The sequence below is a fragment of the Pleurodeles waltl genome, chromosome 12, assembly GCF_031143425.1.
Source record: "Pleurodeles waltl isolate 20211129_DDA chromosome 12, aPleWal1.hap1.20221129, whole genome shotgun sequence".
NCBI classification, from domain to species: domain Eukaryota; kingdom Metazoa; phylum Chordata; class Amphibia; order Caudata; family Salamandridae; genus Pleurodeles; species Pleurodeles waltl.
Genome location: NC_090451.1, coordinates 65,199,090 through 65,257,383, shown reverse-complemented (window position 1 = coordinate 65,257,383; position 58,294 = coordinate 65,199,090). Strand labels below are relative to the sequence as shown.

General features: G+C 46.8%; 1 protein-coding gene across 1 annotated transcript; it reads left to right on the top strand.

The window, feature by feature from the left end:
• The first annotated feature begins 27,222 nt into the window (after nt 1-27,222).
• EBI3 (Epstein-Barr virus induced 3) lies at nt 27,223-57,313 on the top strand. The gene is made up of 6 exons (XM_069216173.1): nt 27,223-28,540; nt 41,752-41,997; nt 49,598-49,715; nt 52,017-52,195; nt 52,794-52,957; nt 55,584-57,313. Exons 1-6 carry the CDS (start codon nt 28,459-28,461, stop codon nt 55,734-55,736), a joined length of 942 nt encoding a protein of 313 aa, XP_069072274.1. The 5' UTR covers nt 27,223-28,458; the 3' UTR covers nt 55,737-57,313.
• Nucleotides 57,314-58,294: the final 981 nt, after the last annotated feature.

Here is a 58,294-nt window from a genome sequence, read left to right as displayed (position 1 = left end):
CAGAGTTGCTGGATTCGAGGGACCTCGCTCGTTGTGCTGGGAGGAGACCCAAGGGACCGGTAATGCAGCTTTTTGGTGCCTGCGGTTGCAGGGGGAAGATTCCGTCGACCCACTGGAGATTTCTTCGGAGCTTCTAGTGCAGAGAGGAGGCAGACTACCCCCACAGCATGCACCACCAGGAAAACAGTCGAGAAGGCGGCAGGATCAGCGTTACAGAGTTGCAGTAGTCGTCTTTGCTACTTTGTTGCAGTGTTGCAGGCTTCCAGCGCGGTCAGCAGTCAATTCCTTGGCAGAAGGTGAAGAGAGAGATGCAGAGGAACTCGGCTGAGCTCTTGCATTCGTTATCTAAAGTTTCCCCAGAGATAGAGACCCTAAATAGCCAGAAAAGAGGGTTTGGCTACCTAGGAGAGAGGATAGGCTAGCAACACCTGAAGGAGCCTATCACAAGGAGTCTCTGACGTCACCTGGTGGCACTGGCCACTCAGAGCAGTCCAGTGTGCCAGCAGCACCTCTGTTTCTAAGATGGCAGAGGTCTGGAGCACACTGGAGGAGCTCTGGACACCTCCCAGGGGAGGTGCAGGTCAGGGGAGTGGTCACTCCCCTTTCCTTTGTCCAGTTTCGTGCCAGAGCAGGGCTAAGGGGTCCCCTGAACCGGTGTAGACTGGCTTATGCAGAATTGGGCACATCTGTGCCCAACAAAGCATTTCCAGAGGCTGGGGGAGGCTACTCCTCCCCTGCCTTCACACCATTTTCCAAAGGGAGAGGGTGTCACACCCTCTCTCAGAGGAAGTTCTTTGTTCTGCCATCCTGGGCCAGGCCTGGCTGGACCCCAGGAGGGCAGATGCCTGTCTGAGGGGTTGGCAGCAGCAGCAGCTACAGTGAAACCCCAGGAAGGGCAGTTTGGCAGTACCAGGGTCTGTGCTACAGACCACTGGGATCATGGGATTGTGCCAACTATGCCAGGATGGCATAGAGGGGGCAATTCCATGATCATAGACATGTTACATGGCCATATTCGGAGTTACCATTGTGAAGCTACATATAGGTAGTGACCTATATGTAGTGCACGCGTGTAATGGTGTCCCCGCACTCACAAAGTTCAGGGAATTGGCTCTGAACAATGTGGGGGCACCTTGGCTAGTGCCAGGGTGCTCTCACACTAAGTAACTTTGCACCTAACCTTTACCAGGTAAAGGTTAGACATATAGGTGACTTATAAGTTACTTAAGTGCAGTGTAAAATGGCTGTGAAATAACGTGGACGTTATTTCACTCAGGCTGCAGTGGCAGGCCTGTGTAAGGATTGTCAGAGCTCCCTATGGGTGGCAAAAGAAATGCTGCAGCCCATAGGGATCTCCTGGAACCCCAATACCCTGGGTACCTCAGTACCATATACTAGGGAATTATAAGGGTGTTCCAGTAAGCCAATGTAAATTGGTAAAAATGGTCACTAGCCTGTTAGTGACAATTTGGAAAGAAATGAGAGAGCATAACCACTGAGGTTCTGGTTAGCAGAGCCTCAGTGAGACAGTTAGGCACCACACAGGGAACACATACATATAGGCCACAAACTTATGAGCACTGGGGTCCTGACTAGCAGGGTCCCAGTGACACATAACAAACATACTGAAAACATAGGGTTTTCACTATGAGCACTGGGCCCTGGCTAGCAGGATCCCAGTGAGACAGCGAAAACACCCTGACATACACTCACAAACAGGCCAAAAGTGGGGGTAACAAGGCTAGAAAGAGGCTACTTTCTCACATTGATCTAGAAAAACCTAAGGATTCAAGAAGACCCTGCAGGCCTTTCCAACGTTGCTTCTTGTCACAGAGAGGGTTCAAGCCCCTCGTTGGCACAAAGGTCACCAGCAGTCTAGTGCTCAGTCCCAACAATACCAGAGGGCCCACCAGCCTTTTGAAAGAAAGCAGGCTAGAGGAAAATCAAGTCAGTGACCTCCTCAGGGGGGAAATAGGCATCAGGAGCAAAACCCTGAATCATCTCTTCCCCCTCTTCTGTTACCCACTCCGGGAGGGGGAAGCATTCATCATTGCTTGGCAGAGTGGCAAACATCACAAAGGATGCATGGGTTTTGAATATTGTTTGCAATGGATACTGTCTCAGATTTTCCGCTCCCCCACCATCCATTCCACCAAAACCTTCCAATTTCCACATTCCTCAGTTACAGGCAGAAGTGGATGTTTTATTACAGAAGCAGGTGGTGGAGCCCATCCCTCATCATAAACAAGAAACTGGGATTTATTCCAGATATTTTCTAATCAAGAAAAATGAAAAGAACAAATTCAGGCCCCCAAACAAATGGATCCGTTGAGAAAAATTCTGAATACTGGCTTTACATCAGATCTACCCTCAACTACACAAAGAAGACTGGCTTTGCTACATTGACCTTCAAGATGCATACTTTCATACCCCAGTGGTCAGGAAACATTGAACATTCTTGAGGTTCGTAGTGGGTCACAATCAGTATCAGTACTAAGTGCTTCCGTTTGGTCTAAAGTTAGCACCTTGAACCTTTTCCAAATGCGTGGCAGTAGTGGCAGCCCACCTACAAAAGCACAAATTATTCATCTACCCCTATCTAGATGATTGGCTAATCAAAGCGTCCACGTTCCAAAAAGCACAACTCCATTACAATTAGACGTGATCTACTACAGCAATTGGGATTTCAAATATGCCATCCGAAATCAATCTCTGTCCCAGTGCAAACAATTCACTACCTGTGAGCATTCATCAATACTCGCAGAGCAAACCTCTATCCTTCCGAGGAGAGATGCTTATCAATCTTTCGGAAGTCTCAAGCTCTCAGGAGAATATCCCATCCAACTGTGAGAAAGATAACCTCTCTCCGCGGCTCAATGGTGTCCTGCATATTCCTCACACCAAATACTCGTCTTCATATGAGACCGTTACAGGAGTGCCTCCATGACTAATGGGACCAATTGACAGGCAAATGGGACAACAGGATTCAACTGTCCCAACATGCGAAACGGTCCCTGAAATGGTGGTGCTCTCCAACCAAAATTCTACGGGGAACACAGTTCCATCAGGAGATTCCACTTCAAACCATTGTCATGGATGCCTCTCTTCTGGGATACGGGGCCCTCATGGAGCATCTACAAATTTAGGGCAAGTGGTCCCAGAGAGAATCTATAAATCACATCAATCTCGTGGGACTGTGGGCAGTTCATCTGGCGGTGAAAGCATTCCATCCATCTTTCAGCTCCAACTCCCTGTTTGTACAGACAGACAATTCAACAACTATATTATACCTCAACAAGCAGGGAGGAACGAGGTCCAGGCCTTTGTCACACAAAGCGCAGACAATCAGGAGATGGCTTCTGGCAAGGAACTTATCAAAAATTGCCACTCACCTTCTGGAAGTACAAAACGCCCAAGCTGATTCTCTCAGCAGACTCCTTCAGGAAAACCACAAATGCATTCTAAACAACGAGGTTGTTCAAAACGTATTCCAATGGTGGTGAGCTCCAGACATTGACTTATTCGCAACCGCAGAAAATTGCAAATGGCAAAGCTTCGCATTGAGGTACTTCCAGCCCGGGACTCTGGGGAATGCCCTATGGATCAACTGGTCAGGCAGATTTCTCTACGCCTTTCCGCCAATTCCTCTAATTCTAGCAGTCCTCATCAAGCTATCCCAGTCGACAACCAAGATGATACTCATAGCTTCGGAGTGGCCGCGTCAGTGGTGGTTCACAGACCTCCTTCATCGGTCCATCCAACCACATCTCAAACTGCCATGCAGACCAGATCTTTTGATGAAATTTGGAGGCCAGAGGGTGCATCCCAATCACTCATCTTTGAATTTGGAAGCATAGCTCTTGAGCTAGTGCAGTATGGGATCCTAAATCTTCCACAAGACTGCTAGAACATTCTTAAAGAGGCAAAGCAACCTTCTACACAAGCTGCATATGCTTTCAAAGGGAAGACATTCTGCATACGGTGTTCGTCTAAAAACAAAGATCCTACCACCTGCCAAGAGGATGCCATTGTTCCATATCTACTCTATTGGGCACAATCAGGCTTGCAGTTCTCTTCTAAAAAAGTCCACCTGGCAGCTCCTACTGCATACAGAAAAAGTCCTTCACAAACCTCTTTTTTCAAAATCCCAGTCATCAAGGATTTCTTAGAGGGTTTGAAAATGTTTTTTTCTCCCATTAGGCATCCTTCTCCTCCATGGAAGCTAAATGTGGTCCTCTCACGCCTTATGCAAGATCCCTTCCAACCCATACATAAGGCCTCTCTCCAACACTTATCTTGGAAAACCGCTTTCCTGATAGCAATATCATCTGCCCAAAAAGTTAGTGAAATCCAGGCACTCTGTTCACACAAACCATACACTGTGTTTCACTAGAACAAAGTAGTCATGAGAACTCATCTGAAATTTCTCCCAAAAGTGATTTCAGATTTCCATGTCAAACAAACTATTTCCTTGCCTATATTTTTTCAGAATTCTTCCACTCCAACGGAAAGATCTCTGAAACGTGTTCTCAAATTTTACCTTGACAAAACATGAAACATTCGCAAATTGGACCAATTATTTATCAGCTACAGTCCTCTTCGCACAGGATTAGCCACCTCCATTTCGCGATGGTTAGTATTGTGTATTTTATTATGCTATCAAAAGGCTAACAAAACACTTCCTACTAGACCAAAAGCACACTCTACTAGAGGGAAAGCAGCTACTGCCGCTTTGCTGCGCAATATTTCTATACCAGAGATTTACAAAGCGGCAACATGGAAGTCAGTTCACACATTCAATAAACATTACTGCCTAGATTCCGATGCTAGAGCAGACACTCAAGTAGGGCGGGCTTCCCTCTGAAATGTATTTGCATGACATTTTACAGTTCATCCTCTGTCTCTTCTCCCCCTCTCTGTAGGGATGGGCTTGCTATTCCTTTCATTGCTTATGACTATACATGGAAATCCCCTACGAGAGAAGGAACGGTTTCTTACCTGTAACTCCAGTTCTCTCATAGGGGAATTTCCATGCTAAGTCATAAGCTACCCTTCCTCCTCCCCGGAAGAGCAGACAGAGGTATCCAAACTCCGTATTCAGTCTGGCTTAACTAGTCTATGAAGGTTATCGCTTGTAATTCAAAAATGTCAATTGTTTGATTTGAAGTGATCAGCCTTGCTGAATCCTGATACTATGCAATGCATGCTACGGTGATTGTGATGTGCCTTGGTGCTGAGGTGAAGAGATCCTGTGTAACTCAGATCTCTGATACACTGTCAGTGTGGTTTGATGTCGCACAAGGTTTCATCAATAAATTTATTTTGGGGGACGTCATACACTTGAAACTGTGGCCTATGTGTGTTTGAGAGAGCCTGGCAAATTGCATACAGTTTCAAATGTCCTTAAGCAACAAACACCATAATATTTAAAAGGTTGCAATATTTAAATTGTGATGAATACAATCAACAAAAGTATACTTTGTGGCCAAAAGTCTCAACATAAGTCTCAATTTTACGGGGAGACTTCTTCTATCAAAACATATTTGCAAAAGTTTACAAAACATTGAAATCTCTGCAAAGTTTGTAGGAGCCAATTTCAAAGATGTTAAAAAACATGTTTTAATTATGTTTAATTTCATTCAGAAGTGTTTCCTATTTAGGAACTTTAAAGGTAAGTTCATGTTTGTTTTTTTATATGATGGGCTTCATTTTGAGATTACAAGCTTATAAAGACTATGTTACCATCAATTGTTCATGCCAGTTAAAACAATCACCCGGAATGGTGTGCGGTATGATGTTTGAGAGAGTATGAAAGCAGGGTGTCAGAGGTATGTCTAGCTGCAGTGGAACAACTTTTGATTTCTCTTGGGAAGCCTTATGGAGCAGTTTTCCGACTACTTTTTCCGCATGGCTGAGGTCTTCGATAGATGAAGCAGGGGAGGGCGGATCTGTTTTCAGATCATCCGTTCTGTGGAACAATGACAAGTAGAGCGTGAACCACAGGAAGGACGAACAAGGATGGCTGACTGGCCTAACACTAACATGTTCATAGTCTCATATATGAAACCCATTGAGTCTTCCGTTGCCTTGAGGTGGCTTTGAACATGCATAGTAGTGGTCTTGATATAAAATGGCGATTCGACAAATGAATGTAAGAGTAATCTAGATTGTATTAAAGACATAAAGGCAGCCCACCTACACTAAGAAACCATTAAAAAAAATAGAAACTAATAGATAAGCTTTGGTATTAGAGTGAATGTGTTACTGTGTTTTATAATTGTGTTGAGAGTTAAGGGCACATTGTTGGTGAAGTGGAAATGTGTAAAGAGAGAACCTGACATCCTGAAACAATGGCCCATTGTTGAATTATTATTGTAGGAGAAGGTTGGTGGGGCAGAATTGAATAAAGAATTCCAGGCGTCTTCTCAAGCATGGAAGAGTTCTAGAACTCTTGTTGGTGATTTTTGATGCTGGAAGGAGAACCAGATGTTACCGAAGAAGACAATAGTTTCAAATCTTGTTTGTTGGAAATTGATGACACAGAACAACATGAAACCAGGGAGGATTATGAAATCCAGATTGTGGTTATTGACAGTTTTGCTGAATTTTACAACCTTTCATTCAACCTATCTTTAGTCCTAACCAAAGGTGGTGATGCGGTACGGCTTCAGCCACCCACCTTTCCCTCCAACTTTACATTCTAGGTCATTACACTAATGAAATATTGTATTTATCATGCAAGTGTTTTTTAACGATGATATTGAGTATAGAATAACTCCAATCAACAAGGTTAGAAGAATATAGGTTTCAATAAATCTTTAATTATTCACTCATAAAATGTGCAATTCTCTTGTGAGACAGGCCACCCTTTAGTGAAGCTTGACCTGTCCCTTATTTAGACCCTCTGGGACCTGTCATGACAGAAGGAAACAATTATGATCTGCCATCAAAACGAATTAATGTGCATTCTAAACATTTGGTTCAGGAGGAAGGTATGGAGTCTTCATCACAAGGGGATGGACCTAAGTTTGTTCCTGTTTTCTTTAGGGAGTCCTCTGATATGGGGGTCAAATGCAGGCCTGGGCGGAATGCGTGAAGTTGTGCTACATGGATCTCTGTGAAGTGGTAAAAAAACTCCGCTGTGCTAAGCAGAGTTCTACCAGCAGGCAGAGTTCCCTTTTGCATCCGTTTGCATTGCATTTTACATCATATGCAAAGCGAAGAACATACTCGCATTAAAAATTGCGCGCGAACAGCACCATACGGTTTGCGTGGGCGTGGCCCTCTTGTTTTTCACTCGGTTTATGGTGATGGGCCTGTTTTGTTCATCTTTTTATTATCTTTGCAATCCTCCACCCTATCAATGAATCTACCCCTCATTTTTATTTATTCAATTAGTGTGTCTTTTTGTGTCTGTGTATTTTTATTTTTTGTGCTATTGTGGCTTTTTGTAATTTTCTTTATTTTTCCCTTTATTTAGTTATTTCTAAATTCCTTCCTTATCCTCCTGTTTCATTTCTTCTTCATCTCACTTCCCAGCACCATGGCAGAGCAGGGCAGCATCGGCGATCAGAAGAGCAGCAGCACCAGCCCCCCTGGACAACCAGCAGCCATCTACCTTGTGGGAGGTGTGGCCACCAAGGGGTGCAGCCTCTGCCCATCTTTAGTGAGGAGGAGGTGGCAGCACTGTTTTGTATGTGCAGCACTACCTCCCCTCCATGTTGGCAGCAGGAGGCAGGCCTGGGAGCAGTTACCCCCTGTGGTAGCCTCGGCAGCATTGGGCTAGGACAGTGGTTCCAAACCTGTGGTCCAAGGACCCCTGGGGGTCCGCGAAGCCTTCTCAGCAGGTCCGCCGCGCCTTAGACAATTTTATGATATTAACAGATTATGTCCCCAGCTTTCAGTAATGATTCACTGGGGGGGTCCCCAGATTCTAATAATGATTCAGTGGGAGTCCCCGGGTTCCAGTACTGATAACGCGGGGGTCCACAGAAGTCAAAAGGTTGGGAACCACTGGGCTAGGGTGTGCCGCTGTGTCCAATGTACCTCCCAGGTCCAGTGCACCACCCAGCAGCTGACACACCATTGGGCGGACATCACCGACCGCAAGCAGGACCTGCTCAACCTGCTAGGCATTGACATCCCGGGGCTCGGTGAGTATTAATTATATTATTTGTTGTGTTTGTGTCTTACAGTGCTAACTTTTTCCCAAATAGCATGCTGCTTACACTCAGAGGTAAATTACATTTAGTTTATGTTAAGATCATTATTATGTGATCCAGTTTAACCTAGACAGGTGCATGGTGCTACCTAATTATACTCGTCAGCGCTCGCTTTGACTGATATCACCTACTTTGCTCACTTTATGTTTTATGGCAATGGTTCAAAGCATGGGGTACTTTCATTTGTGTTCTATCCCTTGACTCACTGTTATTTGTTAAACGAGGCAGATATGTATTCCACCCATCAACATCATTCATCAACCCGCTCCCTGCCCATCGCATTGAGCCATCCATCCCTGACGAATAGCAGTATGGTTCAATTTGTGCCTGTAGTGTTGCCTGTGCAATGTGCATCTGCTTCAGTTAATGCAGCATTTACTAAGTTTTCAATGAACTGCAAACCAAACACCCAAACTGTGTTGTTTTCCCTTCACCCAATCAGTCACTTAGTACTTCACTCCTTTATTCTTTCATAACTTCTTACGTCCCAGCCTACCAAAGCAAATTATGCCTGTTCAGATTTTTCCCTTTACAAACTGGATAAATAAACCAAAGCTTAGGCACATGATGAATTGGTGACTGTTGACACCACTCTATTCTATAGCAAAAGCTCTACCTACCCACGCAATCCCTCTGCCTTAGTCTGCACTAGAGTTTGCCCAGCAAATTAATTTGTTGGAAAGAAGTTATGGTGGGGGGAAGGCCAGTGAGTAAAATGCTACTAGTAAGTGCCTGATTTGATTTCAAGTTTGGCGTAAGGGATACTCTACGACGAAGGTGCCAAATACCATCTATATAGCCCGTTCCTTTCCCTGTAGTGCAGTGCATCGTTTTCCCCACCATCTACTTACTGCTGATAAGATAAATATTATATCTGCATTTTAGATATCACATGTGTGACATATCTTAGTTATTCATCTGCCTCTTTGTAGTTAGGTTAGAAACTGAAAACAAATTTCACTAAGCTTGAAAGACCAATCACTTTCCGGAAAAAATTATCATTCATCAGACCCCAAACATTGCAAATCATCGGAAACAAGTTTACAATTTTATTGAACTCCCTCCCTCACTGTCAGACAGCCACCACATACATCATCAGTCATCACTCACGGTCACTCAATAGATCACCACTTATTGGTGCAATTATTAGCAGTTACCTCTTCCAATCCAAGCACAGTGGTTTAACAAAATATCTCCTCTTTGATGATATCATCAACACATTGGAATTTGGCATTGGCACTGATGTGTTCTAATCAATGATTTTCTAGGGCAGCCCTGCTAGGTAACGTTAAAAAAAATTAGGTTAGGCAATGGCATGTGAGGGAGGCAAGCATTGTCTCCAGTGTCCTGAAGGGTATGTGGGGGCTTATTCACTGCACATGGGTCCAACTCCAATGCAGGCTTATATGTGACTATGAAATGGTGGGGAAGTATAAATCGGACACAAACATAATGTTTCAATAGCACTTTTTTCAAAGAAAGAAAGAAGAAAAGTTCAATGACAATTAAAAAGTTCTATGGGGGCACTGGCATACTCAGTCTATGAAGTAGAGTTCATCCTCAGACTCTTGTGGTTCCCCAGAAGTTGGTCAGCTATAACACTTTATTCTGACTAATCATCCTCTTCCTCCTGTGGTATTTCAGAAACCGTGTAATTAGGTGTTATAAAATGCTGGATCATTTTGATCATGATTAATCTCTCCACGTTTTGAGGTGAGAGACTGATCCTCTCACTGTAACAACTGCACTAAACACACGTTCAGGAGACATGCTGGCTACAGGACAAGCCAGAAACTTTATTGCCAGCCTGCTGAGCTCTGGCCATTGGTGCATCTTCCCATACCAATTGTCAGAGTCACCAGATCCTCGGGGTCCGTGCACGTTCCCAACACTTCCACCACAAGACAGCTCCAATACTCTGATTAGATTTATCACAGAGTCTAAGAGAGTCCAAGTGGGGAAAAGGAGATTAGGACGGGAACAGCTGGGAAGGAGACCTGTAGGAAGCAAAAGGTTAAAACACAACATCAAAATTACATCTCATGAAATCAGTACCATGCTACAACTCTAAGCTTCGTCTTTTCCGAAAAAACATGAACAACCCTCGAATAATCCTAAAACTGACTAGGCTTTAGATGACCGAATACCTGAGGAGGAAACAGGAAAAGTTAAATAGGACTTTCAGATTCAAGTACTTTCTTTAGCATGAGAATCAGGAAACACTCTGAGCAATTTCTAAACAACCATATGAATCACCTTTTAGGAATACATATCAGGAACACACAGAATTACCTCTAGAACTCTGGTATTGTGTTGTGTTCATCTCAGAAAAAACATTGGGAAGTAAATTGCGCACACTGCAGATTTGTATATGAGTATTAAACACCATAAAGGTTTGTGCACCATGAAATCACACAACATAGATTCAAGGAATAAATCATGCGATGTGTCAACTTGAAATGCTACCAAGAAAATGTCTTAGAATGGTAGTGCACAGTAACTTACATTATTTATACACGAGGAAAGAATTGCGCGTCTTGCCGATTCAAATGCCACCATACAAAAGCCAAGAAATGGTAGTGCACAATGAATAACATGAAAAAACACTCAAGGAAAGAATCACGCGTGTTGCCGATTCGAATGCCACCATGTAAATGCCAGAAAATGGTAGCGCACAATGAACAGCATGAATTACACACGAGAAGTGAATCGCGCGTTTCGCCGATTCGAATGCCACCATGTAAATGTCAAGAAAAGGTAGCGCGCAATGAACAACAAAGTTAAATGCTCCTGAAACGAGTTGCACGTCTTGCCAACTCGTAAAACTTCATGTAAATGTCAAGAAATATCAGCGCGTAATGAACAATAATGTAATAACGAAGTCAATCTTTATGGAATAAATTGCGCGTCCTCCCTATTTGCAAACCACCATACAAATGTAAAAAAAAATGGCAGCGCACAAGTAATCTGTTATTCATTTAAAAATTAAAGAATATGAAGATTCTCAATTACGGTGTTGGGAAATGTCCAAACACCGTCTTACCGTCTGGAAACAGTGATCACCAATGAGAGATGAGTGCAGAAGACTGGAAAATCCAAATAGGCCGCCGGGACAGGGGCTCAGGAAGAAGCTGCTGCTCTGCACCGGGACCTCTGAATAGTGAGCACTGGAAGTTGGGCTGACTCTCTTTTATAGAGTCTTGGCCCAGCCCAGAACCACTCCCAGGCATGTTGCAGGGAAAGTCTCCAGAAGGCCCTGGAAAGGGACCACACCCTAACACACTCTGAATGTCTGCAGCAACACATTGTAAATGTACAGTATTTATAAGCACCTTAAAAATGAATCTTTTGGATGGAATTCTGCAATGCAAAAGGTTAAACAATAACATATCATCACAATGCATAAATTACTTTATCTTGCGAGTGTTGGGTTTTTGCATTCTAGATGCCCGTAGAGCGCGCACTGTCCTGGTGTTGACACCAATAGGTTTTGATCCACATACACCTCTTTCGGGTTATCCAGATACTCCTGGAATATCCTCTGAATGGTCATTGGTGCTGCCATTTGCCCAACTGCTTTAGCCTTCGCCTCTGCACTGGACTTAAGACCTGCCACTTGAAACCAAGCCAATGCAGAGGTTGGGTCTCATTCTTCTGTTGCTGTTCTTGCCAGTGTTCTTGTTGTTGGCTGCTGTGAGACAAGACTGCCCTCTCTGGAAGTGGAAGGCGTCACTCCAGAACTGTGGAGTGGGACTCTAAGTTCCAGCCGTTCTTCTTCCAGTTCTCTGGCTTGCTCAACAATCTACATCTTGTATTGTGGAATATCCCCTCCAGAAAAAAGAATGAAAGAGGAAAGAATTTGTAGCATGGATCAAGAAGGGTGGCACTGATATACTCTTTGGAGGAGATAATGTCATTTTGCAGCCTTCCATTACAAGCCAAGTGATCGCCTCAACCAAGGCGTGTGCTTCTGGGTTTTCGTTCGCACCCCAGAATGCAAACCTTACAGACACCTTCTTTAGCTGCTCCTGTAGCAGATGCAATAAAGGGATATCTTGGCCCATTGTACTGTCCTCCCTGCTAACTTTCCCATTGAAAACCTCAAAAGGGAGTAGCATCTGTGTGAGGCATTTGACTAGGTCTCATTTTTCCGCATCCATGGTCATAGCTTTCCCAATTGCATCCCCTCCTCTTTGAATGACATAGGGCCTGATTACGTGGCTAGAATTCCAAAGGCCCCTAGCCTCACGCTGACGGTTGGACTGCCGCAACTGTGGTACTCTGACTGCCGCAACTGTGGTACTCCGACTGCCACATTACAACCCTAGCGGGCAGACCCACCAGTTGACCGATGTCACTGCTGGGAATGAGTTTCCCGACACGGTGATGGCAACCTGAGTTGTACTCAGTCAGGGAGGCACTGAACTCAGCGCCACCTGGCTAGTTACAGCCCCACTTTCCACCAGCCTTTTCATGGTGGGAACCCCACCATGAAAAGGCTGGCGGAAATTCAGTGCTGGGGGTCGGGCATGGACAGTGCCGTGGCCCCCCTGCCCAGTACCCTTCAGAAAGCAAACTGTCTGCTTTGCAGGCAGTGCGTATTCGGGTGCTGGAGTGCTACAATATTGGCCTCTGCTTCCTTGAGACAAATATCGTAGCACTGTTCCCACCAGTCAGCCTGGTAGAAATGCATAATACAATGTTCCCACTGGGCTGACCAGCGGAAACATTGTAATAAGCTCAGAGGGGAAGTCACTGTCATGGCGGTGGCGTCCTCCCCCCTCCTTTGGCGGTCCTGCGATGGGACCGCCAAAGTGGTAATCAGGCCCTCAGTCATTGATCTGTTTGTACTGCTCAATTAGACGTTGCAACATATAATAGGTTGAGTTCCAACGTGTTGGCACGTTCTGTAGCAGGGCTTGAACTGGTACTCTGTTACCACGCTGAATATTCTGCAGCTGCTTCTGGACTTTAAAAGGATGGCTGAAATGAGTGCAGATGCGTCTGCAGGTGGTTAGTATGTTGCTGACTATGGGGGTCATTCTGACCCTGGCGGTCTTGGACCGCCAGGGCCACGAATGACGGAAGCACCGCCAACAGGCTGGCGGTGCTTCCAAGCCCATTCTGACCGCGGCTTTAAAACCGGGGCCGGCGGTTTCCCGCCGTTTTTGCCCCGGCTGGGCGAATCCGCCAGGGCAGCGCTGCAAGCAGCGCTGCCCTGGGGATTCTGACCCCCTTACCGCCAGCCTGTTTCTGGCGGTTTTCACTGCCAGGAAGAGGCTGGCGGTAAGGGGTGTCCTGGGGCCCCTGGGGGCCCCTGCACTGCCCATGCCACTGGCATGGGCAGTGCAGGGGCCCCCTAACAAGGCACCATGAAGCTTTTCACTGTCTGCCTAGCAGACAGTGAAAAGCGCGACGGGTGCAACTGCACCCGTCGCACCGCCGCAACACCGCCGGCTCCATACGGAGCCGGATCCTGTGTTGCGGCCCCCATTCCCGCTAGGCCGGCCGCCGCTAACTTGGTTAGCGCCCGCCGGCCCAGCGGGAATGTCGGAATGGGGGAAGCGGTATTTTGGCCGCATGGCGGCCAAATGCCGGTTCCCGCCTGGCGGGCGGCTACAGCCGCCCACCAAAGTTGGAATGAGGGCCTATGTCTTCTTTTTTAAGAAAGTCTTGCACAACCAGGTTGATGAAGTGTGCCAAACACAGGATCCTGAAATAGCCACCGTCTGCCGTGGCCTTGACTATGTTACTGCCATTGTCCATGGCAACAAATCCAATTCAAAGATCTCTGGGTTACAGCCATTCAGACACCTTGCTATTAAATTCCTCCAAGCTTTGTGTGATCTCTCCATGGCGAACATGGCTACTGTTGCATGCTGCTGAATGCTCTTAAACATTTCTCCAGGGCCATGGTCTGTAGATAGCTTTTGCTTTACCCCCACAAAAGAGATCCAGTGTGCAGTGATGCACATGTAATCAGTCGCCTCACAACTCGTCCACATGTCTCTCATCAGGTGGATAGTGTGGACAACGCTTTGTTGCAAAGCTTGTCCAACCAATTGCAGGACATTGTGAAGCAACGCTGGAACAGCAACTCTGACAAAATAGATCAGACTTGGAACCTTCCATTTCGGGCACATGGCTGCCACAAACTCTAAGAATCCCACTCCTTCCACAAAAGAAAAGGGAGGAGGTCCAGCATTAACATTTTTGCTAGTTTCCCATTGGCCAGATATGCCATTGGGTGGTTGCGGTCGTCGTGCCCTCCTGCCTAAACATGCCCGTAATAGTAGCCTGGATTTCCTTCTTTTCTGGGGCCACTGACGCAGGTGACTTTAGAGAAGTAGGAGGTGGTGGGTGTCATGGGCAGTTACTATATGTTGTGGTGTCTCCATCTAACTCTGAGCCTTCTTGTGCCATTGTGAGGTTGCTGAGGTGGGTGATTCTGGTGCACTGCTGGGGACAGGGCTGCTTTGCGTGAGGATAATGTCACCCTCTTCTTCTTCACCTTCCCCTGTGATTTGACCAGTTGTAGCTGATGTTTACCGGCTCTCCTCACCTTCACCTTCACCACTACGACCATGTGCAGCCATTTTTTAAGGTGCTCCTCCCACCGGATTGCGTGATGGTTTTTCATGTGGGCTGTCTGGCCTCCGGTACCATAATATGAACCCGGCTTAGCTCGACAAACACTTGTGTGGCAAATGGAGCATCTCGTAATATTCTCCTCCTTTTGGCTAATCATAAAAAAGTCCTAAACTGGGGAGGAGTACTTTTTTATTGGGCCAGTGCCAGATGAAGAACTGAAGGTAGGTGGGTGTTTCAATTGCCTCTCTGCACTGCATACTTCTACTGAGGTACGGGTTGGCACAGGTCTCTGCTGTGGCCTTACAAATATGGGAGCTGGTGGTGCTGCCTGTGCCACATCCCTCGGAGCATGTTTAATAGTAATGTCAGACTCCTCTGTGCCACCTTGCACGATGACTGGCTTGTCGCCGTCTTCCATCTCATCACCCCCTTCCATACTTCTATGGCTTTCAGGAACTTTTATTTCCCTTGACTCTCCTAACATCTCCCGGACTCTGCCGGGGTCCATTCCATGTCGCTGTCATCGTCATCAGAAGCGGTGCTTAGAGAAGATGGTGGAGTAGTACCCTTCTGTTTTCTTGCTGGAGATCTGGGAGCCGTTGACTCTAAAAGAGAAGATTCTTGCTTTACAGAAAGCTGCTGTCCACTTTGCTCTGTTTCCTAAAATGATTGGGTACTAATTTGCAAAAAAGACAAATCCAAGTCTACATCATTGCTCGTAGGCGTTGCTATGATTGTATCGGCTGCCTCAGTGACAGACATGGTCTTGGGCTTAGTTTGGGGTGGTGCTGTTGATGCGGGAGTGCTGCTCCTTGGTTCCTCCCTGGAGGCCGGTGTGGCAGGCACACATCTCCCAAAAAAGGTTGCAGTTGACACACCACTGGCGGAAAGCTGATTCTTTTCACTGGCCACCTTCTTGGGAGCAACTTTTGTTGGGTACATATTAAGCACTAGGTTGGCAGTGTGAAGTAAGAGAGGAGCGCTGTTTGTTCCAGCAACTTTATTGCATTAAACAATTTACAGCCATAAATCCTCCGAGCGTGTCAGGACATACGCCCCCACACACTCCAAACAACTGTCATTTGTTTTCAACCGTCGCCAACGCCTAGCAACCCCTCATGCACCAACATTCCAGCCGCTCGCGCTCAACTTCGTAAAAGTACTACATAGAGGTTTTTTTTTTTACAGAATAAACCTCCAATCCCAAAATATTAAAAACACCCTTGTCTAAACCCCTTTTGATAAACAAACTTAACATAACATTTTTCATTATTGACACAGTTTCCAAGGTAGTTTTCGTAACCTATTGCTCCTACGTGAGCCATGACCATCTCTACCACTTTGATCCAGATCTGATTGTTTCACCAAAGTCCGCTCACACATAAGCTGAGGATCAAACTCCTGCCTCAGTTTCACCACTTCGGACTTGTTCCACCACTTATTGCCCTCAACCCTAACTGCATTGCCCGAAACCAGTTCCACCTTAACCGGTTCAGAAAATTTGGAGCTTCCTTTCTTAACAAAAGTTGGCAGTTTTATAACTACCCAGTCACCTTCTGCGATAAAAGACTCTTTAGCCCCTTTCTTGTTGTCAAAGTATCTCTTTTGTGTTTTCTGTTTACTTTCCACATTAGCCTTGCTTAGATCAGAACGATCTCTCACATGCATTTTTTTTAAAAATGTAGACATCCAACCCGGTTTAACTTGAGTATTCGATTTTCTCCCTTTCAAAGCTTCAAAAGGAGACACCCCTGTGGTAGAATGAGGAGTCGTTCTGTAAAACCACAGCATTGCCTGAACTGACGCCTGCACCTCACATCCACTCTTCAAGGCCCACCTGATACAGTCTCCCAACACACAATTGAATCTCTCCACTAAACCATTTGTTTGGGGTTGATAAAGTGAGCACCTCAAATGTTTAACAGAACCTTGCTTCAGAAACGCTTTGAACTCCTCAGACACGAACTGAACACCATTATCAGAAATGACTTCTTCTGGAAACCCCTCATTCATAAACAATTCTCTTAAAAATGTCACCAGTGATTTAGCATTGGGTTCTTGTACAAATCTGACATATGGCCACTTTGAAAAGTAATCAACAACTACATATGCATACCATAGACTGCAATTTAGAGAATGATATGGTCTCACCATATCGACCCCCAATTTTCACCACGGACCTCTAGGACACCCAATAGGCATGAGAGGTGTCACAGTTTTTAGACTTTTGTCAGAATTAGAACAAACAATACAGTCCCTTACTAATTGCTCAATTTCACTGTCCATGCGTGGCCACCAAAAATTGTCATGTATTCTTCTTTTGGTTAAAGTGGTCCCCAAATGGCCTTCATGTGCCTTCTTCAATATGGAACACTTCAATTCCTCTGGAGGAATCAGTTTATCATCCCTCAGGAGTATTCCATCCTCAATCGTTAACTCATCTTATATTTTCCAGAAGGGTTGAACAGCCACAGTCATGTCTCTCTCATACGGTCAGCCCTCTATGACAAACCTCATCACCTCGCACAAGTCTTTGTCATCAGCCAATTTCTCTTTCCACTCTTTCTCAGAGCAAACACAAATATGTTCAACCTCAACGGTTGCAATCAAGCAACTTCCATCATCCACAATTTAATCAGCAGAAGGACTAATCTGACTTGGAAATCTTGACAGGTAGTCTGCTCTGACATTCCTCCCACCAGGAATATGCATGACTTCAAAATCATATTGCATCAACTTTGCCACTAATCTAGCAATCCTAGGTGTACCTGTTTTGTTGTTGGTTCCGTTTAGAATTGAAACCAAAGGTTTATGATCTGTTTTTAGTACAAAATGCCTACCCCAAACATAGCTTCTGAACTTTTCAATAGCCCAAACACAGGCCAATAACTCTTTTTCAATGACAGAGTAATACGTTTCTGGTTCTCCCAATACTCTGGATGCAAAACCAATCGTGTTTTCCATACCATCTATTGTTTGAGTCAGCACAGCACCCAAACCCTTTATTGCTAGCATCAACCGTGAGACAGCATTGGAAATGCTGATCATGAGGTTTTAACACTTTAGCTTGAGTTAACTGGATCTTGATATCTTCAAACGATTTTTCACACTCAGAGCCCCATACAAAACTGGTTTTATCCTTCAACAAATTTGATAAGACTCTGACACGACTAGCATACTCCGGTATAAATTGAGATTAAAACTCACACATACCTAAAAACGCTTTCACACCTGCTTTGTCACTGGGTGGAGGTGCTGCCTTAATGGCATCAATCAAACCAGGTTTCGGACTAACACCCTCCTCACAAATCACATGACCCAAATATTCAACAGACAACCTCATAAACTGGCACTTTTCTCTTCTTAGAACAATGCCATGAGCCATGAATTTCTGTAACACTTGTCTAAGAATCCTGTTATGAACCTGCTGATCAGGTTCGTGAATCGGTACATCATCCTGAAAAAACACTACATTGGAAATATCCTTCAGAAGAGTACTCATAATCCTTTGAAACACTGAGGCTGCAGATGCCAACCCAAATGGCATACGGCAAAATTAGAATACTCCAAAAGGCGATACAAATGCTGTCAAGTACCTGGACTCCTGATCCAATTCCACCTGATGGTATGCACTAGCCAAATCTGACTTTGTAAACATCTTTGCACCTTTAATGGTAGACAACATTTCACTAATCTTAGGTAAGGGATGTGAGTCCACCCATATCTCTCTGTTAAGAGCTCTGAGGTCCACACAAATTCTCAATTCCCCATTTTTTTCCTAGCCACCACCAATGGAGAAAGACATAGAGAAGATTCAATGGGCTCTATGATCCCTTTGTTCTGTAAACCTTCTAATTCCCTTTCCAAATCTTCCCTCACACTAAAAGGTACACCCCTAACTTTGTGTTTAACTGGCACGGCATTCATTTTCACTTTAATTTTATGCCTAAAGCATTTTAGCCTCCTCAATACTCCTGAAAAGACTTAAGGGAACTCATTGAGAAGATCTTCAATCTCCTCCGACTCTCTACTCTTGATCAGACGTACCAGGTCGTAAAATCATTCCAAACAGGCCCTGATGGAACCAATCTAAAATATTCAACCCTCTTGCTGCCACGTAAATCTTCCCATGTATACATCTTCCCCTGAACTCTAAGATGTCCTAAAAAAAACTTGAAGCTCAATCTTCCTTCCTTCATAAGATACCGGAGCTCTGTCAGGTTGCTTGAGGGTCCGCTCTTTCCAATTTTGCTCAAACAACTCTTGGGTTATCATGGTGATCCTAGCCCCTGAGTTAACCAGGAGGCGCAAAGATTTATCCCCTACTTTTATACACACATAAGGGTCCACACAATTATCGGGATCACCGGACTTAACTACTCCGCCATCAACTGCCAATACCATGTCCTGAACCTCTCCCATGAGGTGTTCAAGTACTTTATCATTCTCTTCCATCACCGTCATCACTAACTCTCGTTTCCCACCTTGACACACTTTAGCAAAATGGCCAACTTTGCCACAGTTCCTACATTGAATATTCAAAGCAGGGCAACTCTTAACCCCTTTTTGATGAAGCGCATTTCCACATCTAAAACATATGTTTCTTTGTTTGAAAAAAACATTAGAACTAGAGAACTTATTGTTCTTTTGTCCACTTGACTTGTCCATTCCACTTTTTTCCTCTTTGTTCCTGACAGCACTAACTCTGCTAACAGTTGCCTTTCTATTTCTCTAGAAGATTCAATGCTCTTTGCAATTCTTATTGTTTCCACCAATGTGGGATTGCCTAACGAAAGCAACGTCTGTCTGATAGATCTATCTGTACCTTGACAGATAAATTGGTCTCTGATCAGTTGATCACCCAGCTCTCCAAACTGACATTCCGCAGCCAAAAGACGCAACGCAGAAATATAAGTGTCCACATCTTCACCACAACGTTGTTCTCTTTTATAAAACTTGTGTCTGGCCACCACCAAACTGGGAGGCGCATTAAACCTGTTGCTCATTTTCTTCACTGCTATTTTGTACTTATCCATTTCGCCTTCATACATTTGTAAATCCGGTAAATGCTTGAAAATTGCCCATACTTCGAATCCAATGGAATGCAGAAGAAAGTATTTTTTGCGTTCCGGTCTAAACCGCGCTGCACCTATTGCTCCTAAATAAGTCCTGAAGGCATCATACCATTGCCTCCAAACTATATGTGGTTCACCAGGGCTCTCTAGAAATGGCGGTGGTGGCAAAACGGATTGTGTGGTTCACTCCAATGAAGTATATTAACAGTCAATATACAGTTGCTGTTATTAACTTTTTTCCCTTTTCTTTTTTTTACTGTTCCTTTTGTTTTTTGTTTTTTCTCTAAGAATAAAAATATGTTCACTTATAATAAGTAGTCCAGACTGTCTTTTTTTTGTTCTTTTTTTTTTTTGTTTTAGTTCTATAGCCCCTCAGTTCGATTGTACTCCATACTAGCTGAGAATCAGGTTATTTTCCATAGCCGATGGGAGTAACACCATGTAATCTAAGCCATTCCTCCAAGATGCCTCCAATTTGTTTTCATAGCGAGTGGAACGTACTGCTTAGAGCGTCTTGCCCTGACGTGTAATGCCTGTTGTTGAATCTGCAAGACGAGGTGTACTCGTCTTGCCCTGACGTGTAATGCCTGTTGTTAATACTGCAGGATGAGGTGTACATCTAGATCCTGGCTTTCGACGACATTAGCCCTGGAAGCGTCTTGTCTGTCACCCGCTCTGACGCGTATACGTGGGCTCACACCGCTCAAAGGATCAGCCTCCTCATCGCCAACATGAAGTAAGAGAGGAGCGTTGTTTGTTCCAGCAACTTTATTTCATTAAACGATTTACAAATATAAAACCTCTGAGCGCGTCAGGACATACGCCCCCACACACTCCCAACAACCGTCATTTGTTTTCAACCGTCGCCAATGCCTAGCAACCCCTCACACACCAACATTCCAGCCGCTCGCGCTCAACTTCGTCAAAGTACTACAAAGTGTCACTAAGATGCACAAGCAAAAGAGTTTTGAGGACCAAAGTAACTGTAAGGCCTTCTCTTTGGCAGTACTGCAGGTGATGTGGGGTCTCTTCTCTTGTGCACCTAAAAACAACCAAGCAAGAAAAACATGTAGTTGGGACATTGTTGCAGGATGAAAAAGTACAGACAAATGCAATCTTAGTGTGGTTGGTTAATTATCTAATAAATAAAATATAAATGTAATCAAACATTGTACAGTCAAACCACACCACCACACTATAAAAAAATTACATTTCAAATCAGACAGCACAACATGCAGATCTAGCTCTTTGCTTTATCTCCATCTATTTTAGAGGAGACACCTGGGGTAGTCGGAGAGAGGGGCATGGGTAAATGGAACAATCCTTTAAAAAACCTATGGCAGCAAGGTGGTCCAGGGGAAATGGAATAATCTTTAACAAAATTAATTCTGCTGTTGATTTGTCTGCAGTGCTCCGCAGCCAGGTTGTCCTGGAGGATAAAAAAAAAGAATGCTGTAGTGCAGCTGTGCTCCTTTGGTGGATGGATGGATGGATGGATGGATGGAGGAATGGTTGGAGAAAGGCGAAATACAGAATTAAATAAAATAAAAATATATTTTTTAAAAAATTACAACTAAAATATAAAAATGAAAATAAAGAAAGTAAAGAAAGTAAAATTTAAAAGCAAAATTTAAAATTAAAAAAATATTTATAACATAAAAATTAAAAACTAAAATATAAAAATGAAATAAAAAAATACAAATAAAACATGAAATAAAAAATGAAATAAAAAATTAAAATAGAGAATAAAAATAAAAATGTGAAATAGGTAATAAAAATAAAAATAAAAAAATAAAAAATAGAAACAAAAAAAATTATCAATAATTAACAATGTTTGTATGTAAGCATATGGCAATGACACACTGGCTGCATGTGCAAAATGGCTGCCAGACAGCCACATGGGCAAACAACAACAAGGAGGAAGAAAGCATGGCAAACAAAGATCACATGCAAGCCTATGGTAAAGGGACACTGGCTGAATGAACAAAATAGCCGCATTAGTTCAGCAATGTAAAACATGAAAATTAATTGAGCTATAAAAATTTCACGACAACACGCATCCTTCTATGACATCAAATATTACCTCAGAACATATACACTTTTTGCCAAAAAAACATGAAATGCAAACAATAGCCAACATTTTTAATTAATCCAATGCCATCCCTAAATAAAGTTTTAACAACATATTTGACTGAAACATTTATTTCATACACTGATGACTATTAGTGCTTGCTCCTATTGGCTAGATGGTCCTTTGGAAATATAGGCCACATACTAAAATCATATTGCAAATGTTACAAACATGCAGAAAATGTACTGAGCTATAGAACAATTTTCCTTTACAGCGAGTAAACAATCAATGAAATGCAAAACAAATAAACACTAGGACCATAATAAAACTCCAGGCCACCCACCACTATAAAATTAAAAAATCTAATTAAAGTACAAAGAAATACTGGTGCATGCCCAAGCAAACAAACAACACACTTATACAACAGTTTTTGAACTTACTTGCGTGATTCAACAAAAAGAAAGTCCTTAAATCCAAAGGTATATCTAGGAGACAATGAGAGTGATCTTTCCACCTTGAAATCCAAGTGAAAAGTGACCATGAGATGGACGAAGCACTATGAGGAGCCTGCTGCAGAAGAACAGGAAGTTGATGTCTCTGACGCAACTTCCTTCCTGTTTGACAAAAAAAGGCTTCTCCATCTGAGAAACAAATTGCAGGATCCATTGGAGAAGAACATCTAGTCAAAATCTCTTTTTGACTAGATTTAGTGGCTCCGGAGTAGAAAATCTACTCCAGAAGTGAGCTAGCGCTCGCGAGCACCATTTTGGCTGATGTCGAGGCCAGAAGCAGCGCGAGTAAAGGTGAAGTCTTGCGTGTTCTCGCTAGTGGCCCGGGAGTATTTTCGGGCTTGCGGGAGAATGCAACACCCAATCTCGCGAGCGTGAATGAACTCCGCTCTGCACCGGAGTGTGGAATTCAGAACTCTGCGCTACTCCGTGTGACCAAATTTCACAAACTCTGCCAGTGGAACAGAATTCTATGCCCAGGCCGATGATTCCCATTTATGAGAAATTTCCCTTGTAGTTCTTTAACATGAGTGATGAACGCCTCCTCCCTATGCAGTAACTTACTTTTAGTGTTTGGTCGTAAAACAACTTAGCGACTAGTCTATAATTCAGATTCGATACATCTATGAGAGCGAGAGGTGGAGTTTTAGCTATGCTGCTATTCAAGAATTATAATTTATTTGGTCTATTTTGCTTCCTGTAGCTCAGTGTAATATAATGAGGCTTTGGCATTGCTGATGTTCTTTTTTTTAAACCATAAGTACAGATTTTTTTTTGTTTACTCTCTCTTCAACACTACAAGGCTAACTTTGTCTATCACCTTTAATGCTGTTCTTTTGGAATTTACTGTTAGTTGATTTGCATTATTGGTGGGGACCTACAAAGAAAGGACAGATTATCTGCAATGTACAAACCTAGCGCTGTCTTGTCAATATCCCTCATATTTCTGCATTTGATGAGCTGGTGCTTGGGTTCTCTTCTTAGTATTGTTTGGTGACTGGAATCTTAAAGGGAATCTAATGAGGGTTGGACCGATGAAGACCAACGGGATCTTTCACAGTTATCTGGTGCTCTTTGGCTATGATGAGGTCTACCAATGGCGCCTTTGTGTGCGTGTGGGAAGTAGAGAGTCGTGAGTGATCGTCACCCTGCAGGTAGGTAAACTTAGCTGCTGTGTTGGATGTGTCTCACCTCTGAATGTTAGACTCTCCAAGCAGAACATTATTTGAGCCTACCAGGTAATCAGAGAGGATATAAATTCCATGATTTTTTGTAGAAAGATGGTGTTTTAGCCCAGGCTATAGTCAATAATAATATTCCAGATGGTGGAATTTGCAGTGCTAGGATTAAATTATGTTAATAGTCATTCAGTGTTTAAAGTTTTGCTCTTAAACAATCTTGCCTTACGGATAGTCTCTCTAAACAAGGGCCACACTTCTTCTTGTCCTCTTGAATATGTCAAATCTAAGGGTGGAGTACCTTGTGCTAACAACAGGTCACTTAAAGGTTGAGAGCAGTTGTTAATCCACATTTTTGTGAACTGTAGTAAGTCTATGTTATTGAGAATAAAGTGTCACTGATTTCAGTCATGAGAGGTTGGGGAGAATCTGCAGTCACCTGCATACATTTCAAAGAGTCCTATGTGTTGTTTCTGTGGTTTGGGTGTTGATTTGTATGAGGTTAGACCGATTCTGTCTGAAGTCTTTGTCAGACTTTGTTTGCACTTATAGTAAAGCAGGTTTCTGGGTTTGAAGTAATTTAAGTAAGGTTATTGTGGTTGATGGTCCTGGCAGAGTATTTTAAATCTACTTTGGCCCCTGTTGTTGTAAATTGTGTTGATAGACTCCCATGTGATGAGCTGGGGATTGCTGGATGGTGACGTAGTAAGGGACCTGTATCTGGTGGCCACTTGTTGATCTCATGGCTGACTGGAAACCAGGCTAGTGTTATGAGGAAGTGTGATGAGGTTCTTTTTATAGCTGAGCAAGAGAAACTCAAGCAGTGAGTTTCCCGAGCAGTGTTTGGATTGCTCACGTGGGTGAATTGTGGTCTTGGAGGTTGTTTTGGATGTGTCATCTCTCAGAATTTCCAGTAAAAGAAGAACTGCATATCTAGACTAGAACTAATTCTTCATAATCGGAAGGTGTTGTAGCAAGAGATTCCTCTTTCTCTGTGCCCTAGAGAGCACCAACATGCAAGACATCTAAACCCCCTGGATGCTCCTGTGTGTCACTTTGTGGAAGATTAGAAAGTAGGGGTTTGGTTCATTTGGAGTAAGAGGGACTGTCTTTTTTTTCCAGCCTGTTAGTCTGCTCACACGGTTATGATCAGTGTGCATCTGAATTTTTGATTGACAGTTATTTGTTGCGTTAATGTTGTCATGAATGTCCGCGACTGAGTCAGTCATACCTTGCCGATTCCTTGGTCATTGTCGATCGATTGTACGCAATATCAAAGCAAGGAATTATCATGATAAACTAATACAGTGACAGAATATTGTGGGACAAAATATTGAAAGGTAAGTGCATATAGAGGAAGTATAGATTTAGTATTCTTATGCACCTTGATAATATATATATATGTCATCTTACATATATGCAGATAGGTATAGAAAAGCTGTACATACTTTTCAATCAGTTCTTAATTTGTAAAACAATAAGGGCCTCATTACATTTTGGCGTGGGGATCACTCCATCACAAACATGACTGATATCCTGCCCACTGTATTACAAGTTCCATGGGATAGAATGGAACTTGTAATATGGCGGACATTGATATCAGTCACGTTTGTGATGGAGTGTTCCCCTTCGCAAAACTCGTAATGAGGCCCTAAGTTCTGTTTTTGTCAGAATCCCTTGGCTGTTGCTGAATACCTAGGCTGCCACGTCTTGATTCCTTTCATCCACCACCAGACACCCCTTACCACTTCTATCTCGCGCTTTAAAGGCCTTTTATATCACTTTCTCTCTTTGTTTCTGTTTTGACTTTTTTTTACCTCTTTCTTTCCTCTTTTTAAGCAGCGGCGGTCCAAATCTCAAGGGGAGGGGCAGGCGAGGGGGTGGTGACAGGGGTAGATAAAAATAAATATTTAAAAAAAACTACCTTAACGGATGCCGCCGGCCACCTCGCGCTTCTCCTCTCTTCTGGTGTCCCAGCATTCACTGGCTCCCCAGCAATCCTGGTGCTGCTTTCATGCTAGACCTAGCATGAAAGCAGCTTTGGTATTGGCCTGAGTGGCTTCCACTGCTGCTCAGACACAGCCCTGGAGTCTGTGCAGTTTCTCCAGCCCAGCTGTGAAACCTAAGTGCGCATGTGTGTTTGGCATGCTTGAGACGGCTGGCAAAACACACATGCGCACTTAGGTGCACTCTCTCCTCCTTCCCCTTTCCTTTCCCCCCTCCCGTGGCCCAGCCCTTCCTGCCACATGCTGCTGGCTGAACCAGCAGCTGTAAAATAAAACGATAATTAAATACAATTTTATTTTACAGCTCCTGGCTCTTAGCAAGGGCGCGACGCTCCTTCGCCATTGCGAAACAGCCGCCCCAGCCCCTTTTGTGTTTTTCACTCTCTAGCTCTTGGTGAAAGTTAGATAACAAAAAATAACTGCTGGTCTCCAAAACGTAGTGCCGGTGGGCTCAACCACCAGCTCAAATTAAGCACTGCCTTCAACATTTTGTACTTCGATATTGTGGCGTGATATTTGGTGCCAACGAGATTCCTGCCTCGATATTCTGAGGGCGTACCTTGTCCATTGCATTATTCATTCTTCCGCTTCCCCCTTTTTGGCAGCCAAATCTGGTCAGTGCAAGCCCACTCTAGAGCTAAGTTCAAAGGACAATAATTTACTGGAGATTCCCAAGACAAGGACGGTCCCAGCACCTTCTCTGTCCCTGCTACTTGGCAATTGAACCCCAAAACATTCTAATTTCTGGGGTCTCCTCGGGACAGGGGGCTGATGTAGTGCATTTAAGATTAACGGAAACTGTCAAAACTACTCATAGGAAGTCCATGCTAGGATCTGCAGAGGTCAGAGTATTTCCTGTACGGCTTAGCTTGTATACAAGTGTGTAAAGATTTATACGAGGCTGCAGTAGTTTGCCAGGCTCTGTCCCAAAAGAAATTATTTTCAGTCGTCGGTCCAATGCACCCAAATGATGGCTGTATTTTACTGTCCTGGCAGTGGACGGGGGTACGCATAGCGGCCACGGGTCCCGGGTCCAGTGATGTGCTGTGTCAGGCCAGTTTTGTTTTCCTTTGAAGTCTGGGACATGTAGTCCTGTTTTAGAATGAAATAAACAGACCTACAATTTCCAGAATTCAAAGAAAATCCCTGGACTGAGCAGCACATGGATCTGGGAAACTCGACAGGGCTCGGTGTGGGGTGCAGTCCTGCTAGGTTTCCCATGTCCAATCGGGATAACCTCCTCCAGTTCTGTTTTTTTCTTTACGTTGTGGGACTTGTAAGCTGATCTGTCCCACTATAAAACCAGCACTAGAAGTCCTGCGATGCAAAGGAGAAGCATGAACTGGATCAGCTGCTCATGCATGGATCAGGGAAACTTGGCAGTATTACCCTGGCTTGCACCAGGGTCAGCACACTGCTATGGACTGCCCCAGTGGTGGCCTCCCGAAGAGGAAACGCACCGTGTGATCTTGTACATTCTGTCCTCTTCCGAGCAGCTCTGCTACAAATCAAATGGGCTAATCTCATCACGTGAAGATCCTGTTTACAGCCACACTCGGCGGTTTCCTCGCAAATCTGAAGGAGGGATGAGAACGAGACTAAATTCTCATTTTCTGTTTTATTGGCAGTGACTGTGAGAAATCACGAGTCTCGTGGGGAAAAAACCAGCCGCCCTTTCCCGAGTTTGTGAGCTGGGGAAGTTGGACCCCGAGGTCATGTTTATAGTTAAAAAGCCAGATGTCCGAGGCTGGACGAGCCATAAAGACGCACATGATTAAAGCGCCAAGAGTAAAGACCAGGGTTCGAGGAGCTGCATCACTATTGCAATCTAAGCACCGTGCACGGGACACTTGCGCGAGAGAGCTTTTATAAACCACGCAGCAACAGCCACCAACAAATTATTGCTGGCAAGGACCGCGGTGAAAAGTGTCAGCCGAAGAAGCTCCTAACTCCTCCGAAAGAAGTAGCCGTTAGCTAACTGGTGCAAGGAGCGCACTTTAGTGAAGTGATGCGCTCTTGCAAACAGCTGATGGTGGTGCCGGGCACTGGTGCAAGAGAGTGAGAGGTGGCCCTGGACGCTCGTGCAAGAGAGTGAGCGGTGGTGCTGGACGCTCGTGCAAGAGAGTGAGCAGTGGCCCCGGGCACTTGTTCAGGGTGCAGAGGTCGGAGCTGGACTTGTCAGTGGTGCTGGACGCTCGTGCAAGAGAGTGAGCGGTGGCGCTGGACGCTCGTGCAAGAGAGTTAGCGGTGGCGCAGGACGCTCGTGCAAGAGAGTGAACGGTGGCGCTGGACGCTCGTGCAAGAGAGTGAGCGGTGGCGCAGGACGCTCGTGCAAAAGAGTGAGGAGAGTGAGCGGTGGTGCTGGACGCCTCGTGCAAGAGAGTGAGCGGTGGCTCTGGACACTTGTTCAGGGGGCAGAGGTCGGAGCTGGACTTCTCAGTGGTGCTGGACGCTCGTGCAAGAGAGTGAGTGGTGGCGCTGGACACCGTGCACAAGAGAGAAAGAGAGAGAGCGGTGGCGCTGGGCACTTGTGTAAGAGACAGAGGGCCGTGAAACAGGAGCTCGACGGTGGGGCTGGGCACTGGTGAAAGAGGCACTGGATAGTGATTCTGCGCTCTTGTGCAAAAGGCACTAGACGGCGCCCCGCAAAAGTGATGGCCATGCAACTCAGACCAAACTGATTCACTAGTCACCTAGGAAGCACCAGGACACAGGATCGACGCCCCCCGCTGAGCACCAGACTCTGGTGTCACCCTTAGTGCAAGAGCCAACAGCGGTGAACACTGACGTAAGAAGCACGGGGACGATGAGGTTTTTGCTGTTCCTCACCCTCCTTCCGGCCGTCTCTCAGACCCGTGCTGATGTGCCTGGGGCCGACAAGAAAGACGGTAAAGTAATGACGCTTCTTGTGCTCTTGGGAACACGGGCTTTTGTACTTAAAGTGGCACTCACTCGACCTCCACTCCTGGCACTCGTTCACTCTCAAGTGGAGGCACTCACCCACCCTATAGTGTAGCAGTAGTGTGCCAGAATCTCAACCGGTCTGTACTTCTGTTACTCACTTACCAGCTCTGCTGGCACTCACCCACACAAAACTGCTGGCGCTCTCCACTTATGCCACTCACTCACCTACTCTGCTGGAACTCAGTCACTCTCTGGTGTTGGTACTCCACCACTCTACACTTCTGTCACTCACTCACTTATTCTGCAGTCACTCATTCACTCTAATGTGTTGGCCCTCAACCAGTCTCCACTTCTGCCACTCACTCACCTACTCTGTTGGCACTCATTCACTCTCTCGTGTTGGCACTCCACCACTCTCCAGTGCTACCACTCACTCACCTACTCTGCTGGAGGCACTCATTCACCCTCAAGTGTTGGTACTCCACCAGTCTCCACTTCTGCCACTCACTCACCTACTCTGCTGGAGGCACTCACCCACCTTATAGTGTTGCCACTCAACCACTCTCCACTTCTGCCACTCACTCACCTACTCTGCTGGCACTCATTCACTCTCTTGTGTTGGCACTCCACCACTCTCCAGTGCTGCCACTCACTCACCTACTCTGCTGGCGGCACTCATTCACTCTCAAGTGTTGGTACTCCACCAGTCTCCACTTTTGGCACTCACTCACCTACTCTGCTGGCACTCACCCACCTCATAGTGTTGCCACTCAACCAGTCTCCACTTCTGCCACTCACTCACCTACTCTGCTAGTGGCACTCATTCACTCTCAAGTGTTGGTACTCCACCAGTCTCCACTTCTGCCACTCACTCGCCTACTCCGCTGGCACTCACCCACCCTACAGTGTTGGCCCTCCACCATTCTCCACTTCTGCCACTCACTCACCTACTCTGCTGGCACTCATTCACTCTCCAGTGTTGGCACTCCACTACTCTACACTTCTGCCACTCACTCACCTAGTCTGCTGGCACTCACCCACCTTATATTGTTGGCAATCAACCAGTCTGGCGCTTAACCACTCTTCAGTGTTAGCACCCCACTAGTCTCCACTTCTGCCACTCACACACCTGCTCTGTGGGCACTCATTCACTCTAGTGTTGGCACTCCACCACTCTCTACTTCTGCCACTCACTCATCTGCTGTGCATTCACTCACCTACCCTATAGTGTTGGCACTCCAGTACTCTCCACTTCTGTCAGTCACCCACTCTGCTGTCACTCACCCACCCTATAGTGTTGACACTAATCCAGTCTCCACTTCTGCCACTCACATGCTCTGCTGGCAATAATCCACTCTCCAGTGTTGGTACTCCACCAATCTCCACTTCTGCCACTCACTCACCTACTCTACTGGCACTCATTCACTCTCCAGTGTTGGCACTCCACCACACTTCACTTCTGCCACTCAGTCACCTCCACTGCTGGCACTCACCCACCTTATACTGTTGGCACTCCCCCACTCACTTCTGCCACTCACTCACCTACTCTGCTGGCACTCACCTACCCTATAGTGTTGGCACTCCACCACTCTCCAGTTCTGCAACTCACTCACCTACTGTGTTGGCACTCATTCACTCTCAAGTGTTGGCATTCAACCAGTCTCCACTTCTGCTGCTCACTCACCTACTCTGCAGGCACTCATTCACTCCCCAGTGTTGGCACTCATCCATGCTCAACTTCTGCCACTCACTCACCTAATCTGTTGGCACTCATTCACTCTCCGGTGTCAGCAGGCCACCGCTCTCCACTTCTGCCACTCCCTTCTCGGCTGGCACTCATTCACTCTCCGGTGTTGGCACTCCACCATGCTCCACTTCTGCCACTCCCTTACCTACTCCACTGGTACTCACCCACCCTATACTGTTGGCACTTTGCCACTCTCCACTTCCGTCACTCACTCACCTACTCTGGTGGCACTCACCCACCTTATAGTGTTGGCACTCAACCACTCTCCACTTCTGCCACTCACTCATCTACTCCGCTGGCATTCATTCACTCTCCGGTGTTGGCACTCCACCACTCTCCACTTCTGCCACTCACTCACCCACTCTGCTGGCACACATCCAGTGTCCAATTCTGCCTCTCACTCACCTGCTCTGCAGGCACTCATTCCCCCTCCAGAGTTGGCACTCAACCACACTCCACCTCTGCCACTCACTCACCTTCACTGCTGGCACTCATACAGTTTTTGGTGTTGACACTCCACCACGCTCTACTTCTGCCACTCACCTACTCTGCTGGCACTCATTCACTCTGTGGTGTTGGCGCTCCACCACTCTCCACTTCTGCCACTCACTCATGTACTCTTCGGGCACTCACGCACCCTATAGTGTGGGCGCTCTACATTTCTGCCACTCACTCACCTCCTCTGCAGGCAGTCATTCACTCTCCAAGGTTTGCACTCAACCAGCCTCCACTTCTACCACTCACTCACCTAATCTGCGGGCACTCATTCACTCTCAAATATTTGCACTCTACCAAGCTCCACTTCTGCCACTCACTCACCTACTTTGCAAGCATTCATTCACTCTCCTGTGTCTGGCATGCAATTAGTCTCAACTTCTGCCACTCTCTCACCTACTCTGCTGGCACTCACCCACCTTATAGTGTTGCCACTCAACCACTCTCCACTTCTGCCACTCACTCACCTACTCTGCTGGCACTCATTCACTCTCTTGTGTTGGCACTCCACCACTCTCCAGTGCTGCCACTCACTCACCTACTCTGCTGGCGGCACTCATTCACTCTCAAGTGGTGGTACTCCACCAGTCTCCACTTTTGGCACTCACTCACCTACTCTGCTGGCACTCACCCACCTTATAGTGTTGCCACTCAACCAGTCTCCACTTCTGCCACTCACTTACTTATTCTGTGGGAACTCATTCACTCTCCGGTGTTGGCAGTCCACCACTCTCCACTTCTGCCACTCACCTACACTGCTGGCACTCACCCACCGTATAGTGTTGGCTCTCCGCCACTCTCCACTACTGCCCCTCACTCACCTACTCAGCTGGCACTCATTCGCTCTCTGGTGTTGGCACTCCACCACTCTCCACTTCTGCCACTCACTCACCTACTGTGCTGTCACTTATTCACTCTCCAGAGTTGGCACTCAACCACGCTCCACTTCTGCCACTCACTCACCTGCTCTGCGGACACTCATTCACTCTCCAGTGTTGGCACTCCACCACTCTCTACTTCTGCCACTCACTCATTTGCTCTGCATTCACATACCCACCCTATATTGTTGGCACTCCACCACTCTCCACTTCTGCCACTCACTTACTTACTCTTTGGGAACTCATTCACTCTCTGGTGTTGGCAGTCCACCACTCTCCACTTCTGCCACTCACCTACACTGCTGGCACTCACCCACCCGATAGTGTTGGCCCTCCACCACTCTTCACTACTGCCACTCACTCATCTACTCTGCTGGCACTTATTCACTCTCCAGAGTTGGCACTCAACCACGCTCCGCTTCTGCCACTCACTCTCCTATGCTGCTGGCACTCATTCATCCTCCGGTGTTGGCACTCCACCACTCTCCACTTCTGCCACTCACCTACGCAGCTGGCACTCATTTACTCTCCGGTGCTGGGACTCCACCACTCTCCACTTCTGCCACTCACTCACCTACTCTGCGGGCACTCACCCACCTTATAGTGTTGCCACTCAACCAGTCTCCACTTCTGCCACTCACTCACCTACTCCGCTGGCACTCATTCACTCTCCGGTGTTGGCACTCCACAACTCTTCACTTCTGCCACTCACTCACCTAATTTGCTGGCACTCAGTCTCTCTCCAGTGTTGGCACTCAACCACGCTCCACTTCTGCCACTCACCTACTCTGCTGCCACTCATTTACTCTCCGGTGCTGGGACTCCACCACGCTCCACTTCTGCCACTCACTCACCTACTCTGCTGGCACTCACCCACCTTATAGTGTTGCCACTCAACCAGTCTCCACTTCTGCCACTCACTCACCTACTCCGCTGGCACTCATTCACTCTTTGGTGTTGGCACTCCACCACTCTTCACTTCTGCCACTTACTCTGCAGGCACTCATTCTCTCTCCAGTGTTGGCTCTCCACCCCGCTCCACTTCTGCCGCACACTCACCTACACTGCTGACACTCATACACTTTTTGGTGTTGACACTACACCACGTTCCGCTTCTGCCACTCACTCACCTATTCTGCTGGCACTCATTCACTCTCCGGTGTTGGCACTCCACCACTCTCCACTTCTGACACTCACCTACTCAGCTGGCACTCATTCACTCTCCGATGTTGGCACTCCACCACATCCCACTTCTGCCACTCACTCACCTACTCTTCTGGCACTCACACACCCAATAATGTTGGCATTCTCCACTTCTGCCTCTCACTCACCTACTCTGCGGGCACTAATTCACTCTCCAGTGTTTGCACTCAGCCAGTCTCCACTTCTGGCACTCACTCACCTAATCTACAGCCATTCATTCACTCTCAAGTGTTGGCACTCAACCAGCCTCCACTTCTGGCACTCACTCATCTACTCCGCTGGCACTCACCCACCCTATTGTGTTGGAACTCCACCACCCTCCAGTTCTGCCACTCATCTATTCTACTGGCACTCATTCACTCTCAAGTGTTGGCACTCAACCAGTCTCCACTTCTGCCACTTACTCATCCACTCTACTGGCACTCATTCACTCTCCGGTGTTAGCCCTCCACCACTCTCCACTGCTGCCACTCACTTACCTACTCTGTGGGCACTCATTCACTCTCCGGTGTTGGCAGTCCACCACTCTCCACTTCTGCCACTCACCTACTCTGCTGGCACTCACCCACCCTATACTGTTGGCACTCCACCACTCTCCACTGCTGCCACTCACTCCCCTACTCTGCTGTCACTCACCCACCTTATAGTGTTGTTGCCACTCAACCAGTCTCCAGTTCTGCCACTCACTCACCTACTCTTCTGGCATTCATTCACTCTCCAGTGTTGGCACTCCACAACTCTTCACTTCTGCCACTTACTCTGCAGGCACTCATTCTCTCTCCAGTGTTGGCACTCAACCACGCTCCACTTCTGCCAATCACTCACCTACACTACTGGCACTCATACACGTTTTGGTGTTGACACTCCATCATGCTCCACTTCTGCCACTCACTCACCTATTCTGCTGGCACTCATTCACTCTCCGGTGTTAGCACTCCACCACTCTCCACTTCTGACACTTACCTACTCGGCTGGCACTCATTAACTCTCCGGTGTTGGCACTCCACCACGTCCCACTTCTGCCCTTCACTCACCTACTCTTCTGGCACTCACGCACCCTATAATGATGGCATTCTCCACTTCTGCCTCTCACTCAACCAACTACTGCTGGAACTCAGTAACTCTCTGGTGATGATCCTCCACCACTTTCGACTTCTGCCACTCACTCACTTACTCTGCAGACACTCATTCACTCTCAAGCATTGGCACTCTACCACTCTCCACTTCTGCCACTCACTCACCTACTCTGTGGGTACTCATTCACTCTCTTGTGTTGGCAGTCAACCACTCTCCACTTCTGCCACTCTGTCACCTACTCTGTTGGCACTCATTCACACTCTGGTGTTGGCACTCCACTATTCTCCACTTCTGCCACTCACTCATCTACTCTGCTGGCACTCACCCACCCTATAGTGTTGGCACCCAACCAGTCTCCACTTCTGCCACTTACTCATCCACTCTACTGGCACTCATTCACTCTCCGGTGTTGGCTCTCCACCACTCTCCACTTCTGCCACTCACTTACCTACTCTGTGGGCACTCATTCACTCTCCGGTGTTGGCAGTCCACCACTCTCCACTTCTGCCACTCACCTACACTGCTGGCACTCAGGCACCCTACAGAGTTGGCACTCCACCACTCCTCACTACTGCCACTCACTCACCTACTCTGCTGGCACTCAGCCACCCTATACTGTTGGCACTCAACAACTCTCCACTTCTGCTACTCACCTACTCTGTGGTAACACATTCACTCTCCAGTGTTGGCACTCCACCACTCTCTACTTCTGGCACTCACTCACCTACTCTGCTGGCACTCACACACCCTATAGTGTTGGCACTCAACCACTCGCCACTTTTGCCACTCACTCACCTACTCTGCTGGCACTGATTCACTCTCCAGTGTTGGCACTCCGCTGGTCTTCACTTCTGCTACTCACTCACCTACTCTGCTAGCATTCACCCACCCTATGGTGTCGGCCCTCCACCACACTCCACTTCTGACACTCACTCTCCTACTCTGCTGGCACTCACCCACCCTATACTGTTGGCACTCCACCACTCTCCACTTCTGCCACTCATTCACCTACTCTGCTGCCACTCATTCACTCTCCGGTGTTGGCACTCCAGTACTCTCCACTTCTGCCACTCTCTCATCTACTCTGCGGGCACTCACCCACCTTATAGCGTTGGCACTCAACCAGTCTCCACTTCTGCCACTTACTCATCCACTCTACTGGCACTCATTCACTCTCCGGTGTTGGCCCACCACCACTCTCCACTTCTGACACTCCCTCACCTACTCTGCTGCCACTCACTCACTCTGCAGTGTTGGCACTCCACCACACTCCACTTCTGCCATTCACTTACCTACTCTGCTGGCACTCATTCACTCTCCAGTGTTGGCACACTACTAGTCTCCACTTCTGCCACTCACTCACTTACTCTGCTGGCACTCACCCACCCTATGGTGTCAACCACTCTCTACTTCTGCTACTCACTTACCTGCTCTGCGGGCACTCATTCACCCTCCAGTGTTGGCACTCCACCACTTTCTACCTCTGCCACTCACTCATCTGCTCTGCATTCACTCACCCACCTTATAGTGTTGGCACTCCACCACTCTTCACTTGTGCCACTCAGCCACTCTTCTGCCACTCACCCACCCTGTAGTGCTGGCACACATCCAGTGTCCAATTCTGCCTCTCACTCACCTGCTCTGCTGGTACTCATCCACTCTCCAGTGTTGGCACTCCACCATTCTCCACTTTTGCCACTCATTCACCTACTCTGCTGGCACTCACACACCCTATAGTGTTGGCACTTAACCACTTGCCACTTTTGCCACTCACTCACTTACTCTGCTGGCACTGATTCACTCTCCAGTGTTGGCACTCTGCTAGTCTTCACTTCTGCTACTCACTCACCTACTCTGCTAGCACTCACTCACCCTATGGTGTTGGCCCTCCACCACACTCCACTTCTGACACTCACTCACCTACTCTGCTGGCGCTCACCCACCCTATACTGCTGGCATTCATTCACCCTATACTGTTGGCATGCCACCACTCTCCACTTCTGCCACTCACTTACCTACCTTGCTGGCACTCACACACCCTATACTGTTGGCATGCCACCACTCTCCACTTCTGCCACTCACTCACCTACTCTGCTGGCGCTCACCCACCCTATACTGTTGGCATTCATTCACCCTATACTGTTGGCATGCCACCACTCTCCACTTCTGCCACTCACTTACCTACCTTGCTGGCACTCACACACCCTATACTGTTGGCATGCCACCACTCTCCACTTCTGCCACTCACTCACCTACTCTGCTGGCACTCACCCACTCTACAGTGTTGGCACTCAACCATTCTCCACTTTTGCCACTCACCTACTCTGCTGGCACTCCTCCACTCTCCAGTGTTGGCACTCAACCAGTCTCCACTTCTGCCTCTCACTCACCTACTCCACTGACACTCATTCACTCTCCGGGGTTGGCACTCCACCAGACTCTATGGGGGTTATTACAACTTTGGAGGAGGTGTTAATCCGTCCCAAAAGTGACGGTAAAGTGACGGATATACCACCAGCCGTATTACGAGTCCATTATATCCTATGGAACTCGTAATACGGCTGGTGGTATATCCGTCACATTTGGGACGGATTAACACCTCCTCCAAAGTTGTAATAACCCCCTATGTCTGCCACTCAATCACCCACTCTGCTGACACTCACCAACCCTATATTGTAGGCACTAATCCAGTCTCCACTTCTGCCACTCACTCATCTACTCTGCTGGCACTCATTCACTCTCCAGTGTTGGTGCTCAACCACCCTCCACTTCTGCCACTCACTCACCTACCCTGCTGGCCCTCATTCACTTTCTGGTGGTGGCACTCCATCAGGCTCTGCTTCTGCCACTCACTCACTTACTCTGCTGGCACTCACCCACCCTATGGTGTCAACCACTCTCTACTTCTGCTACTCACTTACCTGCTCTGCGGGCACTCATTCACCCTCCAGTGTTGGCACTCCACCACTTTCTACCTCTGCCACTCACTCATCTGCTCTGCATTCACTCACCCACCTTATAGTGTTGGCACTCCACCACTCTTCACTTGTGCCACTCAGCCACTCTTCTGCCACTCACCCACCCTGTAGTGCTGGCACACATCCAGTGTCCAATTCTGCCTCTCACTCACCTGCTCTGCTGGTACTCATCCACTCTCCTGTGTTGGCACTCCACCATTCTCCACTTTTGCCACTCATTCACCTACTCTGCTGGCACTCACACACCCTATAGTGTTGGCACTTAACCACTTGCCACTTTTGCCACTCACTCACTTACTCTGCTGGCACTGATTCACTCTCCAGTGTTGGCACTCTGCTAGTCTTCACTTCTGCTACTCACTCACCTACTCTGCTAGCACTCACTCACCCTATGGTGTTGGCCCTCCACCACACTCCACTTCTGACACTCACTCACCTACTCTGCTGGCGCTCACCCACCCTATACTGCTGGCATTCATTCACCCTATACTGTTGGCATGCCACCACTCTCCACTTCTGCCACTCACTTACCTACCTTGCTGGCACTCACACACCCTATACTGTTGGCATGCCACCACTCTCCACTTCTGCCACTCACTCACCTACTCTGCTGGCGCTCACCCACCCTATACTGTTGGCATTCATTCACCCTATACTGTTGGCATGCCACCACTCTCCACTTCTGCCACTCACTTACCTACCTTGCTGGCACTCACACACCCTATACTGTTGGCATGCCACCACTCTCCACTTCTGCCACTCACTCACCTACTCTGCTGGCACTCACCCACTCTACAGTGTTGGCACTCAACCATTCTCCACTTTTGCCACTCACCTACTCTGCTGGCACTCCTCCACTCTCCAGTGTTGGCACTCAACCAGTCTCCACTTCTGCCTCTCACTCACCTACTCCACTGACACTCATTCACTCTCCGGGGTTGGCACTCCACCAGACTCTATGGGGGTTATTACAACTTTGGAGGAGGTGTTAATCCGTCCCAAAAGTGACGGTAAAGTGACGGATATACCACCAGCCGTATTACGAGTCCATTATATCCTATGGAACTCGTAATACGGCTGGTGGTATATCCGTCACATTTGGGACGGATTAACACCTCCTCCAAAGTTGTAATAACCCCCTATGTCTGCCACTCAATCACCCACTCTGCTGACACTCACCAACCCTATATTGTAGGCACTAATCCAGTCTCCACTTCTGCCACTCACTCATCTACTCTGCTGGCACTCATTCACTCTCCAGTGTTGGTGCTCAACCACCCTCCACTTCTGCCACTCACTCACCTACCCTGCTGGCCCTCATTCACTTTCTGGTGGTGGCACTCCATCAGGCTCTGCTTCTGCCACTCTTTCACCATCTCTGCTGGCACTCATTCACTCTTCGGTGTTGGCACTCCACCACTCTTCACTTCTGCACTCACTCACCTACTCTGCCTGACTCATTCACTCTTCAGTGTTGGCACTCCACCACCTCCACTTCTGCCACTCACTCACCCACTGTGCAGCACTCATTCACTCTCCACTCTTGGCACCCACCAAAGCCCACTTCACTCATACACTGTCAGATCCTGGACCTCATGCGCTCGCTGGTGCTGGCACATGTCCCATGTTGGAACTTTCTATAGCTGACACTCACCTACTGTTTCATGCGGGCACTCATCCTTTCTCCAGTGCTGACACTTACCCGTTTCCCACTGCTGACAGTCACCCTCTCCAGTGCTGACACTTACCTGTTGCCTACTGCTAAGACTCACCCTCTCCAGTGCTGACACTTACCTGCTGCCCACTGTTCACACTCACCCTCTCCAGTGCTGACACCTACCTGCTGCCTGCTGCTGACACTCACTCCTCTCCAGTGCTGACACTTACCTGCTGCCCACTGCTGACACTTCCCCATATTTAGTGCTGACACGTGCCTGCTGCCCACTCCTGACACTCACCCCTTTCCACTGCTGACACTCACCTCTCTCCAGTACTGACACTTACCTGCTGCCCACTGCTAACTCTCACCTCTCTCCACTGCTGACACGCCCACTCTCCAGTGCTGACACTAACTCATTACCCACTGCTGACACTCACCCCTCTCCAGTGCTAACAATTACCTTCTGCCCACTGCTGACACTCACCCCTTTCCAGTGCTGACAATTACCTGCTGCCCACTGCTGATATTCACCCCTCTCCAGTACTGACTCTTACCTGCTGCCCACTGCTGACACTCACCCCTCTCCAATGCTGGCTCTTACCTGCTTTCTACTGGTGCAACTCACCCCTCTCCAGTGTTGACACGTATCTGCTGTCCACTGCTGCTTCTCACCCCTCTCCAGTGCTGACACTTACCCGCTGGCCACTGCTGACACTCACTCCTCTCCAGTGCTAACACTTACCCACTGCTGACACTCACCCCTCCGCAGCACTGACACTTGCCCACTGCTGACACTCACCCCTCTCCAGTGCTGACACTTACCCGCTTCCCACTGCTGACACTCACTCCTCGCCAGTGCTGACACTTACCTGCTGCCCACTGCTGACACTCCCCCATCTTTAGTGCTGACACTCACCCCTCTCCACTGCTGACACTCACCACTCTCCAGTGCTGACACTTACCTGCTGCCCACTGCTAACTCTCACCTCTCTCCACTGCTGACACGCACGCTCTCCAGTGCTGACACTAACTCATTACCCACTGCTGACACTCACCCCTCTCCAGTGCTAACAATTACCTTCTGCCCACTGCTGACACTCACCCCTTTCCAGTGCTGACAATTACCTGCTGCTCACTGCTGACACTCACCCCTCTCCAGTGCTGACTCTTACCTGCTGCCCACTGCTGACACTCACCCCTCTTCAGTGCTGACTCTTACCTGCTGCCCACTGCTGACACTCACCCCTCTCCAGTGCTGACTCTTACTTGCTTCCCACTGCTGAAACTCACCCCTCTCCTGTGTTGACACTTATCTGCTGTCCACTTCTGCTTCTCACCCCTCTCCAGTGCTGACACTTACCTGCTGGCCACTGCTGACACTCACTCCTCTCCAATGCTAACACTTACCCACTGCTGACACTCACCCCTCTACAGCACTGACACCTGCCCACTGCTGACACTCACCCCTCTGCAGTGCTGACACTTGCCTGCTGTCCGCTGCCAACAGTAACCCCTCTCCCGTGCTGACACTTACTCGCTTCCCACTGCTGACACTCACCCCTCTCCAGTGCTAACACTTACCTGCTGGCCACTGCTGACACTCACTCCTCTCCAGTGCTAACACTTACCCACTGCTGACACTCACACCTCCGCAGCACTGACACTTGCCCACTGCTGACACTCACCCCTCTGCAGTGCTGACACTTACCTGCTGTCCGCTGCCGACAGTAACCCCTCTCCAGTGCTGACACTTACCAGCTGTCCACTGCTGCTTCTCACCCCTCTCCAGTGCTGACACTTACCCGCTTCCCACTGCTGAAACTCACTCCTCCCCAGTGCTGACACTTACCCACTTCTGACACTCACCCGTCCGCAGCACTGACACTTGCCCACTGCTGACACTCACCCCTCCAGTGCTGACACTCTCTGCCCCTGCCGATACTCACCCCTCTCCAGTGCTGACACTCACCCCTCCCCACTGCTGACACTCACCCCTCCACTGCTGACACTCACCCCTCTCCAGTGCTGACACTCTCTGCCCCTGCCGATACTCACCCCTCTCCAGTGCTGACACTCACCCCTCCCCACTGCTGACACTCACCCCTCTCTAGTGCTGACACTCACCCGCTGCTGACACTCACTGCAGACACTATGGTGCAAGGATGTGTGCATTGACGCAAGGCAGCCTGATGCACCTCAGCGCCGGAGGAGGGAGCCACAGCCCCAGGGCCCAGTAGAGTTGGTGTTGTCCTCTCTCCTTTCCCAGTAGATCTGCCCCTTTGTCCCTCCAGGGCGGGCACTCCTGACATACACTACCCACCAGCACGAGTGACGTGTGGCTCCTACACCTTGTAGCCCTCATTGTCGTAACATTCACTACACCTAGATTTACACACCTGTATCCCTCATTCTCTCTGAATAGAATTGTGATGTAAAGCGCCGAGACACTCTACATTGGGCTGCGTAGCACTATAAAGAAGATCAATGGGAGAGAGGTGAGGGAACTATTGGGAGGTGGTAGTTTCGCCCTATACCTCGCAGGGGTGCCCCCTCACCTGTGGATGGTGTTGAGTTATCCCTCAAGGTTTACATTCCTGAGCTATTGCAGTGTAAAGGTTTGTCTGAACCATCCCTAAAAGTCACTACTCCAGTTGCTACTGGGAAGTTCTCCTGTGTATCAGTGCCCAGCACCCCCTTGTAACTGACCTGGTACCCTGGCAGCCCTTTGATTGGATAATGCAAGTGTGCCTTTGAGTACCATTAACCATTCTGTTCCCTGTGGGTTGGGAAGCCTTTTTTTTCTTTCTAGTTGTGTTTTTTGTGTTTAAAATATTTCTGTGCCTTGTGACATTTGAAGCTAGTGGTCGGCTGCCTTGTTTTGAAACCACTGAGCTGTACCTCGGGGCCGGACTGGCACCCTGGCATTTCCCTGGCATGATGCAGGACAGAGCGAGCTGCTTGCAGAGCAGGGTGGCTGGCAAGACCCCAAAATGCCCTGATGGCCTATTCTAGGGAGTCTCTCAAAACTCGCCATGGAAAAATATTGCAAATGTGCAGCTAGAGTGAATCAGATTCATTGTTTGGATTTGGTTTGACTCTTTAAAAGTGAAAAATACAAATCTTATCGTGTAAAGTGTTCTCTCCTCGCGTGTCCTAGGTCACCTCGAGCACAGGTATGCTAAGATCGGTGATGACGTTCGCATTCGTTGCCTGGATTTTGACCTCCAGACTCCTGTGGAATGGAGAGTCAATGGCACCGCCATACCCAGTGACGACCGTGTGCTGAAGATCGCCGGAGCACAGCTGACTGTGCTGCGAGCCCAGCTCTCTCATGGAGGAGAGTACAGCTGCCACCGACCAGGCACCGGCGAGGCCTTAGAGCGAACCCGTCTGCAGATGGGCTGTAAGGAAGACTTCTAGCAAGAGTCTGAGTGTGCAGTCTGAGTGTGCAGTCTGGGTGTGCATGGCATCCCCTTTCTATGTCTCTGGAGTGCAGCTATCTGCTAGCCAGAGTCTGAGTGTGCATGGCGTCCCCTTTCTATGTCTCTGAAGTGCACCCATCTTCTAGCAAGAGTCTGAGTGTGCAGTCTGAGTGTGCAGTCTGAGTGTGCATGGCATCCCCTTTCCATGTCTCTGGAGTGCAGCTATCTGCTAGCAAGAGTCTGAGCGTCCATGGCATCTCCTTTCTACGTCTCTGGAGTGCACCCATCTTCTGGCAAGAGTCTGAGTGTGCAGTCTGAGTGTGCAGTCTGAGTGTGCATGGCATCCCCTTATTATATCTCTGGAGTGCAGCCGTCTTCTAGCAAGAGTCTGAGTGTGCATGGCATCTCCTTATTATATCTCTGGACTGCAGCCATCTTCTAGAAGGAGTCTGAGTGAGCATGGCATCCCCTTTCTATGTCTCTGGAGTGCAGCCAGGTGCAGCCATCTTCTAGCAAGAGTCTGAGTGTGCATGGCATCTCCTTTCTATATCTCTGCAGTGCGGCCGTCTTCTAGCAAGAGTCTGAGTGTGCGTGGCATCTCCTTTCTATGTCTCTGGAGTGCAGCCATCTTCTAGCAAGAGTCTGAGTGTGCATGGCATCTCCTTTCTATATCTCTGGAGTGCAGCCATCTTCAAGCAAGAGTCTAAGTGTGCATTGCATCTCCTTTCTATGTCTCTGTAATTCAGCCATCTTCTAACAAGAGTCTAAGTGTGCATTGCATCTCCTTTCTATGTCTCTGTAATTCAGCCATCTTCTAGCAAGAGTCTGAGTGAGCATGGCATCCCCTTTCTATGTCTCTGGAGTGCAGCCAGGTGCAGCCATCTTCTAGCAAGAGTCTGAGTGTGCATGGCATCTCCTTTCTATGTCTCTTGAGTGCAGCCAGGTGCAGCCATCTTCTAGCAAGAGTCTGAGTGTGCATGGCATCTCCTTTCTATATCTCTGCAGTGCGGCCATCTTCAAGCAAGAGTCTAAGTGTGCATTGCATCTCCTTTCTATGTCTCTGTAATTCAGCCATCTTCTAACAAGAGTCTGTGTGCATTGCATCTCCTTTCTATGTCTCTGTAATTCAGCCATCTTCTAGCAAGAGTCTGAGTGAGCATGGCATCCCCTTTCTATGTCTCTGGAGTGCAGCCAGGTGCAGCCATCTTCTAGCAAGAGTCTGAGTGTGCATGGCATCTCCTTTCTATGTCTCTTGAGTGCAGCCAGGTGCAGCCATCTTCTAGCAAGAGTCTGAGTCTGCATGGCATCTCCTTTCTATATCTCTGGAGTGCAGCCGTCTTCTAGCATGAGTCTGAGTGAGCATGGCATCTCTTTTCTATGTCTCTGGAGTGCAGCCAGGTGCAGCCATCTTCTAGAAGGAGTCTGAGTGTGCATGGCCTCTCCTTTCTATGTCTCTGGAGTGCAGCCATCTTCTAGCAAGAGTCTGAGTGTGCATGGCATCTCCTTTCTATGTCTCTGGAGTGCAGCCATCTTCTAGAAGGAGTCTGAGTGTGCATGGCCTCTCCTTTCTATGTCTCTGGAGTGCAGCCATCTTCTAGAAGGAGTCTGAGTGTGCATGGCCTCTCCTTTCTATGTCTCTGGAGTGCAGCCATCTTCTAGCAAGAGTCTGAGTGTGCATGGCATCTCCTTTCTATATCTCTGGAGTGCGGCCGTCTTCTAGCAAGAGTCTGAGTGTGCGTGGCTTCTCCTTTCTATATCTCTGGAGTGCAGCCATCTTCTAGAAGGAGTCTGAGTGTGCGTGGCATCTCCTTTCTATGTTTCTGGAGTGCAGCCATCTTCTAGCAAGAGTCATAGGGCTAGGTGTAGGAAGAAATGGGTTTGCGAGTCGCAAATTGCGATTCGGAGCGACTTGCAATTTGCGAGTCGCAAACCCATATGCAGGATTGTGTCCCTGACAACATCTGCGAATCGCAAGGGGGTCGTACAGACCCACCTCATTAATATTAATGAGGTGGGTCGCAATTTGCGACCCCCTTGCGATTCGCTGCACTCACAGGGATGGTGGCCTGCTGGAGACAGCAGACCACCATGTCTGTGACTGCTTTTTAATAAAGCAGTTTTTTGTTTTGTATTGCAGCCCTTTTTCCTTAAACAAAAACGAGTTGCAATACACTCGAGAAAATTAAACTTTTTTGTTTCATTTTTTCAGAGCCATTCACAAAGGAGAAAGGTTCCCATGGGGACCCCTTCCCTTTTGCGAATGGGTTAGCACCCACTTCACATGGGTGCTAACTGCGAATTGCTTTGCGACCGCGTTTGCGGTCACAAAGCAATTCTGCAACGCAATGCAAATCGCAAATAGGAAGGGGAACACCCCTTCCTATTTGCGAGTCGCATTCCCATTTTGCGAGTCGGTAACCAAGTTACCGAGTCACAAAATGGGAATGAGCATCGCGATGTGCGTTTTGCATGGCGCAAACAGCGAAAATCGCTGTTTGCGCCATGCAAAACGTTTTGTACATCTGGCCTTGAGTGTGCATGACATCTCCTTTCTATGTCTCTGGAGTGCAGCCATCTTCTAGCACGACTCTGATTGTGCATGGCATCTCCTTTCTATGTCTCTGTAATGCAGCCGTCTTCTAGCAAGAGTCTGAGTGAGCATGGCATCTCCTTTCTGTGTCTCTGTAATGCAGCCATCTTCTAGCAAGAGTCTGAGTGTGCATGGCATCCCCTTTCTATGTCTCTGGAGTGCAGCCATCTGCTAGCAAGAGTCTGAGTGTGCATGGCATCTCCTTTCTATGTCTCTGTAATGCAGCCATCTTCTAGCAAGAGTCTGAGTGTGCATGGCATCCCCTTTCTATGTCTCTGGAGTGCAGCCATCTTCTAGCAAGAGTCTGAGTGTGCATGGCATCTCTTTTCTATGTCTCTGTAATTCAGCCATCTTCTAACAAGAGTCTGAGTGTGCATGGCATCTCCTTTCTATGTATCTGGAGTGCAGCCAGGTGCAGCCATCTTCTAGCAAGAGTCTGAATGTGCATGGCATCTCCTTTCTATGACTCTGGAGTGGAGCCATCTTCTAGCATGAGTCTGAGTGTGCATAGCATGAGTCTGAGTGTGCATGGCATCTCTTTTCTATGTCTCTGGCGTGCAGCCAGGTGCAGCAGTCTTCTAGCAAGAGTCTGAGTGTGCATGACATCTCTTTTCTATGTCTCTGGAGTGCAGCCATCTTCTAGCACAAGTCTCAGTGTGCAGTCTGATTGTGCATGCCCTCTCCTTTCTATATCTCTGGAGTGCAGCCAGGTGCAGCCATCTTCTAGCAAGAGTCTGAGTGTGCATGGCATCTACTTTCTATGTCTCTTGAGTGCAGCCAGGTGCAGCCATCTTCTAGTAAGAGTCTGAGTGTGCATGGCAACTCCTTTCTATATCTCTGGAGTGCAGTCAGGTGCATGTATGTGTGAGGGAGTAGGTGTGTGAGTGGCTGTGTGGGTCTGTTAGTGGGCATGTGAGTGGTAGAAAGGGTGTATGAGTGGATGTGTGAGTGGCTGTATTGGTCTGTGAGTGGGTATGTGAGTAGCTGTCTGAGTGTGTGAATAGCTGAGTTAGTACTGTAGGGGTGAGTGAGTGGTTGTGTCAGTTCCTGTGTGAGAGAGTGGGTCTGTTAGTAGTTTTATGGGTCTGTTAAATTAGTATGTGAGTAGCTGTGTGTGTGTGTGTGGATGTACAAGAGTGTGTATGGGGGTATGAGTGGGTGTGTGAGTAGCTCAGTGATGTCATGAGTGATGTCATTTGAGATGTCATCAATGATGTCACTGACCATGTCATGAGTGATGTAATATGTGAGGTCATAAGCAATGCATTTTTTATTAATCTTTTTATTGATTTTACCCATCCATTCATTCAGTACACACATGAGCAGGAATGCATATTGCCTGATTAAATATAATACCACAATGTTATGTAAACAATGTTGAATTGTTGGCAGTCAATCAGATCTCAGCATGAGGTCGGCAGGGTTTGCGGAGCCTTCATGTCTCTATGTATATACAAATTTGGAATTTCTTTAATTTCTCAGAAACTACTGATCGGACTTACACCAAAAAACAAAAGAGGCACTTTCGGGTCCGTGAATTGGAATCGGAATTGCCAAATTTGGTGCAATTCCGTCCAATGGTTCGGGCTCTATTGCTGTTGAAAATCCCTATGGTAAAATGCCTTGAGGAAAAAGTGTTTTGAGACCACCCCTTTTTCTCAACCCCCTCTTGACGGATCACCCCAAAGCTTTTCAGACAGATGCTGAAATGAGCTTCACATTTTCTTGGAAAATTTTGTGAAGATTCATCAAACAGCGCTAAAGTTATTAGCAAAACAAACAAAAAAACTTTTTCTATGGAAACTAGGTCCTAACTATAACTACCTAGTGGTGACGGTCATATACTCCCCAAATGTTAAAAGGTAAAAATGTATATGCACCAGTTATAGTTAGGTGAGCAAACATAATCATCCATTCTCTGCTCATGACCTCACAAGTGACATCACATATTACATCTTTTATAACATCATTCATGCCAGAATGGTCATATAGGCCATGGATATGAAACTGCAGCAGCATTACAGGACGTGCAGGAGGTCGTTAACAAGGTCAGGCATCTTACATTCTTTGCTGCTTCTCCGGAGCAAATCCAGTGCCTGGCTAAAGCTTGGAACGGGCCACCCTTGCACCTCTGGAGCCCCTCATTGCTCCAGCAATTCAGGAAAGAACTCAAGACCTGGCTGTTCGAATTAACAGATCACTACGAAGCAGTTAGCAACTCCTGCACCTCGAGACCTCGGGTGACTTGCCACGCTTTACGAATCCTTGGTTGATTGATTGGTGCTAATTAGAGGTCAATTCCTACCTGCTGAGTACAATGCACATGTGTTAACTGTGTCCCTGATAGGAACTAACGGTCTGATTTAGAGTTTGGCGCAAACTGCGTCTCGCCCGTCTCAGTTAGATGTGGAAGAAATGCCAGGTTTCCAGCAATAGAGGCATGAATGTCAACTCACCAAAATGCCAGAGGTAGTGAGGTGACGTCACCGTTGAACCTTTACTTTCACTCACACATGCATGCTTACATATAACACTTACACAAGCGCACACACTTGCTCTCAGTTAAACACACTCTCACCCGCAAACACGCACCTAACATACATTTAAAATAATGTTTTCTTTCTTAAGCTGCCAGGGAGGGTCAATGTCCAGTAAACTGTAATTTATTTTTTACTATACTAGTAGTAAGTAATAAAATATTGTTCACTATTAGAGTAATTAAAAAATTGACAGAAAACATGGAAATTGGAGCTGTCCTTGTGTTCCTGGCACTAGTTTTGCCTCCTTTGAGGCCAGCGGTAGCAAAGGCAGTGCCAGGCTTCGCAAGGGGCAAGCCAGGGGTCACAGCTGCGGCCCCTAATTGACATCCATGAATGGAGCCACATTTAGCCCCATCATTGAAAACCTTGAACTGGCCACCTGTTTGTCAACCACAGTGTCACTGAACAATGCCTTATTGCAGCAGTCCTTCTGACATGCAGTTTTCCTGTTCAGGGCCATCAGGCAAAGACTGATGGTTCAGAAGATGAGACAATACAAATGACACCCAAGCACTAAGAGAAAACACCCAGTGTGCCAGGGACATTTGGAGGTATTCCTCATAATCAAATCCTCACTTTCGAAGCTTGTTTCTAAAAAATGAAAACATTTGCTGAGCGGGGCTGAAACAACATGGCATCTCTTCTGCACAGTTTGTTTCCTTCTTTCCAGCTACCAGGTGTGGTTCTTTTTGTGCGGAGACCGTTGTCAAGGGACTCTGCAGATCTGAGGGGCCACCCGCCGAGGTCTGAGTGTGGCCTAAATTTGTAAACTTTTTAAACAATTCTACATGTGAGGACATGGTTTATTTACATTGTCTCATGACAGATAATAGAAATACAAAATTCCTCAACCTTGGTCATATAAGGTTGAACTGAGTCCAAATCACAGCTGCACACTGGTGAAGGTCTTACATTTTGCTGCAAAAGGCTTTGGCCTTGTCACAGATTCAAAAACACACAAGAGAGTACGGGGTTCAGAGGTTGATATGGAGCTTAAAATAAGGAAGATTTTCCTCGTGGCTCTAAGACCTAATTAGGTAAGTAGTGGATACTGTGGAGAGTTAAGAGTCAGTGATGGGGGGTTTTGGGGGGTGTGTTTCCTTTATGGACTAGGTGGTCTCACACACTATATAGTGTCATGCTTCATCATATGACCACCTAGCCACACCCAGGTAGGACAATGCCACCTGGGCGGACTCAACCTCACTGTTAAAGGAACAGGAGGGAGTGCGTAAACTATCACTAATCTGGAATGATGTGGGATCCAGCTAAACTAGGGTATACTTAAAAACACCTACATGTTTCTGCCATTCGTCAGGGCCTAGGATCCCTAAGCCTCATATAATATGAGGAAACAACTGCTCCATACAATAGGAGAGTGAGTGGACAAGGTGCAATGAAGGTAAGGGGCCTACCTTGAGAAAGGCAATACCTTGTGGAGGCCCTAAACCTGAAGGCTACTGGCCCCAGGAATCCAGGAGGGGGAGTGCCCCCTTATTGTCACACAAACTCCAAAGAGGGCGCTTGCTGTGCGCCTACTCCGTCCCCTCGGTTGGACCACTTGTGGACCTCCTGGGGCCAGTAGCCTTCAGGTTTAGGGCCTCCACAAGGTATTGCCTTTCTCAAGGTAGGCCCCTTACCTTCATTGCACCTTGTCCACTCACTCTCCTATTGTATGGAGCAGTTGTTTCCTCATATTATATGAGGCTTAGGGATCCTAGGCCCTGACGAATGCCCCAAGACCTTCCATGGCTCAGCAGAGAGGGCAGAAACATGTTGGCCATTGACTCTTAGATAGGCGACCCTGTGAGTCCTTGCTCTCACAGAGGTGTCCCAATTTTGTTTTTAGCCACACCAGCAGTCACCACTATTAAAAGTGTACTTTCACACAGGTGACTGTTTAGGTGTTTTTAAGTACACCCTAGTTTAGCTGGATCCCACATCTTTCCAGAATAGTGATAGTTTACGCACTCCCTCCTGTTCCTTTAACAGTGAGGTTGAGTCCGCCCAGGTGGCACTGTCCTACCTGGGTTGGGCTAGGTGGTCATATGATGAAGCATGACACTATATAGTGTGTGAGACCACCTAGTCTGTAAAGGAAACACCTCCCCCAAACCCCCCCCTATCACTGACTCTTAACTCTCCACAGTATCCACTACTATCTACTTCCCTAATTAGGTCTTAGAGCTACAAGGAAAATCTTCTTTGTTTTAAGCTTCGTATCAACCTGCGAATCCCGTACTCTCTTGTGTGTTTTTGGTTCTACATCTGGGGAGACAGGTACGGCGTTGTTCCTTCCGGTTCTTTCTATACTCTCCCCCACTCTCCATATGTGTTATGCTTGTCACAGATTCTGCATACCACTTGTCTACATTTGACCCATTTTGCCCACTCAAGTGTCTGCTCAAGGGAGCTCTGTTGGTAATCACAGTTTCTTCGTTCCCTTGCTAGACGCCCCTGAGCGGCCTATTGCCCAGTGTTGGGCAGTTGGATACCCAGAGACTGTGCAGTGCTGTTGGAAGCTGGAGCGGGACCCGCTGCTCAGCACGAACTTCCTCACCACGTACTGGTAAGGAGCAGACGCAAAACCACTGTGACCGCTGTTCTACAATGAGCTATACTGCAAAATGCTGCACTGTATATGGCTGTTACTTCCTACAGGGTATGGTACCAGAAGATCATGCCCTAAATATTGTCTGGCAAAAATATTGTGTCCTAAGTATTGCTTACAAAAATCTTGCCCCAATGGAGTGAATAGTAGAAACTCTACACCCAACAGAATGATATTTTGTAAGTGGTAATTAGGTCACTATACTATATGTCAGGCGATGTTTTTTTTAATCAATATTCTAGCAGACAACCACTGCTCTACGCTTGACATTTTTTGCTACATTACCTTAACTGATGCCTTGCAATGATGGGCTAAGCTATTCTATATTTTATTAATCCACACGCTCAGCCTAATGGCAGCTTCATGGCACTTTCTAGGCATGTGGGGGGGTTCGATGGGGGCACGTAGAATGATAACAAGATGCCAGAAAATAAAACCCAAGTCAGGGCAGACATGTTGTCAGATGTGCTGCGGTCCAAAGGCCTCTCCGAAAAGGTGCATCTTCAGAATGTTCCTAAATTTTACAAAACTGTCTTCATATCCAAGGGGTAGAGTAAGTCAGTCCCACAAGGAAAGGCCTTGAATATAAAGTATACTGCCACAACCGGTTTATATTTCACCAGTCTGTCGAATAGTCTCTTTTTAGTTGTTGATCTTGAGTGTCCTGAGGTGCAACAATCATGCTTGTTCACTTTTTGTGGCCCAGGGCATTATGGTTTTAGGGAATGCAGATGTTTGTGTGTCCCTTTCTATAATATGAATCATGCAGGTGCTCATTCAGCGTCCCCTCACTTGGACAGGGCCTCGTCCCACATAAATGAGGGAATACTTTGCCTTTGTGCCTCTGCCATATTACACATGCGAGTGCAATGGTAAACCGCCCATTGGTAGGTGAGCTCACAGTGCACCACATACAGGTGGCACACAGTTAATGGGATGAACACCTGGGTGTCCCAGGGACCACCCCAGCCATCCTTCTGCAGGTGGGTGCGGCTACTCAGTGCAACAGCCTGCTGTGGGAATCTGTTTCCCTTCGAGTCACGCTGGGTTCAGCCTGCAGTGAAAGGTGGACAGCGGCTTCAAACATCGGGTTCACCTTCCTCAAATGTGCTGATCGTATTGCTGGTTTGATGGACAACAATTTTAAGACAGATTCACTAAACTTTTCATACACCTAAATTGTCACTTGGGTGCCCAAATATCTGGATCCACAGTGTACTTCGGATGGGTTTGCAAACAGGATGACTTCCATTCGGAGAATGTATACCACCACCTTCTTAGCGGTGTCAGAGTCCTGTTGATGGTGTGAGGTACTGCTTGGAGGGATCACTGATCGAATAGCGAGAGCAAAAATATTGTGTGGACAGAATATTGCGTCAAAAATATGGAGGATCAAAAATCGAGAATGTAAGAGCAAGTAGGTAATTATAGATGTAATATTGTTAACTCCACATTTACTTACCTTAAAGATGTATATATAGTCAAGGTACAGATACATGGAGTTAAGTATAGTAAAACTTTGTTTTCCCATGGAAACTTACCTCCACAATATTCTTGTCCTCCATATTTTTGACACAATACTTTGTCCACGCAATATGTTGGACTCAATATTTTGTCCAGACACCCCTTGGAGCGGTTGATAAATGGGTTGGGGTTATTTTCAGAGACGTAGTATGGGTGAGGGGGCAGAAGTAGGGGGAGCAGAGTAGGTGATGGAAGATCCAGGGCATAGTTTGCTGTTTGTAGAGAGAAACCAAAGTAGGAAATAGAAACAAAAGAGAAAGAGGACTATGGGACAGGAAATTGGTGGAAAGGAAGATATGTATGAATCATTAGTGGTTACTGGGAGGAGGTAGTGGTTTGAAGTTTAGCCTGAATGGAAAAACGTCAGAGGTGTGTGGCAAGCTTGGATCACAGATGGTGGTAAAAAAGAGGAGTGGATCGAAAAAGAACGATTGAAACTGTTGGATATCCCATGAGCAAGATTACCAATAAAGTGTGAGGAAAAAAGGTAATAAAGAAGATTACCAGGTTCGCTTAAATAATTTGAGAATGTTATTCAATTTGAAAACTTTGTGGAAATTGCTTTGTAAAGGAAATTTCTCCAGAAAAGGTCTTTACCAGTTTTTTTTAGTTTTTTTGTGAGTATCACGCACAACCATGACCATAATGGGTGGAAGAAAACCAAACCTTATGAAAGAGATAGATCTGCTCTCCCTGAGCCGAAGGTCATCTGATGTTCTTGCACTTGCTTTACAGGCAAGGATTGGGGTCTGAGGAAGCCCATGAAGAGTGCATCCAGTCACCTCTCCAACCCCACAGCTGCACCATAAGTGACTTCCAGGTCTTCTCCCTTGCACAGTACGTGCTGAACGTGACCGCCGTGAACCCCCTGGGAGCTGCTAGCGTGCTGCACCCCTTCATTGTGGAAGACATAAGTAAGAGCCACTGACACTGGGATCTCTAAGAGTGAGGGGGCACAGCATCTCTGCACAGAAAGCGAGGGGTTCTTCTTATGGGCAGGCAGTGGTTACGGATCCCTTTTGGAAGTAGAGGTCTCTTTTTGGGTTCTTACTTAAGCCTTGCTCAAAGGGCCGAGAGGGAAGGTCAGAAGATGGCCCACTGTGCCACCTTGAAGTGATCTTAAGGGAACATGAATTCTACACAAATAAAACAAATTAACACAAAATGGCACTCTGATTTTCTGCACCTTTTACTGTGGTTTTGTCTTATGGACAATCTAATGTCCTTGGCATCTCACTGTGAAATTACTAGTACAATGCTCTAATTGGGCCACATTATCAGTGTATCTTTTCTAGAATTTTCTGTAAATTTGTTGCATCTGTGCTGCCATTCACTGTGATTTTGCCACATTTGCAGAGTTGTTCTGCTAGCATCTCACCGACTTGCACAATGATTTCCACTGGATCTCACTGTGATGTTGTGTTGAGTAACTGTGACTGGAGCAGCATTGTACTGGGAATGGATTGTCCAAAGCCCACTGCTTATTCTCTGTCTTTTTCTTGGACGTTGCAGTAAAGCCAGATCCTCCAGAGAACGTGAGTGTGTCACCTGTCCACGGAGAAACTAAGAAGCTCCACGTGAGGTGGGATCCACCTAAGAGCTGGCCACTCCCGCAGTATTTCCCACTGAGGTACATGATACGCTACAAGTGGGATGGAGCCAGCACCTTCAAGATGGTAAGGACTGTTCGGGCCACCGTAGTGTGAAAGAGAACCTTAGGATCTGGAGTACACGTGGGCACTAAGGACCTCTCCGAACCGTGGGGAGATTGTTACTAAACCTTGTTACTTACTAGTAATCTTCATTACTCTTAGTACAGGCTCAATCATCACAGTCCTTATAATTCAAGTCTCTCCTTCATGCTGTAGGGAGAAAACCTATTTCAAAAACAGTGGAATAAATATTAAAGACCCCCTTGTAGATGGTGGATAAACACTGTAATGACTTCAACTTCGAAATCGGAGGGGATTCCTTGCATAAATGTTGTTAGTGGGTATTGTACATCCACAAGGCTCCTTAGGAGGCTTTAGACAGGTCCATATACACACACAGGATTAACTACTCCCAATGGTACATAATTAAGATATTACAAGACAATGTGGAATCCTGTCATTATATAAAGGTACAAGGCATTTATAGGGTGGTGGATTTGCAGGATCCTCACTCAGTGAATCTGGGAGTTCTTTATTCCGTACAATACATGGTGCCCAGAGTGTGTGTTTTTAGGGAGCCTTTTTCACTCAAATCCCTGCTGCCACACTGGGAGACCCAAAGTGCTTACTGTTATCTTATCAGAATTGCAATAATATTTAGTTTTCTGTTACTATTTACAGTTTTACTCCAGAACCAAACCATCAACAAACATTAAGCATAAACAGCTCTCAACTCTTTGAAATGGGGGCTTTCGACAGTAAAATGTTAATTTTCTATTTAAATGTATAGGCCTACTTATTTTGCATGGTACTAATAGAAAACTGGTCCAGTCTAGCTGAAAATGTATGGGTTGTGCTACATGAATATATATCGACATTAACAATATCATGGTACAAGAATATTGAGGGACAAAATATTGGAAGTAAAGTGCATATAGGGGAGTATATAATTATAATTCCTTTCACCACATCTACATACCTTGAATATATATATGTACCGTGCAGATCTGTATATGTGGAGTTAGGTATAGAAAATCTAGGCGTGCTTACCTGTCAATATTTTATTTTCGATATTTTGTCCTTGATACTGTGTCCCATAGATATTGTGGTTTTGATATCCGGGGGGCACACCAATATAAGTAGATTGAGACACAGACCCTTGAAATTCTGGTTCTGAAGGATACATATAAATAAGCCAATTTGCCTTTGGGTAATACCTCATATAGGTTATCCCTTATTACCCATATAAAGAAAGACAATAGGCCTGGCTTTAAAGTGTTAACCTACGTAAATAGAGCCATTCACACGTGGTTTACATGTGTTGCCTGCACATGTACGCTTTATTACACTAAAGCCTGCCCTATTGACTTTGCACTGAAAAAGTAGCAAAAAGGACTTCTTTCATTATAGAACATACGTAGAAGATAAAAAATTAAATGTGATAAACAATGTGATGACTGAGTGTGCTCTTTGGATGTAAAATAGTTCCTCATGCAGACGCACTTCCCGGAAGGTGGAATGGTGCACCAATCCGCCAAGCACCTTAGGTGAGAAACACAACTGTGCTCCCAAGCCAGACCTAAAAATGGTGGTAACCGGCCCGACCCCATTGGGATTGCAAGTCTCACGGGGCACTGCATGTCTGATATTTTTAACCAAGAATTGTTGCCTTTTGGGTCCAATATCGGGAAAAGACTTTTAGGAATAAGTGCAGAAACACGTTCCCTCAAGTTATTTCCTAAAAACATGAAATATGGGGTCTGATTCCTCAGTTCGTATTAGGCCCCTTACCTCGGCCTGCTTCATTGAGCTAGATTAACCTAGAGCAGGGGTCTTCAAACTGGGGGCGGGCCCCCCTAGGGTGGCCTCCGCCTCAAGTGGGTGGGGGCTTGTTTTAAGCTGAAAAAAATGAGCAACAGTTAACTGCTCTGTAATGGGCCATCACTAACATGTTTTGCATTTATGTCCAAGCTGGGAGCATGTGTCAAAAGGGAAGGGCCTCCAAATACACTTCAAAACCCCACACCCCTCCCCACCTCTAATAATCAGTGTGGATACTTTTACATGTTAGTAAGGCCTACTTAAACATTGGCAATTTAATAGAATCATTGTGAAAAATTCAGACGGAGGGGTGGTGATTTTTTTGTCCTTCGGGTGGAGGGGTGGCATTAAAAAGTTTGAAGACCACTGAGTCCTAGAGGATTTATTTTTCTGTTACCATGCTGCGCGGCTCAGTGCAGTGAGTTACTGTAACTTCACTCCTTGTCTGTAATAAATTATTACAGGCAACTAGTGGTATTTCGTTTTAGCACCGCTGATTTCTGACCTCAGGCGTTGCAAGCAATACCTTAACAATGAACAGAGTTATGGTGGCATCATCCTGTGTGTTTTAGCTGGTTGGAATTGCACCAGGGTTGCCACATAATTAACTTCAACCACATTTATTTATTTCGAAGTTTATATGAATGAACTAACCTCGGATATAAAATCACAGAACGCACTTGATTTTGTTGCATTATTCTGCACACTTTGCCTTCTCTTTGCTCCAGAAAATGGCTGACGCCGCCTTCTTAGTGTGCCTTTAATTGTGGCTAAATTCTGGGGGTGCTGCGTGCGGGCCAGATCTCACTGCATCTCCTCTCTTCCGCAGCGGGGGCCCTACGAGCAGACCTCCGTCATCATCAAGGGGCTCTGGCCGAAGAAGATGCACTGGGTGCAGGTGAACGCCAAGGACTTCATCGGCTACGGCGAGGCCAGCGCCTGGAGCCCGCCGGTGTGCGCTAGACCGTGGGCGCATCACTGAGAGGGGCCGCGGGGGTGGTGGGGGAGGCAGGGCCCACCCAAGTGGGTCCGGAGGGCCCTCCCGTCACTGCTGCGCGGGGGGACTTCAGAGCATCCACCCTCCATGCTGCAACATGCGGGGGCTGCCTCCTGCTGGGTGTGGTGACGTATATTTGTAAGGCGCCAAATGGCTTCAAAGCGGGTTCAAGGCGCTTGGGCTACCTCCGTGATTCAACCATTAAAATGAAGATGGGGCTATATAGTCCATCTGTGCCCTGACCGCGCTTCTGGGTGATGTTTTGGCTATAGTTGGGGTCCGGGTATTTTGATGCCATAGGTGAGATACATTTTGCAACCCCTCCCCGTTCTTTAAGAGTGCCGGGTGTGTGATGTTCCTCACTGCCTAAATGCAGTGCTCCATGCAGAGAGGGCCGGCTGCATGTGGGAGATACATTTCGTTTTTTAATGCCGCTAAAATAATAAATAAATACATAAATAAGAAACCAATAAAAATGTTCAGTGAGTAGAGCTAACTCTGTATTCCATCCATTCATCCTAGAATTAAATGCCGTTTTTTAGATATTGCACTGATAATTTGCAATTTTTAGAAACAACATTACCTTGACATTCTGTGTTTTCCTTATAGTTATTTTATATAGCACCGCATGTCATGGAGGGGGATAAAAATTGTCCCCATCAAATTTGAGTTAATTGTGGTGGCACATTGCGCGTTTCTAAGCGTTTCATTCTAGAAGATGGTCAAAACTTGTAGGGCCTGACGGTGACGTGTACTCCCACCCTGATTCATTGCTATTGTAGGAAAATGTTAATATGCAAACCCACCACACGCGAGCCAGGAGCGACCTCTCGTGGCTAAATATAAAACTGATCTTATGAATGGGACTCGAAGTGCCCTGCTTGCAGGTTTTAGGTCTCGCCTATCACAGTTATATAAAATCACCTGTGGACTATTCCCAAAACTTACACTGGGCTAAGAGCCCGACCATAGCGTCCGTTGGTCGATTTTAATGTCACTCGATGGCTTTCCTTACTCTTCTTCCATTTGCCCCGCCCTTAGCGTATATCCCCTTTACCGTGTTTTTGATTGTGTAGCCTTCCACTGCTCACTTTTAGGGAACTACATTTTTCTTTTTCATGAGGATACATTTATTTTCCATCCCTCTCCCTCGTGTTCTTCTCCACTACAAAAAAAACACCACTCTCAATTTTATCTGCCTTGTGTGCTGCTCATGTTCTCTCTGCCAGATTTGGCCGCAGTCTGTGATGCTCTCTACCTTGTAAGCTGGTTTTACCCTTCTTTATTCCTTCTCACCCAACTTCATTTTTATTTTTATTTCACCCCATTCCCACTCCATATTGTTTCTCCCCAACCGCTGCTCTATTGTCTTCCTACCCTTCTTGGTCCTTTTAATACCTATGATATTTTACATTTCTCGAAGGGTCTAGCAGCTCCCATCTTCTACGTGGCTGCTCCTTGCTTTAAAAATAACACTTATAATTTTGTCTGCCACAGAGATTTATGACATACTTATGTAAAAAAGAGAATATTTAGAATAAAAAGCTGTTATTCAAAAATTGGTCCTTGTGTACGTATTTATGCAACAGCATTTTAAACAGAGGCGGCTCCTCCGGTAAGGTGGAGGAGCGTCGCCCCACTGGATTCGAGGGAAAGGAAAAATAAAATGATAATAATGCAGTATTTCCTGGAGGGAGTGGGCTGTAGGAGGGGTTTTGCAGCACAAGTGCGCATGTCTGTTTGGCCGGCCTTGTTGGTCCAGTAAAACAGACATGCGCACTTTGCATGTTCTCTGCGCGGCTTTATTGCACAGACGAGTGGAGAACATGCACAGGGTCCCACTCCCAGTCTGAGCAGCGAAGCAGGACGCTCAGACCAACCACAACGTTGCTGTTATGCTGGTGACAGCAGCATCATGAATGGCTGCGAGCCTGGGTGCAGCCGGGAAGAGGACAAAGGGGAGACAAATGCGTCTCCCCGAAGGTAAGCGTTTAAAAAATGTTTTTTTTTTTTTCACCCCCGTCCAGTCCGGCCCCCTGTTGAGTGGCAGCCGACACTGATTTTAAATGTCTTAATACACCTATTTTTTTGTCTTCCTGGTACCTTGTTTTGTCGCACGCCTTTTGCTGTCACTTTTATCCCAACCACAAAACTTGATCTGGCGGTAAGTTTACAAAAAGCCACCCCCCTCGTCCAATGGGTATTTCAGAGACAAAATGTGGACTAGGGTCCAAGTCCAGATACCAGAGAATAAAAACTCAATCCTGGTGCCACACTCAGCACCAAGCTTCCTTGACAGGATCCCGGGAGCCAAATGAATTCAGCTAACCTGATGTTACACTGCCTTCAAGGCGATTTTTCCCTCTCTCATTTTCTCTGCACTAAATACGTACAAATGTATTAAAAGCACAGACATGGAAACAGTGTCCATGATGGCATGGAGGAAGGTGGCCATCCTACAGAGTACTTGAAATGGAATAATAGAAGTACAGCTACTACCTCTTTTAGAGTAATTGCTTGCTCTTCAGAAGTGCCGGCGCTCT

Coding starts and splice junctions, on each gene's coding strand:
- EBI3 (XM_069216173.1), top strand. CDS start 28,459: ATGAGGTTTTTGCTGTTCCTCACCCTCCTTCCGGCCGTCTCTCAGACC. Junction 28,541..41,751: donor TGGGGCCGACAAGAAAGACG/GTAAAGTAATGA, acceptor CGCGTGTCCTAG/GTCACCTCGAGCACAGGTAT. Junction 49,716..52,016: donor AACTTCCTCACCACGTACTG/GTAAGGAGCAGA, acceptor CTTGCTTTACAG/GCAAGGATTGGGGTCTGAGG.